Here is a 72,089-nt window from a genome sequence, read left to right on the forward strand (position 1 = left end):
AGAAGTAGAATCGCCGTGTTTCGCAGCCAGAACCGTGCTACAGTGGTGTGAGGAGCATTGTTGGCGATCTATCACAGCTTGAAAACAATATAGCCCTCTTATTTCTTGGTAACCTTAGAGAGACAACGTAGCTTGAATCCTGTGCTGGGTGGCTGATTTCTCAGATCACTCTGTTGTTCCTTGAGATCTATAGCACTGCAGACCACGGCGCCGAAATTCCTGCCCTGTCCCTTGGCTTCAGGCAGGCATTTGACGAGGTCGCCCATTGTCGTTTAGTGAAAAAATATGATCTTACCTTGTATCGGATCCGATTTGCGACTGCGTTCAAGAATTCCTGGCAGACACAACTCAACACATTGCTCTTAATGGAGCAAAATCGACTGATGAAAAGGTAATTTCTCGAGTACACCAAATAAATGTGATTAGACCGTTACTGTTTAAAATAAATGTAAATGATCTACTACTACTCTCCGTTGAGAGTGTGTGCACGTTCCAGTATTGCAGGAATCACAGCTGGTGTGTGGCCGGCCAAGAGATGGAACAGGTTTGCATGACATTGTTGTTATGATGACAGGCGCCTCGCCAAACGAGTCATCGTGCTTTTGTTCACTTCCAGGTCTCGGCAGATAGTCTGAAAGGGCGTATGAATATCTGCGATGTTCTGGTTTTCCTCCAAAAGACACTCTGTACAGCTCTATGCCTCGAACGTACCTTTGATATGGACGTGATTTTCAAGATTACGCATAGCGTCGCCACTTATTGGAATCTCATGAAACTATAGGAGCTGAAGCCGGAATACTTCTCGACGCCCCACAAAAAATTCTTCATCTTTTGGACCGACTTTCTCCCGGAATGACACATGTCGATGTAGCTGTGGATATAGATGTACACTACTGACCATTGAAATTGCTACACCAGGAAGATGACGGCTACAGACGTGAAATTTAACCGACGAAGAAGATACTATGATATGCAAATGATTAGCTTTCCAGAGAATTCACACAATGTTGGCGCCGGTGGCGACACCTACAACTTGCTGACATGAGGAAACTTTCCAACCGATTTCTCATACACAAACAGCAGTTGACCGGCGTTGCCTGGTGAAACGTTGTTGTGATGCCTCGTCTAAGGAGGAGAAATGCGTACCATCACGTTTCCGACTTTGATAAAGGTCGGATTGTAGCCTATCGCAATTGCGGTTTACCTTATCGCGACATTGCTGCTCGCCTTGGCCGAGATACAATGACTGTTGGAATCGGTGGGTTCAGGAGGGTAACAATGAACGCCGTGGTGGATCCCAACGGCCTCGTAGTCGAGATGACAGGCATCTTACCCGCATGGCTGTAACGGATCGTGCACCCACGTCCCGATCCCTGAGTCAACAGATGGGGACGTTTGCAAGACAACAACCATTTCCACGAACTGTTCGACGACGTTTGCGGCAGCATGAACTATCAGCCCAGAGACCATGGCTACGGTTACCATTGACACTCAATCACAGACAGGAGCTCCTGCGATGGTGTACTCAACAACGAGCATGGGTGCACGAATGGCAAAACGTCATTTCGAATGAATCCAGGTTCTGTCTACAGCATCATGATGGTCGCATCCGTGTTTGACGACATCGCGGAGAACGCATATTGGAAACGTGTATTCGTCATCGCCATACTGACGTATCACCCGGCGTGGTGGTATGGGGTGCCATTGGTTACACGTCTCGGTCACCTCTTGTTCGCATTGACGGCACTTTGAACAGTGTACGTTACATTTAAGATGTGTTACGACCCGAGGCTCTACCCTCCATTCGATCCCTGCGGAATCCTACATTTCGGCAGGATAATGCACGACCGCATGTTTCAGGTCATGTACGGGCCTTTCTGTATACAGAAAATGTTCGACTGCTGCCCTGCCCAGCACATTCTCCAGATCTCTCACCAACTGAAAACGTCTGGTCAATGGTGGCCGAGCAACTGGCTCGTCACAAGATGCCAGTCACTTCTCTTGATGAACTGTGGTATCGTGTTGAAGCTGCATGGGCAGCTATACCTGTAGATGCCATCCAAGCTCTATTTGACCAATGCCCAGGCCTATCAAGGCCGTTATTACGACCAGAGATGGTTGTTCTGGGTACTAATTTCTCAGGATCTATGCACTCAAACTGCGTGAAAATGTATTCACATGTCAGTTCTAGTTAATATATTTGTCCAATGAATACCCGTTTATCATCTGCATTTCTTCTTGGTGTAGCAATTTTAATGGCCAGTAGTGTATGTTAGTATGCCTATCTGAGGATGCAAATATGGAACATTCCCTGACTTTCCATTGCATTTGCATTCCATTTCCATAATGCTTCAATTTCGTTGCTATCTTACGAACAGCAGTTTACTTCCGCAAAGTCATTCGCTGCTGAATAAAACGATAAGACGTGGACGACTCGTTCTCCAACCTATAAACTCTCTGCGCTGCGTCGAATTTAATCTCGAGCGAGCAGCGCCGCGGAATCGCGCCGCAGCGGCGATGACGAGGGATTGATGTCCCGGGGTCGCAGCGGAAGCACCCTCCGCCATCCGTCACGGAGGCCGCCGGCTGTCGGCGCCTCCTCCACGTCACGCGTCGGGTGGCGGCCCAACCCAGCAGAGAGATAAATCCCCTGGCGGAGGATAGCAAGCAGCTCGCTAGCTTCGGTCCTTCTGCGCTGTCGGTTTTGGTTACCCAGCACGTAAACAGTTTGTTTATCCTGACACGGGTCTGCTTTCACGCCTTGTTTCAGTACTATACAGCTCTGAAAAACTTAACGATGCGGTAGGTAAAGATACATAATATGTTGGTGAAGAGTTCTCGGGATTCCAGTTGTGTGGTGTTGTTTTCAAACTGCGACGTTTCGACGAGTGACATACTCATCATCTTGTGGCGAAGTGCCGAGACTTTGCGGCTGCCGGTGCCTTTATACCTGCGGCATAACGTAACATGTTAGTGACAGGGTGGAAATGAATGAAAGTGAGGAAGGGTACCATCAGAGGTCAACCAGTTGCGGACAGAAACATGGGCGTCACATGGCATGAGGTCAGCCTGAATTCAGTGTCACACGGGTCTGGCACTTCAACACGTCCCCGTTGAAGGAACAGGAAAAGTCAGCGAGAAGTTACGGTGCACTGTGGTGGCGTTCGTCATTACAACACGGGACTAGAGACAACGTCGGCTTGGCTTCACACGGCGAAGAAACATCGGGAAACTGGAAGAAGGGCGAACTGTGAAGAGTGTAACCCAGTAATTAAAATTTAATTTACTAGGAAGTTGCTCAACGGAATTTGTGCAGCTCACGATTACCTTAACGAACTCATAATTTATGATAAAGAGATTTTTCACATCTCTCGAAACGTAAACAGGCATAATATCTGGTGGTCAGAGAAGCCACATATTATGGTACAGAAGATAAGCGTCAGCCCGAAAGTGAATGTGTGTGTGTGTGTGTGTGTGTGTGTGTGTGGCGTATTGCACAACACAATTAGTGTACTTCATCGTTACACTGAGCCTACCTTTATGGGAGCAGTGAACCTACATCTATGTGTTTACACTGCTAGTCACAATAAAGTGATTGGCAGAGGGTTCAATGAACCACTTTCAAGCTGTATCTCTACCGTTCCACTCTCGAATGGCACTCGGGAGAAAACATGTACATGTTGGAACTTCATGTTGCAACTCAGTCACTGAAGTTTGACCCCCTGCGGGTCCGGGGTAAGAATAGGCCCGAGGTATTCCTGCCTGTCGTAAGAGGCGACTAAAAGGAGTTTCAACCGTTTCGGCCTTCCATGTGATGGTCCCCCTTGGGGTTTGACCTCCATTTTTCAAAATTCTACAGAAGTACGAGCCTTTTGGGGAAGGACACCTTACGTGGTGTACCACTGGTCCTAAGTGCACTAAGACCGTGGCACTCAGCATTGCACCGGCGTTGTAACCATACCCACTATTCCTCAAATTGGGCCTAAACGCCTGATGGGTTGTCCAAATTACGCCCATAGTGCATCTCCATCTGCACCAGCGATCATGATGGACTTTCCATGGCACCAGAAATCCAGCACGGTAGCCAGCCCGTTGTGGTGGGGTCGTCATGTACCCTCTAGGTTGTAGCCCCCTGACAACACAGGGATCGTACTGCCGATACCTGAGCTGCACCCTCCCCACGTCGGCCAAGGAGTAGATGCCCGTCTCCTTGGGGCATCAGGACTCCCGGCAATGGTCATCCTGCCAGGTGGCCCTTGCTGCGGCTGGGTGGCGTCCGTGGGGAGAGCCCCTGATCGGAGTGGGTGGTATCGGGGCGGACGTTTCGCAGATGAAACGTCAACACGTATCAGGTCGCTCTGCGGCCGAGTCTTTCAAACGAAAAGGTACCGTTTCTAGTTCTGGTTCTCCTGCCCTTTCCCCCTTGGCCACTCCATGGGAGGAGGGACAGGCCCGCCGGCTTGGGGCGAAGTACTTCCCCCACTATTTGGTCTGTTCTCGAACCGATGGGGGGACATTCGCCACCTCCAAGCCCATGTTCTTTGTTCAGCACATTGAGGACATCTTCGCGGAAATCGAGGCTCTCAGCAAGATGCGTTCAGGGTCCGTTCTTGTCAAGACCACCTCCGCCACACAGTCGGCGGCGCTCCAGGCTTGCGACCGCCTAGGGGACATCCCAGTATCCATTGTCTCACATCTGGCACTAAATAGGACGCAGGGGGTTATTTTTCATCGTGACCTCCTGCTACAATCTGATGAGGAGCTCAGGGCCAACCTGGAGCGCCGAGGCGTGCATTTCGTCCGGCGAGTCCAGCGCGGCCCCAAAGACTGTCGCATCGACACCGGGGCCTTTATCCTCGCCTTCGAGGGGGACGTTCTCCCGGAGAAGGTAAAGGTGATGTGCTACCGGTGTGACGTGCGACCTTACGTCCCGCCTCCAATGCGCTGTTTTAGGTGTTTGCGCTTTGGGCACATGTCGTCACGGTGTGAGGCTGAGCCCCTTTGTGGCGATTGTGGACGTCCTCTTCGTGAGGAACATACATGCACCCCACCACCTCGGTGCATTAATTGTCCTGGCGTCCACTTGCCTAGATCCTGAGACTGCCCCGTGTATCAGAAGGAGAAGAAGATACAAGAAATCAAAACTTTGGATCGGCTCTCTTATTCTGAGGCCAGGAAGAAGTATGACCGCCTCCATCCCGTGCCATTGACCACTTCGTTTGCCTCAGTTGTGTCCACTCCTTCCGCGGTATCCTCACCCCTATCCTGTCCCCCCTCCGCCTCCCAAATCCCTCCCTTCCAAATCCTCCTCCCCCGTGACCCCCACCCCCTCTGCCCCAGGGGCCACCCTTCCTCCTCCTCCTCCTCCCCCCACGCCACCTGAGAAGCGATACTCTTCTCAGGCGTCCAACGGGGAAACGTTCCAGACCCCAGCTTCCGAGGTCTGGCGTTCCAAAACGGACCCCGCGCGTGAGGACCTTCTTCGGGTCCAGCCCACCATCCCTGTGCCTCCTCGGCCTTCCAAGAAGGCCTCCAGGAAGAAGTCTCTATCCCCCTCTCCACCCCGGCGCGTTTCGTCTGACGCTCCATCCGTAAGTCGCTGCTCCCGGCCATCCTCAGTTTCGCTGGGACGCTCTGCTGCCAGGCGCTCAGCTGGCCTTTCGTCAGCAAATGATGCTGCCCCTCCTACACAACCAGGGACAGCGGCCGCAGCTGGCGACGAGTCGATCGAACCGGATCCGCCTCCCGTCGGTTGTAGCGTTGTTCCCTCGCAACCTGGCCCTCCGCGGCCGTCGAGGTGATCAGCTCTTTCCCCGTCTCGTTCCCCCAACTTTTTGACTAGCGATGGCGTTGTTTCATTAGAACATAAGAGGTATTCAATCTAATCGGGAGGAATTACAACTGCTCCTCCGCCTGCACTGTCCGCTTGTCCTTGGTCTCCAGGAAACCAAGTTGCGCCCGACTGAGCGTATTACCTTTACCCACTATACCTCGGAGCGGTATGACCTCACCCCTGTGGACGGTATCCCAGCTCATGGTGGGGTCATGTTGCTCGTTCGGGACGATGTCTATTACCATCCCAGCCCATTGACCACCCCACTCCAAGCAATAGCTGTCCGCATTACTCTTTCTGCTTTTACTTTTTCAGTTTGTACCATCTACACTCCACCGTCATCTGCTGTTAGTCGGGCTGACATGATGCACCTGATCGTTCAGCTTCCCCCGCCGTTTTTATTGTTTGGCGACTTCAATGCCCATCATCCCCTTTGGGGCTCTCCTGCATCCTGTCAAAGAGGCTCACTCTTGGCAGATGTCTTCAACCATCTCAATCTTGTCTGCCTCAATACTGACGCCCCGACTTTCCTCTCCGACTCTACTCATACCTACTCCCACTTGGACCTCTCGATCTGTTCTACCACTCTTGCTCGTCGGTTCGAGTGGTATGACCTTTCTGACACCTATTCGAGCGACCACTTCCCCTGTGTCGTTCGACTCCTGCACCACACCCCATCCCCACGTCCTTCGAGCTGGAACATACTGAAAGCTGACTGGGGACTTTACTCATCCCTGGCGACCTTTCCGGACCACGATTTTCCCAGTTGTGACAGTCAGGTCGAATACCTCACGGCTGTTATCATCAATGCTGCCGAACGTTCCATTCCTCGTACTACTTCTTCTTCACGTCGTTTTTCCGTCCCCTGGTGGAACGAGGCTTGTAGGGACGCTATCCGTGCTCGACGACGTGCTTTACGCACCTTTCGCCGCCATCCTACGTTGGCGAATTGTATTGAATACAAACGACTCCGAGCGCAATGCTGTAGAGTCATCAAAGACAGCAAAAAAGCTTGTTGGGCCTCTTTCACCAGCTCCTTTAACAGTTTTACTCCCTCTTGCGTCGTTTGGGGTAGCCTGCGCCGGCTGTCGGGCATTAAGGCCCACTCCTCGGTACCTGGCCTGACCTCAGGTAATGAGGTCCTTGTTGATCCTGTGGCTGTCTCCAACGCCTTTGGCCGCTTTTTCGCGGAGGTTTCAAGCTCCGCCCATTACCATCCTGCCTTCCTCCCCAGGAAAGAGGCAGAAGAGGCTCGGCGACCTTCCTTCCACTCGCTGAATCTGGAAACTTATAACGCCCCCTTTACTATGCGGGAACTCGAACGTGCGCTTGCACTGTCCCGGTCCTCTGCTCCGGGGCCAGATGCCATTCACGTTCAGATGCTGGCACACCTTTCTCTGGCGGGCAAAAGCTTCCTTCTTCGTACCTACAATCGCATCTGGACCGAAGGTCAAGTCCCCATGCGTTGGCGTGACGCCGTTGTTGTTCCTATACCCAAACCCAGGAAGGATAGACACCTTCCTTCTAGTTACCGCCCCATTTCTCTTACAAGCTGTGTCTGTAAGGTGATGGAGCGCATGGTTAATGCTCGGTTAGTCTGGATTCTTGAATCTCGACGGCTACTTACTAATGTCCAATGCGGCTTTCGTCGCCGCCGCTCCGCTGTTGACCACCTTGTGACCTTGTCGACATTCATCATGAACAACTTTTTGCGAAGGCGCCAAACGGTAGCCGTGTTCTTCGACTTGGAGAAGGCTTATGATACCTGTTGGAGAGGAGGTATCCTCCGCACTATGCACAGGTGGGGCCTACGCGGTCGCCTGCCCCTTTTTATTGATTCCTTTTTAACAGATCTAAAGTTTAGGGTACGTGTGGGTTCCGTATTGTCCGACGTCTTCCTCCAGGAGAACGGAGTGCCTCAGGGCTCCGTCTTGAGCGTAGCCCTTTTTGCCATCGCGATCAATCCAATTATGGATTGCATTCCACCTAATGTCTCAGGATCTCTCTTTGTCGATGACTTCGCGATCTACTGCAGTGCCCAGAGAACATGCCTCCTGGAGCGCTGCCTTCAGCGTTGTCTAGACAGCCTCTACTCATGGAGCGTGGCAAATGGCTTCCGGTTCTCTGAAGAGAAGACGGTTTGTATCAACTTTTGGCGATATAAAGCGTTCCTTCCGCCATCCTTACATCTTGGTCCCGTTGTTCTCCCATTCGTGGACACAACTAAGTTTCTAGGGCTCACGTTGGACAGAAAACTGTGTTGGTCTCCACATGTCTCTTATTTGGCGGCCCGTTGTACACGTTCCCTTAATGTCCTCAGAGTTCTTAGCGGTTCATCTTGGGGAGCGGATCGCACTGTCCTGCTTCGCTTGTATCGGTCCATAGTCCGATCGAAGCTGGATTATGGGAGCTTCGTCTACTCGTCCGCTCGGCCATCCCTCTTACGCCAGCTCAACTCCATCCACCATCGGGGGAGACGTCTTGCGACCGGAGCCTTCTACACTAGTCCTGTGGAGAGTCTTTATGCTGAAGCTGCCGAGTTACCATTGACCTACCGGCGCGACGTACTGCTGTGTCGGTATGCCTGCCGGCTGTTGTCTATGCCCGACCACCCCTCTTACAAGTCCTTCTTCGCCGATTCTCTCGACCGTCAGTACGGGTTGTATGTGTCTGCCCTGCTGCCCCCTGGTGTCCGCTTCCGTCGCCTGCTTCGACAATTGGATTTTGCCCTCCCTACCACCTTCAGAGAGGGTGAGAGCCAGACACCACCTTGGCTCCAGGCTCCGGTTCATATTTATCTCGACCTCAGCTCACTCTCGAAGGAGGGTACTTCGGCTGCAGTGTATTGCTCACGGTTTGTCGAACTTCGTGCTCGACTTGCCGGTCACACCTTTATTTACACCGATGGCTCCAAAACTGACGACGGTGTCGGCTGTGCCTTTGTCGTCGGGGCCGCCACCTTTAAATACCGGCTCCTCGACCAATGTTCCAGCTTTACGGCCGAGCTTTTTGCTCTCCATCAGGCCGTTCAGTATGCCCGCCGCCACCGCCATTCATCGTACGTACTCTGCTCTGACTCACTCAGTGCTCTTCAGAGCCTTGGAGCTCCCTATCCGGTCCATCCCTTGATTCAACGGATACAGCAGTCCCTCCATTCTTTCGCTGATAATGGTGGTTCTGTCAGCTTTCTGTGGGTTCCCGGACATGTAGGAGTGCCTGGGAATGAGGCTGCGGATGCTGCAGCCAAGGCTGCAGTCCTCCTGCCTCGGCCAGCCTCCCATTGTGTCCCGTCATCTGACGTTCGTGGGGATGTATGTAAGAGGCTTGTGTCGTTGTGGTGGGATGCTTGGTCATCCCTCCAAGGAAACAAGCTCCGGGCAGTAAAACCGCTCCCAACTGCTTGGACAACATCCTCCCGACCATCTCGGCGCGAGGAGGTCCTTCTGACCAGGTTGCGGATTGGGCATTGTCGGTTTAGCCACCGCTACCTGCTCTCCGGTGACCCAGCCCGCAGTGCCCTTGTGGTCAGGCATTAACAGTGCGCCATGTTTTATTGTCGTGTCCCCGTTTTAGTCAATTTCGTGTTGTCCTGTCCCTGCCATCTACTTTACCGGATGTTTTAGCTGATGACGCTAGAGCAGCTGCTCGTATTCTGCGTTTTATAACTTTAACTGGCTTGTCCAAAGACATTTAACCTTTTTACTTATTTTATCTGCATCTTTGTCAGGTCCTTCTGGTGTCCCCCCTATCCCCTTGAGTTTTACCAGATTCCATGTGCTCTAACAACAGTGACTGGGCGCTAATGACCTCAGCAGTTGAGCGCCCTTAAACCCAACCAAAAAAACTGAAGTTTGACCATGTATAGTGTACCAACAACATGGTCCATCACAACACTGGCGGCTATTTGTTCGCTATCTACTGGATGGAACGGTTGAGGACAAATTGTCCAACATCATGCCCACCAGTTTCATCAGACATTGCCACTGCAGCTCGGATTTTTTATTTCTCTTTTGTTAATGGTAAAGTATTACACAGTCTTTGACAAGCAATCTCCTATGACGCCAGTACAAGATGCTGCAGAAGTAGGGATGAAGAGATTTCCGCATTGAAATGGAAAGAAATTGAGCATTGCCTAGGCTTCCCACGGGTGACAACCAAAGCACTAGTCAAAGGGGATCCATAAAAACTTTGCAGGTTGAACTACCATCTCCTACAAACCACACAGCTGCACCCTTCGTAGTTGCTTAGAAATAAATTACTTCATTCAGGGAAAGTGGATACGCTAGAATAGCTCTGATGTACACTGATGTGAAAAAATTAAGGACTAAAGTAACATAAGCTATGTGCGTGATGGACCATACATGGAGGGAAGTGGTATAGTATAATGCAAGATATTACTGACAGAAATACCAATGTGACGAATCGAAGTGACTCTCTTATTTGGGATCAATAATTACACAGAAATCATCGTTCATGGTTCTTAACTGTGTGTTTAATCACCACTGACGGTCCAGACTGAGATTTTCACTATTCACCTGAGTGTGAGCTGATATGAAATTTCCTGGGAGAATAAAACTGTGTGCCGGACCGAGACTCGAACTCGGGGACCTTTGCATTTCGCGGGCAAGTGCTCTACCATCCGAGCTACCCAAGCACGACTCACTCCCCGTCCTCACAGATTTACTTCTGCCAGTACCTCGTCTCCTATCTTCCAAGCTTTACAGAAGCTCTCCCGCAAAAGGCAAAGGTCCCGAGTTCGAGTCTCTGCCCGGCACATAGTTTTAATCTGCCAGGAAGTTTCATATCAGCGCACATTCAGATGGAGAGCGAAAATCTCATTCCGGAAACATCCCCCAGGCTGTGGCTAAGCCATGTCTCCGCAATATCCCTTCTTTCAAGAGTGCTAGCTGTGCAAGGTTCGCAGGAGAGCTTCCGTGAAGTTCGGAAAGTAGGAGACAAGGTACTGGCAGAAGTAAAGCTGTGAGGACGGGGCGTGAGTCGTGCTTGGGTAGCTCAAATGGTAGAGCACTTGCCCGAAAAAAGCAAAGGTCTCGAGTTCGAGTCTCGGTCCGGCACGCGGTTTTAACCTGCCAGGAAGTTTCACCACTGACGGTATTTTTTGCTCCACGATGTATTCCCCTGCCTACCACAAGGTTGGCAATGTATTCTTGAGTTAGGTTGTTCCCTTCCTCCACCCCACAAGCTTGACGATCGCTGGATGGTCGTTGCTGCATGTTGATGTGCTCCAATGCATTCCCCTGCTGACCACATAGTTGGCAATGAATTCTTGAGTTAGGGTGTTCTATTGCTCCACCCCTCAAATTTGACCCCCTCTCGATGCTCGTTGGTGCATGTGGACTTGCTCCAATGCATCTCCCCACCGTATCCAACGTATGTTCATTTATTTCTGGCGACGAGGAGGCCAGTCCATACGCGGAGTACCCTCACGTTCCAAGCATTCCTCCAACAATGCTGTTCGATACCATCGCTCATTGTCATCTATAAAAATAGTCAGGGCCGAATTCCCCCTAGGAATGACGCACATGGTGAAGAAGTAGCTTGTCACAATAACGTTAATCTTGTTCAAAGGTTTGGAAGTCAGTTGGTCCATGTGTTGTCTGCCCAGACCAAGCAACTGGACCACCAAAACGGTCCTGTGTGCATTACTTGTTCCCACCTCTCGCCAAATAAGGGTACGCACTGAATAATTGGCCGAGCGGTTCTAGGTGCTACAGTCTGGAACCGCACGACCGCTACGGTCACAGGTTCGAATCCTGCCTCGGGCACGGATGTGTGTGATGTCCTTAGGTTAGTTAGGTTTAAGTAGTTATAAGTTCTAGGGGACTGATGACCTCAGAAGTTAAGTCCCATAGTGCTCAGAGCCATTTGAACCAATGTTGAACTGAATCACTACCCAGACTGCGTGTGTTCTCATTCAAGAAGAGCACATGACCACATACCTCGTTGGTTCAGTCCCATCACAAACTGTGGTGTTGATGTGTTGGACATAACGTTCTGGTTGTCAGGGGGAGAGAGACCATCCCCATGCAGCCGTGACAGCGAAGAGCTGATACTGCGAGCCTTGTAGTCTTGTTAAATGTAGTTGCAGTTAAACCCACTGTTTGACGTGGGTCTCTTCTTGCCAGTTCCATCTTCTTGCGGCACCAGTGTCTGTGGTTCCGAACGCTCCCCATGCACATGAAACAATCATGTGAGCATTACTAAACTACTGGGCTACACTCTCTAATGAGGCACTTGTGAAACCTGTTGAATTCATGAAATCGAGGGATATATGGCACTGTGTGGCATTATCGTTTATTTTGAGAGATGCACATGGAGCCTGAAGATGGCATAGTGGAATGCCGAAACTGGTAGTTTTAAAAATAATGTAACATTTTAGTTACACTGCTGTAGGAGAATTTCATTGAGATTGACAGTTACTTTACCAGCTGATGTCCCCTGTCCATGATGGATCAACAGAGATACCCGAAGGCTTGGACACTGCAGGAGGAATTCAAATATGTAGGTAACGTGGTAGTGTCCTTTTTAGATAGTGGCTTAATTAGTCTATGTTTGAAAGTCTCAGGGAAAACATTGTTAAGGACTGAAGTTATCTCTTGTAGTGGGCAGCGTTGGATTAATAATAAGCTTCTTCATTTAGATTGTGATACCATCGTCTTCGGTAAATGCTGGTTTGACATGCCTGATGGCTCTTATGGTGCTATTGCAAGTAAATACTTCAGACACAATATTTCGTGGCTGCAGTCGTTTATCCCCAGGAAGTAATCAGTGAGTGTATCCTTCGTTTGTGGTTCAGTTCTGGTTGCAGGTAACGCAAAGTAGAATTCAGTTGATCGGCTGCGACAATGGGGTCAGCTGGAGCTATTACTTTACCTATTCCCAGGCCGCCCCCGTTTTTCCATAGAACAGCTGGATTACATCAACATCTACATATATACTCTGCTAGCTACCAAGCGGTGTGTGGCGGAGGGCATAATTCGAGCCAAAGTGATATCCTCCCCCCCCCCCCCCCACCCCCAACTCGCGGATCGTGCGAGGTAAAAACGACTGAACGCCTAAGTACGGACTCTAATTTCACTTATCATTAAATGGTGATTAATGCGCGATTTGAAAGTTGGTATTAATAATATATGCTCTACGTCCTCGGCGAAGATCGGATTTCGGAATTTAGTGAGCAGCCCCATCCGTTTACCGAGTCGTCTGTCTGCAAGTGTGTCCCACATCAAACTTTCTATGAGATCTGTAACGCTCCCGTGATGGCTAAATGTACCAGTCACGAATCTTGCCGCTCTTCTTTGGACCTTCTCAATCTCTTCAATCAGACCCGACTGGTAACGGTCCCGTACGGGCGAACAATAAGACTGGAAGAACTAATGTATTGTAAGCAATTTCGCTTGTTATACGCAGTAGGTTACACTTATTAATATTGAGAGATAAGTGCCAGTCATTAGACCACGCATTTATTTTCTGGGAATTCTACTTTCCTGTAGACTACAGCATCATCGGCAAACAGTCTAATGCCGCTGTCGATACCATCAACCAGATCGTTTATGTAAACAGTAAAAAGCACCGGACGTATTACGCTGCCCTGGGGCACACCTGAAGTTACGATTGTTTCTGTTGAAGTCACCCCATTCAGGACGACATACTGCTGTCTGTTAGAAAACTTTCTATCCTACCGCATATGTCAGTGGACAGACCGTAAGCCCGTACTTTTTGGAGCAAGCGACAGTGTGGAACTGAGTCGAATGCCTTTCGAAAGTCGAGAAATATGGCATCAACCTGGGAGGCTAGAGCCTATTGTATATCATGCACAAAGAAGACCAGCTGTGTCTCGCATGACCACTGTTTCCTAAAACCGTGCTGTTCTCTGCAGATGAGCTTCTCAGAGTCTAGATAGGTCATTATGTTTGGACACAAAATATGTTCCATGACAACAAATCGATGTCAATTAAATTGGGTGGTAATTACGGGCATCGAGAATTCGCCTTGCCCCTTACTTGTGTAATCTGATCATTCCATTTGAGATCATTTCGAACAGTCACACCCAGATACTTGACTAATACAGGATTATTTGTTGTTGATGGCCGGCCGGGGTGGCCGAGCAGTTGTAGGTGCTACATCTGCAACCTCGCGACCGCTACAGTCGCAGGTTCGAATCATGCCTCAGGGATGGATGTGTGTGATGTCCTTAGGTTAGTTAGGTTTAAGTAGTTCTAAGTTCTAGGCGACTGATGACCTCAGAAGTTAAGTCCCATAGTGCTCGGAGCCATTTGAACCATTTTTTTGCTGATATCGATTTATATATGGACAGACCAGAGTTTAGCATTTATTACAGTTCAACTTACTCTGTTTCGCTTATTCTTATAAGGAATATGATTTTTATAGAGCACAGTTTGAATTCCCAAAGTGCAGCGTCTCTGAGATTCCACAGTTGTAGTTCTCCATTTATCCAAAGTGCAGATTTTCATCTTACTTTTCTGGTCTTTAGGTGCAAATACTCCCGGCTTTAATTAAATCTCAGCTTTGAAAGATGACTCGGCGTATTTTGCTTTGTTTAGATTATGTCTGCCATATGTCTCACGTTACTCCGTCGGCTGGTGTAGAGGCACGTAAGAGACCCCACCGCTCCGTCTGACTAGATCTGCTTCTGCGTTTGCCTCGCCGGCAGTCACTGAGGGAGACGGAGACCTGATTAAAGTTTCGCTCCTCAGAGCGCGTCTTCAGCGCTGCCTGCAGACGGCGCGGGCTCCGCTTTCGGCAGGCGGGCGCGCGATCGGAGATCGCAGCCGGGCTGCTGCCACAAAGCGAAGCGGGCTGTCTCCCCACCTGCTAAGCAGATTACAGGGACGCCGCCCCCACGCCTACACACATCCACCAGCAGAAGCGCCGGCAACACAGCTGATGAAAGCGACACATGCGCTTTGCTGAAGGCAGGATTACACATGAGGCGGAACGCACCTCTTCTCACCCGCCGGATTCCTTATCGCTCCACAGACTAGGCGCTCGGATATCGACCGGAAAGCTTCGAGGTCGAGAACCGACAGTGCATTCCGAGATTCAGAGTACCCACTAGCGACGGGCGAGAGAAGCACTCCAGACTCAAAGGAATACCCACTGTCACGTCTGCCACAGACGGCCCCTGCCAGGCAGACTACACTAAAGACACCTCTGTGTACCATATAACATAAACAAGCACTTGCAGGCGCAACCAAGAGGAAAACAATTCTTCATAAACAGAACTTGCTAGAGACTAATGCGAACATTTTTCTGCAGAAGTCTCCTCACAGACACAGGGAAAGTTGGAGTACTCCACCGACCTCTGCCGGCTTTATAAGGCCAGTGCAGCAGCAATACAGCCAGTTCGTCGCCGAGCTAGGACCAGCTCCAACAGATCTCACTGACGCTCTTGATGAATGGTCGTCTACAAGATATTTGTTTTTGTGTGTGTATAGTGATTGTTCGAGAAGAGTAGTTCAGTTCAATAAACGGCATTATACTGAGTGTTCTACAATACTGAGTATTCTCCACCCACAAAATGATCTGAAAAAATGTAAAAACAAAACAAGAGCCAAACGAAGGCTTGAGACGACTAAAAGGATAGAAAAAAGTAATGGTAAAAACCAAACAATAATCAACAAAAGTACAAAAGCAAAGTATGATTTGAAAAAAGTAAAAGAACAACATGGTAGAAAAAAAAACATCAAAAACGTCAGAATAAAACAAGAGGAAAACAAGAGAACAGCTGTGGAAGGCAGAAAGTCTACAAACGAGAAGGCAATCATACGTAGCAGTTTACTCTAAATGTCCATCTTGAACACCCACTATTATACAGGGTGTCAGGGGAGTCAGTGCAGATATTTCTACTGGTGACTGAGGACGGTAATCTGAACAACATTTCGTCAGTATTGACCTCATTTATAGACTCATAATTATACCTATTAAGAATAGTACTCATTAGGTTGGTTAGTACCCCCAAATACATGTGGCAAGCGCAAGCCTGGGAAGCCATGTGACTTACTGCAGTATGGACACGTTGATGCAAAATTGTTAGTATATACTGATGGGCGTAGATCACTTAGTGGCGTAATAAGCATCAGACCACAAAGTTTGTGACATGTTTGTGGGAAGACTGTTGTCACAGGGAGAAAGCAACTGACACATTGATGTGAGTACATATTAAGGTACAACATGTAAAAAATCTACCGTTATACCCATTACAGGGGATTGGAATCCGATACTAGGGAAAGGAAGAGAGGGAAAATAGTACCTAAAGATTGACTGGGGGAAAGGAATAAAAGAGAAAGATGCCTGGCAGAATTTTGCACATTGCACAATTTAATCAACACTTGGTTTAAAACATGAAAGAAGGGCGGTACGTGGAAGAAATCTGGAGACTCCAAAAGGTTTAAGATTGATTTTTTAATGGTTGGACAGAGATTTCGGAACCAATTTTTAAATTTTAAGATTATCCAGAGGCCGATGTGGACTGACTAGAACAGGGAAAAGTTATAAAGAAGACGATTGAGTAGTTTTGAGAAATGAAATAGCGAGGGCATCATGGATCAAATATGTAAAAAGACAAGGGCTAGTAGAAATCCTTGCATAACGCAGGAGATACTAAATCTAATAGATGAAAGGGGAAAATACAAAAATGTAGCAGACGAAGCAAGGGAAAGGGTACACAAACGTATAAGACATGAGACCGACAAGGAGTGCAAAATGGCTAAACAGGTATGGAAAGAGGACAAATGTATGCCGCCTTTAGAAGTATGTGTCACTAGGGGAAATACAGACGCAACCCACAGGAAAATTAAAGAGAGATTTGGAGAAAACAGAAGCAACAGTATGAATATCAAGAGCTCAGATGGAAAACCACTTCTAAGCAAAGACGTGATAGTTGAAAGGTGGAACGTTTATGTATGTGCTCTCTATAAGGGAGATGAACCTAAATGTTACAGAAATCTAAGATGATGTAAGTGATAATAAGAAGGGGTACACGATACTGAGAGAAGAATTTGGTAGAGCAATGAAACAACTACTGACAGCCTTGGCAGAGCCAGCCATGGCAAGTTGTATGAGACAGGTGAAACACCCTCAGACTTCAAGAATAATATAGTAATTGCAATTCCAAGGAAAGGAGGTGCTGATATGTGTGGATATCACCGAACTATAAGGCTAATAAGTCATGGTTGCATAATACTTACACGAATGGTTTACAAAGCTTGGAAAATCTTGTAGAAGCCAAGATTGTGGAAGATCTGACACTACGATTTATATTAGAAGATAAGTTAAGGAAAGACAAACATACGTTTATAGCCTCTGCAGACTGAGACAAAGCTTTTGGCAATGTTGACTGGATTCTCTCTTTGAAAATCTGAAGGCACCAGAGGCAAAATACAGAAGGCGAAAGGCTATTTACAAATTGAACAGAAATCAAATGGCTGTTATAAGACTCGAGGGGCATGAACGGCAAGCAATGGTTGTGAGAAGAGTAAGACAGGGTTGTAGCCTGTCACCGATGGTATTCAATCTGTTCATTGAGCATGCAGTGAAGGAAACCAAAGAAAAAAGGAATCAAAGTCCAGGGAACCGAAATAAAATCCTTGAGGTATGCCGATGACTTTGTAATTTCGCCAGAGACATCAAAGGTTTTGGAAGAGCATTTGAAAGGAACAGACTGTGTCTTGAGAGGACGATATAAGATGAACATCAACAAAAGTAAGCAAGGATAACGGAATGTAGTAGAATTAAATCAGCTGTTGCTAAAAGAGTTAGATTAGGTGCCGAGACATATAAAGTGCAGATGAAGTATGCTATTTGAGCAGAAAAATAACTGATGATGGGTGAAGTAGGGTGGATATGAAATGTAGACTGGCAATGGCAAGAATTAAGCATTTCTGAAGAAGAGACATTCGTTAATATAGAATATAGATACAAGTGTTAGGAAGTCTTTTCTGAAACTCTTTGTATGCAGGGTAGCTACGTATGGATGGTAAACAGTTTAGACAAGAAGAGAATAGAAGCTTTTGAAATGTGTATAAACCGGTAAACCGGAATAGACAAGAGCTTTATTTATTATCTGTTGCCTTTCGAATAGGGGAGGACGGGTAATTTACAATTTGTCAGAGAAATAAGAGGGAACGATAAGATTGGAAGACCCACAGTAAGGTGTTCAGATTAAAAAGTGTGCCAGACAGGGGTGGAGTTGATGTACATCATCATTTTATGGCGGCGAAAAGACTGTTCCATAAAATTTCGGGGGGGGGGGGGTTTCTGCATAAATTCCACTTCTAATATTTTGGCTGAGTAACATCCTGCCACCTTCAGAGTGAGACCAGGTGACTGACAGTCACGTCGGCTCACTCTGAAGATGGCTGGACGCTATTCAGCTGAAATATTAGAAGAAGTGGCGTTTATGCTGCTGCATGCCCGAAATTTTATGGAACAGGGATGTAGTTTTTCGCCCCTACTGTTCAATCTGTACGTCTAAGTGGCAATGATGGGAATGAAAGCTTTAGAGGTGAAATTAAAATTGAAGACGAAAGGATATCAATGATACGATTCGCTGATGACATGGCTCTCCTGAGTGAAAGTGAAGAAGAATTAGATGATTTGCTGAACGGAATGAACAGCGTAATTAGTACAGGGTACAGGTTGAGAGTAAATCGAAGAAAGACGAAAGTTGTAAGAAGTAGCAGAAATGAGGACAGCGAGAAACTTAACATGAGGATTACTGCTCACGAAGTAGATGAAGTTAATGAATTCTGCTACCTAACCAGCAAAATAACCAATGACCGATGGAGCAAAGGAGGACATCAAAAGCAGATTAGCGCTGGTGAAAAGGGAATTTGTGGCCAAGAGAACATCTATCTACTATCAAGTATCAGCGTTAATTTGAGGAAGAAATTTCAGAGCGTGTACGTTTGGAGCACAGCATTGTATGGTAGTGTAACATTGACTGTGGGAAGATGTGGTGGTTGCAAGATCCCGTTGCTTCTAAACTGATACTGTTATTACTCAGCTTAGTCGCGAGTCCGTAGAGGGTGGTATATGTGACGTACAGTACACTGGTCAGCATTTCCACCCGGAATTTGCAAGTCGGACCTCCCTTGATCCGCCTTGGTGGATTGTGTCGTCGGATTCCCTCCTACCTGTGCGCGGTGCAGCTCTCGTAAATGTAGTCCCGTGCAGATTCTTCATTGGCGCAATGGATGTCTCTGTCGGTGGAAGCTAATTATCTGAAATTGCTGTCGGTCAACGTTGGGGTATCCATTTCCTCGAAATTAACATTCAGAATGCCGTAATATCACTTTTATTCCTATCAGATCAATAGTGAAACACTCTTGTCACAAACTACTCGCAACCGAGAGCACGGCTACCATCGAACAAGATAGGAAGAGCTCTTAACGCCGACTGACGACTTTGGCGCCCAGTCCGTATCTCTCACTAGTTTCGTCACAGTTCGTGGATTTCCGATCAAGTTCGTACTTACTAAGATACGCATTTGTTAGTGAACGGGTGTGAATTTTAACGAGGCAAAATGATGATAAATAGTTTCAAACATGTAGAGGCTCCTCCTAGTATTTATGTTGTCATAAATGACTTTAATTATTAAATATAAATAAACAAAATCGGTGACGTTTGCGCCAAGATGGCGGTACTTCCCATCATTTATATTTCCCAGGCTGACGCTTGTTACTACGGTCCAGCGCCGGGCCCCACCCCACTACGCGCGACATATGGTCGCTTCGTCTCCTAGCCAGCCAGCGTAGGAAATGCTCTCCGATTCATGGCCAGCTACGGACTACAGCACTTCCTAACTATCGTGAATACATCAATAAGAGACAATAATTTATTAAAACTGGTAAATATGTCTTCCTCACGTAGGAGGAAACCTTACATGGTACAGAAGTATATTGAAAATTAGGTGAACATAAGGTAAGGAATGGGGAGATTCAAGAAGAATCAGCGACGAAAGGAATGTATGGTAAACACAGACAAGAACATGGGTCAGTATGATAGGACATCTGTTAAGACATCACGGAATAACTTCCATGGTAGTAGAGGGAGCTGTAGAGGGTAACAACTGCAGAGGAGGACAGAGACTGGAATACATCCAGCATCAAATTGACGACGTGGGTTGCAAGTGATACTTTGAGATAAGAGGTTGGCCAGAGGATGAGTTCGTCGAAGGCGCATCAAACAAGTCAGATGACTGATGGCTCAAAAAGAAAAAAATCGTTTCCGCAGGACTGAGTGATATGGAGAGCTGGAGCAAACCAGTTTTGGGACTGAAGACTGCAGCACCCGCTGCAACGTGTATATTTCACAATGTGACCGTTTCCATGATACTCCCATCACCACTGATGCAAAAGCTTTGTGCATGAAGGTACAGGGGAAAGACAAATATAGGGAAACACCAAAAACACATTACCGTGCCTAATACGATGTAGAGATAGCGTTGCCATTCGAAGCTGCTTTCAGTCCTACGGGAACAGGTAAATAAAGGTTCTGTATTGTTTTCAGTGGAATGTTATACCATTCTTCCTTCAAAATATAGGCGCGTTCAGGTAACGATCATGGAGATGGTTAGCGATCACACAACGTTCTCTCCAATGTAGATCGCAAAGGTCCATTATACTGTTGAGACTGGTTGACTACGTTGCGCTCGCAAACCCAGACCGGAACGATGCGAGCTGTATGAACAGCGGCCCTGTCGTCTTGGAACAGAGCATTATCATTGAGGAACAAACACTGTACCTTGGGATGGACATGATCTGCGAAAATCGTTACGTAATCCTTGGCAGCCGGCCGCTGTGGCCGAGCGGTTCTAGGCGCTTGAGGCCGGGACCGCGCTGCTGCTACGGTCGCAGGTTCGAATCCTGCCTCGGGCATGGATGTGTGTAATACCCTTAGGTTAGTTAGGTTTAAGTAGTTCTAAGTCTGGGGGACAGATGACCTCCGATGTTAAGTTCCATAATGCTTAGAGCCATTAGAACCATTTTTCTAATCCTTGGCAGTAATGCATCCTTCCAGAGTACCCATGGGGTCCTTGCAGTACCACGGTACGACTGTCCAAACCATTACCGAGCTCATACAATTTCTCACTCTTGGGATGTAAATTCGGCCAGTTTGAAAACAGTGTGCAACAACTCTTCCGCCAGACGACTTTCTTCCATTGTTCCGCAGTTCAGGTTTTATGGGTTAGGCACCCTGTTTTGGGAGTTACATTACTAATGAGTGGTTTTGGACGTCGAAGACTCCCAGCTTCTGGAGATTCCTTCGTTTTTTTTTTTTTTTTTTTTTTTTTTTTTTTTTTTTTTTTTTTTTTTTTTTTTTTTTTTTTTTTTGCATGACGACCACTCAACATATAGTTCAGTCCGTGTTGTGACTTAGGGGATGTTGTACTACCGCTTTCCCTTTAAGCGATGTAAATGTTCGATACCTTATCTCTTGAAACATCAAACACTTCTGCTACCTTGCACACGGCAGCGTCCTTTATACGAACACCAAAAAATTAAGCTTGAATTCACTTATCTCCGGCAACTGCACTCACAGCTACACAGAACACTGAATGTCGAATCGAAACACCTCTCAGCCGACTAAATTTCCGATTGCTATTTTATTGAGCTACACGTTTCGGCGCTATATTGCGTCATCTTCAGGCCCCATGACTGACGTGTGGGTCGACAAGTTATGATCGAAGGTATCAAAAATCTACAGGTAGCGGTCATCGAATGGTAGCCCCTGTTTTGAGTGGGCCAGAGGTGGGAACCTTCCTCCTCTTTGGACAAGGGCTCTGAAGATAGCGTAATATATAGCCAGTGAACTGAAAATTTAGATGGCTGAAAAATGTTGTGATTCAATATTCTCTACCGAACAGCTGAGGCCCCGCAACAATCTGTATAAAGATAGACATACAGACAGTGAGAATGTTCTGACCACGAGTGACACTTGCAACGTATTGAGGTCGTTGCAGAGATGCCTTTCACAGTAAATACAAAAAGCAGTCAACTGGCTTGGCCAGCATCTGCGTTTATGATCAAGCATACATTTATAGCGGTGTTTACACATTTTTATGTTTTATATGATGCACGCAGGAGTCGTTAAAAAAGACGCAGTGGTATCGCTCCTGTCTTCAGTGTTGTTGTCTGCATCACCGTTGTGCATCTCTCTTTGCTGCCGCGTCAAGGGAAGATACAGCAACGATATCCATGCCAGTAGTCCATACTGTTCTCTAATTATCGCCCTGCCCGTGTTGACAACTGTCTCACTGCGAACAAGTACTTTTCCTGACTTCGCTGTATGATCCTAAATGACTTAGGAAATACAATGAAGAGTCAAAGAAAACAGTACACCTGCCTAATGTCGTATAGGGCCCCGCGGGCAGTGACGCAACACGACGTAGCATGAACCCGACTGATGTCTGAAGTAGCGCTGGAGGGAACTGACGAATCCCGCAGGGCTGTCCATAAATCCGTTAGAGTGCGAGGGGGTGGAGATCTCGTCTGAACAGCACATGGCAACGCATCCTATATATGCTCAATAATGTACTTGGTTCAAATGGTTCAAATGGCTCTGAGCACAATGGGACTTAACTTCTGAGGTCATCAGTCCCCTAGAACTTAGAACTAAACTTAAAACTACACTACTGGCCATTAAAATTGCTACACCAAGAAGAAATGAAGATGATAAACGGGTATTCATTGGACAAATATATTATACTAGAACTGACATGTGATTACATTTTCACGCAGTTTGGATGCATAGATCCTGAGAAATCAGTACCCGGAACAACCACCTCTGGCCGTAATAACAGCCTTGATACGCCTGGGCATTGAGTCAAACATAGCTTGGATGGCGTGTACAAGTACAGCTGCCCATGCAGCTTCAACACGATACCACAGTTCATCAAGAGTAGTGACTGGCGTACTGTGATGAGCCAGTTGCTCGGCCACCATTGACCAGCCGTTTTCAATTGGTGAGAGATCTGGAGAATGTGCTGGCCAGGGCAGCAGTCGAACATTTTCTGTATACAGAAAGGCCCGTACATGACCTAAAACATGCGGTCGTGCATTATCCTGCTGAAATGTAGGATTCCGCTGGGATCGAATGAAGGGTAGGGCCTCGGGTCGTAACACATCTGAAATGTAACGTCCCCTTTTCAAAGTGCCGTCAATGCGAACAAGAGGTGACCGAGACCTGTAACCAATGGCACCCCATGCCATCACGCCGAGTGATATGCCAGTATGACGTAGACTAATACACGCTTCCAATGTGCGTTCACCGCGATGTTGCCAGACACGGATGCGACCATCATGATGCTATAAACAGAACCTGGATTCATCCGAAAAAATGACGTTTTGCCATTCGTGCACCCAGGTTCGTCGTTGAGTACACCATCGCAGGCGCTCCTGTCTGTGATGCAGCGGCAAGGGTAACCGCAGCCATGGTCTCCGAGCTGATAGTCCATACTGCTAGAAACGTCGTCGAAGTGTTCGTGTAGATGGTTGTTGTCTTGCAAACATCCCCATCTGCTGACTCAGGAATCGAGACGTGGCTGCACGATCCGTTACAGCCATGCGGATAAGATGCCTGTCATCTCGATTGCTAGTGACGCGAGGCCGTTGGGATCCAGCACGGCGTTCCGTATTACCCTCCTGAACCCACCGATTCCATATTGTGCTAACAGTCATCGGATCTCGACCAACGCGAGCAGCAATGTGGCGATACGATAAACCGCAATCGCGATAGGCTACAATCTGAACTTTATCAAAGTCGGAAACGTGATTTTACGCATTTCTCCTCCTTACACGAAACAATACAACAACGTTTCACCAGGCAACGCCGGTCAACTGCTGTTTGTGTATGAGAAATCGGTTGGAAACTGTCCTTATGTCAGAACGTTGTAGGTGTCGCCACCGGCGCCAGCCTTGTGTGAATGCTCTGAAAAGCTAATCATTTGCATATCACAGCATCTTCTTCCTGTCGGTTAAATTTCGCGTTTGTAGCACATCATTTTCGTGGTGTAGCAATTTTAATGGCCAGTAGTGTACATAAACCTAACTAACCTAAGGACATCACACACATTCATGCCCAAGGCAGGATTCGAACCTGCGACCTTAGTGGTCGTGCCGTTCCAGACTGTAGCGCCTAGAACCGCTCGGCCACTCCGGCCCGCTAATGTACTTGTCTGGGGCGTTTGCTGGCTGGAGGAAGTGTTTAAATCAGGAGGCTCTTCCTGGAGCCACTTTGTAGGAATTCAGGACGTATGGGGTGTCGCATTGTCCTCCTGGAATTGCCCAAGTCCGTCGGAGTGCACAATGGTCATGAATGTAGGCAGTTGATCAAAAATGATGCTTACGTACGTGTCACCTGTTAGAGTGGTATCTAGACGTATCCAACTGCACACGCCCCACACAATAAACGAGCCTCCACTAGCTTGAACAGTCCCCTGCCGACATGCAGGGTCCATGGATTCGTTAGGTTGTCTCCATACCCGTACACGTCCATCCGCTCGATACAATTTGAAACGAGACTCGTCCGACCAGGCAACACGTTCCCAGTCACCAGTAGTCCAATGTTGGCGTTGACAGGTCCTGGCAAGACGTAAGGCTTTGTGTTGCGTGGTCATCAAGGGTGCACGAGTGGGCCTTCGGCTCCAAAAGCCCATATCGATGATGTGTCGTTGAATGGTTGATGACCCAGCGTTGAAATCTGCAGTAATTTGCGGAAGGATTGGACTTCTGCCACGTTGGACGATTCTTTTCAGTCGTTCTTGCACCATATTTTTCCAGCCGCAGAGATGTCGGAGATTTGATGTTTTTTATCGGATTCCTGATATTCACGGTACATTTATGAAGTGGTCGTACGTCAAAATCCCCACTACATCGCTGCCTCCGAGACGTTGTGTCCTATCGCTCGTGTGCCGACCATAACACCACGTTTTAATTTACGTAAATCTTGATAACCTGCCAGTGTAGCAGCTGTAACCGATGTAACAACTGCGCGAGACACTTGTTGTCTTATGTACACGTTGCCGACCGCAGCGTCATGTTCTGCCTGTTTATATATCTCTTTCAATACGCATGCGTATACCAGTTTCTTTGGCGCTTCAGTGTGGTACGTCTGTCCTATCGTGCGCTAGTCAAGTAATGGCCCATTTAAACCTTCAGTTTCCAAACTACCACGGTAGTCGCGGTGTAGATACCAACGTGAGTAGTGATTTTGTGGGCTGATTTACCAGAGACTCCATCGAATTCCAGCACTTTCTGGTAGAAGCTTGTCTTTCTTACACAGGGCATAAGAGTATGCACCTAAAAGCAGTGGTGCTGTATGGAACAGTGGGGCTGTCCTCCCCCTGACGCCTGTGATCATGTTCCTGAGTATGTGGCATTGCTGCGCGACATGTGACCGCCGTGATCGTTGCTATCGCAAATCTAGAAGAATGGAGGGACGGAGGCGGTCAGTCTACTGTACCGAGAGAATATGGAACCTACAATTTGAGCCACCAGTGGAGGCCCCTGGAGGAAGTGACTAACAAGTTGTAGCCCGGCGTTGGACTTTGTATGGTACTCGGGCCACATTTGTTTGTCGTCAGCGTAGGTGGTCCAAGTGGTCACTATGGGTGTCTCGATCAGTTTCTGGAGAGACACGAACGAGGCTTGTCTTTTGTCTGCCTAGGGTCTAGACCTAGGAGTCTTACTGAAACGATATGGAGCGATACCGGCGGACAATATTCAGGTCAAACGGTAATCCTGTGGACAGCAACCTGAATGGCCCGGTGCAGTATTCCTTGGTCACGCCTCCAACACTGCAGTGAAGTTGTGGAACAACTTAAGCAGATTACGAAGAGCACAGGTAGTGAGCTTTTGGATTTAATGTTCGTGTCCTAATCACGTAGGGTTCAAATCGAGGCACAGCATCATGTATAGCTGGGTCATGCTACCAGATATAATTCACTCTACAATGGAAATTTTCGAGAATTCTGTTTCGGTTAGTTTGTAGACTGCACGTCAGGCATAACATGCACTCCGTCTTCGGGCCACAAGTGGCACATCGGGATCATCCGACCGCCGTGTCATCCTTAGATGAGGATGCAAATAGGAGGGGCATGTGGTCAGCACACAGCTCTCCCGGTCGTTATGATGGTTTTCTTTGACTGGAGCCGCTACTATTCGGTCGGGTAGCTCCTCGATTGATATCACGAAGTTGAGTGCACCGTGAAAAATGGGAACAGTGCATGGCGGCCCGGATGGTCATCCATCCAAGTGCCGGCCACGCCCGACAGCGCTTAACTTCCGTGATCTGACGGGAACCGGTGTATCCACTGCGGCAAGGCCGTTGCCGAAGCATAACATAATGCATGTTATATCACTAACCAAGCCTGTGGAGACAGTATACGATCGGTGCGCGACTGTACAGCTAAAATGAGAGATGAAAGTCTTTTTTATAACGACAGTGCTTCTATTCTGTAAACAGTGGTTTTGAATTGTGCGATGGTTTTGTTGTCATCGAACTACACTGAAAATTGTTGTAATGGCTTATGTTACTGATTTATCATATTGCGTAAATGGTTTACTGATCATTCAGATATAAACGTGGGTATCTGAGCGGTGTTGTTAGTAGTTGATGCTCTGGCGAATGGGTGTAAGTAGTAATTAGTGCGTATCTCAGATTATCTGAGTATTTTCTAGTATAAGGGCACGCTAGTGTCACGTCTGAGTGCCGAGGGGTGATATAATTCCCCATGGGACGTTGTATTTGGTTTCCCGGTCAAATTAGTTATTCTGTATATGATATTATTATCGTAAAGAGAAATTTTTGGGTTATTGTTAGAACCCCTACCAAGATTTATTAGATCTACAAAGAATTAATTGTTCCCTCCAGAATGGTATATGTTTCGTTTGCTGATGTTTTGCACGTTACACAAATTATTGTTACAATTAAGCCCACGTCAGCACAGCCCCTAGCCTGAACCTAACTGCACCTGAATACAGGGCATCACAATCAACAAATACGATTTATAAAAGAGAAACACCTTACATACCCTTTCCTTGTATACAGAATTTAGATGACGTAATTGCTGCCAGTTTTGACTGACCTCTGTGAAATTCTAATGACGTGTGTACCCCAGCTTGCACACCTCATACCACTCTGGGAGATATTGTGTGTCGTCTTTGTTGTCTTAAAATTTTAAAGACTAGCGGTGTACGTAGCCTGGCGACGCCCGAGGTTTACGTAATTATACACCTTTTAGACAGTGAGAAAACAGCACAAATTAAGACTGAACCTGAGTTTTATACAATTAGTAAAGTAATTTACTAACAGCAGCTAATCTATTTTTCTACACGACAGAATCGTGGAGTCTTAACAGCGTTGACTCGTCTCAGTCGCTAGCTATTGCTGGGATGCTGAAACAGGCGAGTACAAGAGTCAGGTGTGATCAGTATCTAACTCAGTGCAAGGCTTTACTTCGCGAAACGTCTATACAACACGAAAATGTAGCAGCGCAGCGCAGGATCTTGTTGGTGGAAGCATCAGAAATGCGCCACACGGTTGTGTATAGAAAACCACCGCACTGCAGGAATTCTCCCTCTTCAGACTGTGAACAGCCGCCTCGCCTGCCTTCCTGTTTGGAAGCGGTCCCATCCCCTCAAGCCGATTTCACGCCAGATACACTTGCTCGAATTTTTCTGCATTCCCAGCCCGTGCGGCGGCGCATGTAGAAAGACCGTGCGTCAAACCCTGCATTTGCCGCCGTATGCCGTAACGCCAGCATTATCGGCAAACGACGTCACAAGCGAATTTTAAAGGTGCCACACCTTACTTCGCATGCTGCCCGATAGTGTTGCCAACATGTGATGCAATAAGAAAGCCAAATACACAGCCCCGTCACATGAGAGTGATCTCCTGTTAAATCCCCCAATAATCACATTTAACAGCGCTTATCGCTGCGAATCGTGAGCGAAGAGAGTAAGCGAGGTTCTGGAAGGTACTATGACGTCCCATGGCTCAGATTAGGCAAACTATAAATTCTTAAATATTTTTTCACGATATTGGCCAATTACATTTCTCATATGTAAAAGAAACTCTCCTGAAAGTCAATGAATAAAGTGATTATAAAGAAAAACTATTATCTGTAATAGAAGTACAGTACGCATTAACACAAAGTGGGCGCCGGTGGCGACACCTACAACGTGCTGACATGAGGAAAGTTTCCAATCGATTTCTCACACACATACAGCAGTTGAGCGGCGTTGTCTGGTGAAACGTTGTTGTGATGCCTCGTATAAGGAGGAGAAATGCGTACCAACACGTTTCAGACTTTGATAAAGGTCGGATTGTAGCCTATCGCGATTGCGGTTTATCGTATCGCGACATTGCTGCTCGCATTGGTCGAGATCCGATGACTGTTAGCAGAATATGGAATCGGTGGGTTCAGGAGAATGATACGGAATGCCGTGCTGGATCCCAACGGCCTCGTATCACTAGCAGTCGAGATGACAGCCATCTTATCCGCATGGCTTTAACGGATGGTGCAGCCACGTCTCGATCCCTGAGTCAACAGATGGGGACGTTTGCAAGACAACAACCATCTACACGAACACTTCGACGACGTTTGCAGCAGCATGGACTATCAGCTCGGAGACCACGGCTGCGGTTACCCTTGACGCTGCATCACAGACAAGAGCGTCTGCGATGGTGTACTCAATGAAGATCCTGGGTGCACGAATGGCAAAACGTCATATTTTTCGGATGAATCCAGGTTCTGTTTACAGCATCATGATGGTCGCATCCGTGTTTGGGGACATAGCGGAGAACGCACATTGGAAGCGTGTATTCGTCATCGCCATACTGGCGTATCACCTGGCGTGATGGTATGGGGTGCCATTGGTTACACGTCTCGGTCTCCTCTTGTTCGCATTGACGGCACTTTGAGCAGTGGACGTTACATTTCAGGTGTGTTACGACCCGTGGCTCTATCTTTCATTCGATCCCTGCGAAACCCTACATTTCAGCAGGATAATGCACGACCATATGTTGCAGGTCCTGTACAGGCTTTTCTGGATACACAAATGTTCGACTGCTGCCCTGGCCAGCACATTCTCCAGATGTCTCACCAAATGAAAACGTCTGGTCAATTGTGGCCGAGCAACTGCCTCGTCACAATACGCCAGTCACTACTCTTGATGAACTGTGGTATCTTGTTGAAGCTGCATGGGCAGCTGTACGTGTACACGCCATCCAAGATCTGTTTGACTCAATGCCCAGGCGTATCAAGGCCGTTATTACGGCCAGAGGTTGTTGTTCTGGGTACTGATTTCACAGGATCTATGCACCCAAATTGCGTGAAAATGTAATCACAAGTCAGTTCTAGTATAATATATTTGTCCAATGAATACCCGTTTATCATCTTCATTTCTTCTTGGTGTAGCAATTTTAATGGCCAGTAGTGTATTACTATTGTCTTTGTTATTTTTGGTATCGGCGTGAAACAAAATGCACCAGACTCTCTCTTGCTTGGTCTTGTTAGGATAGGACGCCATTGTGCGCAATATACATATTATTTGAGCAGTGAGCTCCAAATGTCTCTAAAGTTGTTAATTTTAACTGTAACATGCACCGTGTACCCCGTTTGCTTGTTTCATCATTTTTAAAAGAATTTCAGAAGCCATCGCGGCAGCAAGCTGAACATCTCTGGACGGGGACAAGTGGTCGCTATTAAGGGGCAGTTTGAAATTATCGTAATTATTATCCCGTGCTTTCCACAGGTGACACTTGAGATAGGCGATATTATTTCTTTCATTCATGATCTATAAAATGTTGAAATGTGTGTGAAATCTTACGGGACTTAACTGCTAAGGTCATCAGTCCCTAAGGTTACACACTACTTAACCTAAATTATCCTAAGGACAAACACACACACACCCATGCTCGAGGGAGGACTCGATCCTCCGCCAGGACCAGCGGCAGTGTACATGACTGCAGCGCCTAAGACCGCTCGGGTAATCCCGCGCGGCTCATGATCTGTAGGAAACTGACATGTTCAAAGTATTTCTCTAAAGTCAGTACCGCCATTAGACTGTTGCTTATTTGCAGTCTTACATTTACACTTACACGATCATGATTTCGGCTTCAAAGTGCGATTATCAAGGCTTTTAAGTGTTATACAGTGTCTAAGGTGGCATACTCTCGTATTTAAAATACACTATTAGACACATTGTCTAAGGGTCGATATTTCTGGTAAAGCCTACTGCTTTGCTTCATCACTGAGTATACTATCTTGACTCAATGACAGTTGGCTAGCTAACTTAGTCAGTGTATAACACTTAAAACACTTGATAATATCACTCTGAAGCCGAAATCATGATCGTGTAAGTGTAAATGTAACACTGCAAATAAACAACAATCTCATGGCGGTACTGACTTTAAAGAAATTGAAACGTCCCCTTAGAAAACTTATGAATTACTGTGCTGGTAAACCTCTTACGTTATTTTGATTTACAAACAGATGAGCGAAACTCTTAGTACTCAGACAGTTTTCTCTTTATTTATTTTGATCGTCACTAAACTGACACACAATATTTTAGAGCAATGCAATCTGACTTTCAATAATCCCTACAAAAGAATGGCTCTGACTAACAATAAACTTTACCTTTCATGAATCACTTACCTCACAAAAATCTTCGTTACTCGACCTACTGCAATACAGCGAGCGCCAATACTGCCAACTAAATAAAAGATTCTAACTACTGAAGGCACTAACTACAGATAGGCATAGTTAGCAAATGAAAGATTTTGATAGAGAACAATCAATGGATTTACCTTAATAGTGTTCAGACGTCATAATAGATATATCAGTTAGTGTTCAGAAGTCATAATATACATATCAGTTCATGACATCCAGTCTTACAAATTTCCTTTTTCTGACGGACACACGTCCAGATCGTCCGTTCTCAAAACTCTGACATCTCTCTTCCCACATCCACCACTGCTGGCGGCTCACCTCCAACTGCGCAACGCTACGTGCTGTTTACATCCAACAGTCCCACACTACACAAGCGAATATTCCAACAATGAGTCCAACCAGCCACAGACTGCACACAGCACAGTCAGCGATTTTCATACAGAGCGCTAGCTGGCGTTACTAACATAATAACCTAAACAGCTTACTTACAAAATATAGTATGACTGTGGCCCCACATTATGAAAAAAATTATTTTCAAAGTACTTAACGATATATTCAGATGATTTCTGTTACGTGCGATAGGACACAGGTTTGGCCTGCGCTAAAACGTAATTAAATCACACGTAGGTCCTTACATATTGAAAATGGTGAGATACTTTTCTTGTGTATGTATGTAGCCTATAATGATTAACTGATTTTGAGCATGGATTCGCCTAAATAATTTTAATAATCACACAGAATCCGAAACTACATTTCTGTGTCAGTAAAATATAAGAACGATCCGTGCCTACGTATGTCTTTGCAGTGGAACCAAAATAAAAATAAAATATAAATAAAATAATAAAACCCACATTCACATTCCATTCAACAACACACACATTACAATACCCACGGGGATGTGGAGCCATGGCGACTCCAGTGCCTTGGCCAGCTCCACTATGTTTGTCAGTTGAGGATCCACAGCTTGAACTGCCCGATCGCGGGGGGAGCACAGATTATCGACTGGATTGGAATTTGATGTGTTTGGTGGCCAGGGGAGTATCGCAAACTCGTCCCAACTACACTGAGCTGTGCTCTTTCTAGGTTTACACCCTCTGTTGGAGGTCAGACGGTATCATTTGGTTGGCATGGTTTGGGTTGTTTGTCTTCTTCTCTTGTCGACTGGCGCCACTCGGTTTCCCAAGCGTTGCCTGTCCGATAGTGGCAGCAGCGGCGGTTATCGATTTGTGGTAACTGTTGCGTTATCTTTGGGACTACGTAGTTGTTTTTCCGGGTCGTGTGAGTGGGCCAGTTCGGTTGGGGACTCAGGAGGAGCCAGGTCTGCGCAGTGCCAGAACACGCTGGGACTGCTGGTGGCGTGCGTGGACTGCTGGATGGAAGGGCTGTGGTCACGAGGGTGCACGACCTCGTCGTAAACCGGATCCAGCAAGCTTTAAGATGAGTGCATTTCAATTCTAGTAGAGAAACCTCCACCATTGTGACTTCTCGCGACTCTCCAGTGACTTGGGTTTGTGTTGCTGCTCGTAGTGTCGCTTAGGCGAAGAGCAGCGAGTGGAGTGCTTGGGGAAAGCGGATCTGATTAGCTTTCCTCGACTTCTTAGTACTATCTATTGCGTTCAGCTTCTGACAATTTGTTCAATCATCGGTATTTTTCCTGCCTGGTGGCCCGTAACGCCCCAGTTACCCAGGGTTGGTTGGTTGGTTGGTTGTTTGGGGAAGGAGACCAGACAGCGTGGTCATCGGTCTCATCGGATTAGGGAAGGATGGGGAAGGAAGTCGGCCGTGCCCTTTCAGAGGAACCATCCCGGCATTTGCCTGGAGTGATGTAGGGAAATCACGGAAAACCTAAATCAGGATGGCCGGACGCGGGATTGAACCGTCGTCCTCCCGAATGCGAGTCCAGTGTAGTTACCCAGGGGTCAATGTATGTAACAACAGTGTACGTTTCCTCGCCGTGCCGCTGCTGTCCGCTAAGGTGTGTAGTTTTGACAGGTTTGTTGATTGAAGGTCGTTTGTGATTCTTCTACTTTGGTGGTAGTGACTCCTTTCTCGTTCTGGGCGCTCTAAGCACGGTATTCTAGAGGCGTAGTGAAGTCCACCGGTTCTGGATTTGACGTGTTGTTCCATTCTTGCATTTGGTTTATTGAATGTCAGGTAGCTTCAGCATTATTATCAGTAATCATTCGTTAGACTGCCACTAGTCTGAGTTACCATCTTGTGAAGGGAATGCAAATCTTGGCTGCCTATCTCATGGCTGGCGAAAATGTTTGTTGCCGGACCTTTTCAGAGATCGATTCCTGGATCACCGTCTGTGACTGGTCCTTGTGTTTTATTATTGTATTATTTATTACTGTACCTTGTAATGCCTACATTGAGGGTTATGTATGTCCAGTTAACAGTTCCGGTCGCCTTCTGGAATAAATCTAGCAGTGTAACGGTTGTGTTACAGGGTTACCATCATCTTATTTCACCAGTTTGGTGGTTATTTGCTTGTTCCTTTTAATTAACCTTTGCTTGTATTTGCTGTTTTACATAAGGTTTCTAAATTTTTTATATACTTGCCGTGATCGTGGTCATTTGCTTTGAAAAAATAATGCGATATTTGTATTTTAGCAGCAAGCCTTAAAATCTCATTTATTGCCATTCCTGGCGTCTGATAACTTCTTCTGTGTTTGCAGCCACTTACCTTTTAATATTTCAGTACGTGTAAGTTGTAACTGCAGCTAGTTCTTAAACATTTTTAATTTATTGCCATTCTTGGCGTGTATGGCCTTCAGCCGTGATCACGGTGGCTTGTTTTTTTTTAAAACATTATCTGTATCTGTATTTTATGGTGATTTGCTAAATTGTAACGCACTGAAAACACTATTATTTACACAGTCGTTTATGCCTTAACTAATAAAATGTGGTATTTTTTATTTATTGTTGAGTCTGGAATTACTGTTTTAAAAATAAATGTGTGTAACTTTAAAAGGCAACCAATAGTAACAGATTACGGCCCCGTCCACAATCGTAACCGAATCCTGCCTTCCCTTGACTGCCAGGTCTCATACACTGCGAGCTGTGTGATGCGTTGCATTGTCTTACAGGTAGCTGTCAGCATGCTATGGAAAGACAAACTGCATGTAGGAGTGGACATTGTCTGCAAGGATAGATGAAAATTTGTTCTGGTCCATTTTGGCTTCTAGCATGACGAGATCACTCAGGATATTGCCTCTGGCCAGGAGCCTACCGACGATTTGTTCAGTGAAGCGTGAATTTATCTTCAAAGAATTTTCTTAAAAATTACGTTATTTACTAGTGATTTATCAAGAACATTAACACATGTGAGCGTAGAAGTAGTTGCCAGGGAGTACCTGATGAAATCAAAATGAACTTGCTTTTAACAAATGGGAGTCTCATTCCTAAAAGCTTTTTTTTTAAGAAACAGATTTAAAATTATAAGCAGAAAGCACCCTCTATATATCAAGTTACAATTTATTCAGAGGCAGAAAGAAACAAATTTTTGAGTGTATGAACTTTCGGGCTGAGAACCTTGCCGCTCCCTTCTGACACGGCCGCAGTCACGACCGCTCACAACAACCTCTGAAAGACTACGCAGGTGCAAATCTGCAGCACACCAGATTAGCTTAAAATAAAAGTTTTAACAGTTCACACAAGGACACAACCTATGCACCCCATAGGATGGAAATGGTACGAACACTAAAATTAAAAGATTAACTTGCCACCGAAGTTGCAACTTGATTTTAACTTCTAAGAAAGGTCTTACGGTGGAAGGGTGGCAACTTTATATACTAAAATGACCATTTAAATAAAATCCCATGAAATGCAATCTTAAATAAAATTATACAAGGTTGGCCAAACATGCTCTACAGTGCACGTATACCGCCTCTCAAGATGACATACAAGATAAAAGCATATTTCAGGAATTAGGCCGTTACACTTCAAGCAATAAATTCGCTAACACACCGAATCCGACAAACATGACAGAGGCTGCTATTAATGTACGGCAAATTGATAGGGAGATTACCGAACAACCCGAACCGCAGGTTGCTCTCACCCGCTCCTACTCCACCAGGGAAAAACGGACCATTCAGTTCATAAATAACCACCTTCCTGCGGGTGGGCAAACGGAGAAGAATGGTGGGACGATCCCAAAACAAAGCGGCTGGTGACCTTACCAAGAAAACAAATAGAATTTAACAAGTAAATGAAACAACATATCACGAATCACTTAACTTCTAATAAACTGCGCTTCAACGGACGCAGGAAGGCGCGCCGATCTCCCGTCTCACGGCGTCGCAGCTCGCACCGGCCAGACCGATGTCTTGGGTTGACTCCTGTTGCTTTCGTGTCGGCCGCGAAGCCACTACCCCTAGCTATACGGCGCAGCCTACTGGACCAACACCGACTCAAAGGAAGGTCTCGGCGCTTGTTCGTGACGTCACGTCAGCTAGGCACGGCGAACGTCAGGTCTGTTGCAGGCATACTCCCTGACACAGAGAAATGTGAAACTATTGGCGGTAGTTGACCAACACATATTGTTCTGAGAGATTTCTGCAATCAATTAATTGTGCAATTCATTACACTTCTTAACAAATAGTGTGCTCCTGAACTTAAATTTCCACCCGTTTTAAGGATTGACATACAAAAACAACTTCATGGTCCAGTAGCAACAGAATTCGTGCTTCTTTACCTTATTTGTAAATCTGAGGAAGTTACATTTGAACTGGGATGCTTTTACAAGAAACTGTGAACATATTGGTGCTCTTCTTCAGGTATCTTGGTTGACTATGGGGTGAGGAGCACTGGATGTTAATAAAATATCTTGCGATTGTACACGTTTGGGAAGGGGGTGGGGGACAGAAGAAGAGGCAAAAGAGAGATACTTGTTTTATCAATAAAAAAATTTTTATCTTATAAAGTTTCTCCTTTCAGTTGCAAGAAGGGAATATTTATCTTTCTAATGTGCATGTTTAAAAAAGTTTAAGCTCAGCAGTATTTTCGATGTATTAAGCTATTTTGTTTCCTGTTTAGAATTCCTTTCGTTGAAAACGACTGTAATCTAATTACTGGCAACAGTTGGACATTTAGACATGTAAATTAGTTCACATTTCCAGTGACGATGTCAAACGAAAATAAATAAATAAATAAAAGAAACGATTTCATTGTAAGGGGGTTGGGGTAAATTTCGAAAACAAAATGGATCAAGTAAATATAGTTACTTGAATGTAAAATTTCCGAAGCTTGCAATGGGGCAAAGCGTCTTCTCATATTGATCTACGTTTGTTTCGACAGGATTCAGTAATACAAATCTTCATTTGTAGCTTTACGATAGTAAGAAAATCTTACATCTAAATAAAACTGCAGAATCCAAAACAGTACCAAACATTTTGTCCAAAAATAAGAGATTCATAGTGATAAGCACGCCCAGCCGTTTCTGCCTGCAACAGACCTGGCGTTCGCCGTGCCTAGCTGACGTGACGTCATCAACAAGCGCCGGGGCCTTCCTTTGAGTCGGTGTTGACTGGACTCACGTGGCGACCTAACATGCGCGGACGCTCAAGGCCGACAAGTCATCTTGTGTCTCAGTGCGCGACCAACCAACCGATCGATCCAACCGCCAGTGACCGATGCCTGAGCAACTCGAACCAGACCGGCGGCCTAACGCGCAGACTCAGATGCAGGAACTAAGCCCCCGACCGGGCGAACACTTGTTCAGTTCTCTCACTGCGCCACAAATTCGGACGGGAGACAGACTAGCAAGCTGGGGACGAGAGACTGACCCCAGACTGACTCCAGGCTCACCAAGACTGACCAACTGGCGAGCTCATAGCGCCCCTTAAATGCAGGAGAACAGGCAACCTTTCCCCTTTCCCACCAGAGGGAGACACCAAAGCTGCGATTTCCACAGAGGCGCCACCGCTAGATGCGGAGGGCTACTGCTTCACACAACGCGCTGCGGCGCGCTCTTCAAAACAGCAATTTTTGCCACAGGCTCATTCAGGGTGTCTGCCTTCAGGAATTTCGCGCCACACATGCAAACGATCGTCTGGCCCATGGTCCTTAAACGTGTATCATCTGAGATGGCCATCTATCGCATTTCAGTGTTCTTCCAGTTGCGGTATTGATGTGCATATTCCCATATTCCAGTCTTCGTCACCAGTGAACTCCATTCATCATGGGTGCGTGAACTAGGCATCTGATGCAGAGGCCAATACGCAGCAACATTTGCTGAGCGGCCTTGGGAAGACACTGTTGATAGTCCTTGGAGCACCTGAGCAGTCACTTGCTCAAGAGCTGCACCCATATTTGACTATACAGGGCGAAAAGTATTTGAACCGACAAACGCTTTCAGGTTGTAGGGGACATCAAAACAAATATTTTTCCTTAATGTCATTTTGCCCTATGAGGTATTTAACCCGGTAGAGGAAGATTTCTTTGGCGACAAATTAATTAAACCAACAAACACTTTTCCCTTTTTTTATGACCAAGAGACAACACATTAACACAACCCAATTTCAATTACAGTAGATTTTCAAAAATGCCTCCATTAACACGTAAACAAAGGTGACACCGTCGGATCATGTTCTGTCAGACACGGGCAAAAACCCCAGGAGTACCCTGAATTATTCCTGCTGCTGCTGCTACTACTATCCAGGCAACCAGATCCTCTTCTGATGCAATAGGAGTTGCGCATCTCTCCCCACACAAAAAGACCAGAGGGGACATGTCTGGGGATCGAACAGGCCATGGTACAGGACCACCTCTGCCAATCCACGTTTCTGGAAACCGTCGGCCCAGGAATCGACGCACACGACGACTGAAATGTGCCGGCGCCCCGTCATGTTGGAACCACATGCGTTGTCTTGTAGTGATCGGGACGTCTTCCAGCAATTCTGGCAATGCTCTGGCGAGAAAATTGTAATAGTGCCTGCCATTTAATGGCCTAGGTAGCAGATACGGCCCAATTAAACAGTCCCCAACAACACCGACCCACACATTAACGAAGAACCGCACTTGATGAGTGCTATTAACTGTGGCATGTGGGTTATCCCCGCTCCAAACATGCGAATTGTGCATGTTGAAAACTCCATCACGCCCGAACGTTGCTTCATCGGTAAACAACACAGAGGACGGAAATGTAGGATGCGTTTCACACTGTTCCAGGTACCACTGCGAAAACTGTGCTCTGGGTGGATAATCAAATGGTTCCAGGTTGTGGACACGCTGTATGTAAAATGTACGTAACAATTGCTCTCGAAGGACTGTTCTTACATTCGTCTGATTCGTCCCCATGTTACGTACAATTGCACGAGTGCTGATTGAAGGATCCCGCTCCACATGCTGCAAGACAGCTTCCTCAAATTTCAGCGTTCTTACCGTGCGACGGCGTCCCTGTCCAGGTAATCTGCAAATGACCCGGTCTCACGCAGACGTTGGTACACAGCAAAGGTTTTATGATGCGGGATACGGCGATTAGGATATTGTTGTTGATAAACCCGCTGTGCAGCTCGTCCGTTGTGGTGCGCTACGTAGTACGCACCAACCATATCAGTGTACTCACTCCAGGTGTATCGCTCCATTAGTAAACAGAGTCAATGCACTACTACACTGGTGGACAGAAGTTGCCTACAACTGAAGAGCGTAATACGCCCTCTAACAACTGAAGAGCGAAATATGGCCTCTGGCCTCTACAGGTTTAAATGATCCTCATAGGAAAAAATGACACTAGGGAAAAATGTTTGTTTTGATGTCCCCTACAACCTCTCAAAGTTTGTCGGTTTAAATACTTTTCACCCTCCGAAAGAACATATATCATCGATGATAATGCAGCTCGTTAGAGTCCCGGTCGGGGCAAACATTTTCATCTGTCCCCGTTGACGTATGTCAACGCCTGTAAGCAGCTAAGGATGTTCATTTCATTGTAATTTCATTTTAACGAGCTGCATGGCCACCGATGATATCTGTTCTTTCGGACATGTCCGAATGAACAGATACCATCTTAGTATATATAAGCGATATTCATATTAATGTAACTGAGCAATGTACAAGCGGAGGGGACGATACGGATCACAAGTGGGGAATTCCACTTACACAGGTCACCTTGAGATTCACAGATTGTTATGGTCTGCCGGCCGAGAGCGACCACCTCGGCAACAATCCTTGGACTGTATTAAATTTCAGACTCCAGTTGCATAGGCAAAGAAACTTTATCTAGGTTTCAGCTATAATAATGTAGCCTTTTCCAGAAATGTCACAATAAAAATTAAAATTAGAACATGCCAGATATTGGCCTTGTCAAACTTAAGGGGGGGTAGGACGTCAAACGGGCCGACTTGGTTCAGGAGAGGCACCACAGGACATTTTAATTTACACTGTCTATACTTTTACAAATAAATTCATAAAACTTTGTCAACACGACCAGGAAGGATTCAGGATTCAAACTCATAGCAATCTAAGTTCAAAAGTATAACAAAATAAGTTTTTTCTGCGTGTGAAATTTCATCATTTATTTAGTTAATGAAAAAATGAATGAGCTGTTACATTTTAAACTTCATGTTTAGAAAAACTCAAGTTTTATGGTTAATTATCTCAATTTTTAACACAGTGTTTAATAGATTTGGAAAATCCTAGAGTTTAATACACCTGTATGGTTTGTATGCTGTACAAAATTCATCGAAGAATCTCCCTTACTTATGAAGAAAAGAGTACCTATAGCAACGAATGCAGCCAATAGTAAGCGAAAAATGATGACACTTCACATGTAAAAAAATATATTTTGTTATATTTTTGAACTTCCACTGCTATGAGCGTCAATCCTGAACCCTTCCTTGTCATGCTGACAAAGTTTTATGAATTTATTTGTAAAAGTATAAACAATGGAAATTAAAATGTCCTGTGGTGCCTCTCCTGCTCCAAGTCGGCCAGTTTGACATCCTACCCCCTTAAAATGTTTGTACTACAGTACATAGTTATAAGACTGCGTCATTTCCACTAATGTTTTGCCGATACGTCGCACCAACAGGCCAGACAGGTGGGCTGCGGGCGCTGTGTCGTAAACATCAGTAGAAGTGACGCAGACTGTAGTACTAACATTTTAAGTTTGACAAGGCCAATATTTGGCATGTTTTAATTATTTTGTATTGTGCCATTTCTGAAGAAGTCTACATCATTATAGCCGAAACCTAGGTAAAGTTTCTTTGCTTACACAACTGGAGGCTGAAATTTAATATAATTACATTTTACAGTTGCTGACTCTGCCGCACCATGGTAAAAATATTCAAATCGTTGGACTCATTGCAGGTAATATGGATAGTAGTGGTTGTCATGCAGGATCCACGTGCTTTGACTTACGCAGTGTTCGCGGACAACTTGATTGGACCTTGTACTGGGGTTTGCCTCAACATCCTTTTGAGCCCGGTCATCTAAATCCAGTGTACACAAAGTACACCCCCCCCCCCTCCCCTCCTGGATGTTCGTCTCTCTGAATGGACCTATGACCACACACATGCCCAAATGCCCAAAAATGGTTTGAAATGTTTAGTGATGTGGTTGGTGTTGGTGAGTGTACTTGGTTTGCTAGGTTTGCTATAGCTGTGCTGCATCTCGACCATTTCCATCTGCTTGGCCCTACACAAACACCGTTTGTTCCCCACATGAATAGTGGACCATTCTGCTGCTTACAGTGCGCTACGCCAATAACGCAGCCTGCAACACACAAGTAACACATGGCCCGTGGTCAGAGAGACTTTCATTGGTCAGGATTTTTTCTGCTCAAGTTCCAGGCAGGAATCCGTCCCTGCACTTTGTTCGTTTCATTACTGTTCACCCAGTACATACAACTGGGATTCTTCAGGAAGGACGAAGTGGTGTTAAACCTATATCTAGAGTTGTCAATGGACGCGCCATTCTAAGTACTCCTCTCTCTATTGGCGCATCAAGAGAAACAGAACATTAGGCACGTTTCTGAATGGCTTTGGTGCTCCATATGCCGTCATATTGTACGTGCGAATTCTTGTCCTGCTGCAAAGAATTCAGTTTCCTGATACAAGTTAGGTTAGAGGCTTGTACGCTACTGGATAGTGGGCAGGTAATAATTTTGACCTCTCTAGCGCTAGTCGCATGGGACAGTCGAGATCCTGCATGATGATGTTTATGGCCGTCCTGTCTCCATCGATCTTACATTCACATGATACTCACAGGACCCCAACCAATGTGATCAGCTCTTCCACGGAACGTTTAATTTGATTCTTGATATCTCTTAATCGTTCCACTAGCGGACTACATCGCATGCTGGTAAAAACTGCTCCATGCTAACATGAGGCTGATACGAACCTAAGAACGACTGAATTCTTACGTGTAAAAGTCGAAACAATCTTTGGTGAAGTTAAAGTGAAGGAAATTAGCATTAAGAGAGCTACGGGAATTCCACAGCTGAACATCGCAGCTGGAAAGAGTAGGAGGATTTGTCTGGTGACATGAACTGAAGAATAAATGGTCGATATTGAAGAGATAGGTAACTCTGAATTACAGTCGGAGTTTGATAAATCTTAGGAAGACTTACGGTCAAATAAGACAGAATGGAGAACATATCTTCAGAATTTCAGAAATCTTCGAGGGGAGTTTTAACGACACAACTATTAAATTTCGTGTGGAATCAGTGAGTCGGGAGACATACAATGACACTTCGGAAAAATATCATTCACACAATCACGAAAACAGCAACCAAGGGCAGTTAAGTGCAAAATGTATCGCAGAATCAGTTTAAGGGCTCAGAAGTTCCAATAGCTTATAAGAATAACGTACAGAACAATAGAAAAGAATATAGAGGGGAGAGAAATATACGATGAGCTTGGCGTTCCGAAACTGTCGTAGGATTAGACGGCCACATAAGAACTTTCGATAGTGTAAAATTGTGTAAGATGTTCATAATTCTGAGAAAAATAGCAGTAATCTATGGGGAAAGACGGAAGTTGTATAATATGTACAAGAACCAGGGCGGAACAATAAGAATGGGAGACCAAGAAGAACTAATTTTTCGAATAAAAAAAGGTTGTATACAGTGAAATAGCCTTCACCCTCACTGATCAATCTATACGCTGAAGAACCAGTCATGGAAATAAACGAAACGCTCAAGAGTGAGATTAAAAGTAAAGAAGAATTACAGCAGGTGGTGAATGGAAGGAACAGTCTAATAAGAGCAGAAAATGGATTGATAGTAAATCGAAGGCTGACGAACGTATAGAAAAGTAGCAGAAACGAGACTGGCAACGAACAAAACTGATGACTACAACACGGAAATAGTTTGGAATTGTTTTTATCTTGGAAACAAAATAACACATGACGGTCGCAACAAGGACAATATAAAATGTAGGTTGCCTCAGAACAATACAATATTCCTAGCCAAGATAAGTTTAATAGTATCAAATATCGACCTGAAGTTGAAATTTCGCTCTGAGCGTTTGGGGGACAGCATAGTAAGTTAGTGAGTCGTAGGCACTCGGAAAACCGGTGTAGAAGAGAGTCGAAGCGTTTGAGGCATGGCGCTACAGAAGGATATTGAGAAATAGGTGGACATAAAATAGAGAGTAAGGAAGTTCTCTGCAGAATCGGCGAAGAAAGGAACATATGGAAAACACTGACAAAAAGGAGGGACAGGATGATAGGACATGTACTAAAAATTCAGGGAATAAGCTGCATTGTACTAGAGACAGCTGAAGAGGGTAAAAACTGTAGAGGAAGACAGAGACTGGAAAACATTTAACAAATAATTGAGGAATTAGGATGGAATTTCTAGTCTGAGATGAAAACGTAGGCATAGGAGAGAAATTCGTGGCTGGCCGCATCGATAAAAAATCGTCCTTGCCTCAATCAGACGACATTTAAGCCGAATTTCATGTGTGAATCAGAAACCTGCCGCATAATCTGTCCTTGTATACTGAAAGTAGATGGCTTTACCTTCACGTAGCCGGCTGGAGTGGCCGAGCGGTTCTAGGCGCTAGAGACTGGAACCACGCGAGCGCTACGGTCGCAGGTTCGAATCCTGCCTCGCGCATGGATGTGTGTGATGTCCTTAGGTTAGTTAGATTTAAGTAGTTCTAAGTTTTAGGGGACTGATGACTTCAGAAGTTGAGACCCATAGTGCTCAGAGCCATTTGAACCATTTGAACCTCACTTTCATTGTGCCACTGCGCTTTAATACTAATCATCTGCGTACTCTTCATACCTATTTAACATTCATAGCATCCTGTTTTCACGCTGATACAGTTTCAATGGCCGAGCAGTGTATCCTCAAATCTGCACATACGTATATAGAACGGTCGCTTTATTGGAAACCATTCCCTATGATACTAGCGTCGACGGTTCACTTAAGCTTCCTTAGCTTCCTCTGGCCACCCCCCACCCCTCCACGCCGGTGCCCATCCTGCCCTCACCCCCTGGTATGTACAGAAGAGCGGAACAGAGGTACCATATACATCGTCATAACAGCAACGTGTAATTCAGCGGCCACAGTTGCTGGTGCAGACGGCTGGCAGCAAAGCGGGTTGCGTTTCCCGAGAGATAAGGGGCAGTCTACGGCCGTGAGGATGTGGGTAGTAACACAGAACATACTCCAGTGACTCCGGACTCCGCAGTGCGGTGCGGATGGGACAGGAAGTCGTGTGGTGGGTTATCGCGCGTGATACGTGGTGTCTGTAACCACTGCAACCGCACCCACAACACGGAATGGAAGGAACTTTCATTAACTCGAATATACACTCAGAGTAACGCGCATTCTCTCTGTGGGCCTTCAGTGGCGTGTTTTTCACTTGCTTCTTCGGTGAACATGCTCAGTTAGATGTGAAACTTGAATTTCCCTGAGCATACAAACCGCTAAACCAACTTGCGAGAATGCAGCCGGGTAATGTCATCCATTGCCGTCGATATTTCGGCAGGTGAGCGCCGTAAATTTGCTTAGTGATGAAACTTGCGAGATGGCGTCCACGTTTACAACCTTTTGGATTTGACAGGAAGCATTTCCAACAGGACTGATCAAATATGTTTTTCGGCAGTCATCTAAGATACGGGCTTTTTTATGACCTGTAAACGATGATCTTAGTTTGCGTAGGGCACGTGGTTTGCATATTTTGCGTATTATACGTTGGTCAGACCATCATGGTCGTGGATGACTGTGGAGTAGAAAGTAAGTGTCACACACGCTTACAACAGCGTTTCTGCTGTTACAGAACATTGCCTTGGTACATATGGTCCTACGGAACACAAGAACACAGAGATTATGGCGTGCACTTTGTAAGTAGGCTGTTTATGTTTTCTTATTGGCAACATTACGTAGCGCTCTGTGTGAGAATCACTGGCTGTGCTGTGTGCAGTCTGTGGCTAGTTTGCATTGTTGTCTGCCATTGTAGTGTTGGGCACCGGCAGCTGGATGTGAACAGCGCGTAGCGTTGCGCAGTTGGAGGTGAGCCGCCAGCAGTGGTGGATGTGGGGAGAGAGATGGCGGAGTTTTGAAATTTGTCATGAACTGCTATATTTATATATGATGATATCAAGGTAAATACATTGTTTGTTCTCTATTAATATCTTTCATTTGCTAACTATCCCTATCAGTAGTTAGTGCCTTCCATAGTTTGAATCTTTTATTTAGCTGGCAGTAGTGGCGCTCGCTGTATTGCAGTAGCTTGAGCAGCGAAGATTTTTGTGAGGTAAGTGATTTGTGAAAGGTATAGTTTAATGTTAGTCAGGGCCATTCTTTTGTAGGGAATTTTGAAAGTCAGATTGCGTTGCGCTAACAAAATATTGTATGTCAGTTTAAGCACAGTCATGTATAATTGTTCAAAGGGGACGTTTCAACTTTAAACTATTGAGATAGTGTTATTAAGGAAGTAGGTGAAATGAAAGTAGCAAAGGGCCTTATAAACAGAGACGCGGTTTTCTGCTTAAATTATGTTTGGAATCATGTTCTGTGTCTTGTCAAACAACAGACAAAATGAGACACGAGAACTGTTACTGACACCGTTTGGTTTTGAAACATTACATTATTTACATAGAGTTGTTAATATAGAATTTATTTTACCATTTAATGATTTTTAAGTTATCTATTACGCTTTATATTTTATTTTGCTGTAAATTTTGAGTAGAATATACAGCACAATCCATAATTAAAAAGTCAATTACAGTCTGCAACGCCAAAGTAAATTTTATAATTGACAACTGTATGTGAATAACTTAGTACACATACTCGTAAAATGTAGCACCCCTCTCTGTATCCAATTCTTTGTGAAACCATACTGTGATAATACCACAACAACATGTTTTGATTTTAAAAATGTCATTCTTGTATGTACGATATTTTGTGTAATGGAGGATGCACCCTACTTGTAAGTAGACAAAAAAATACTATTTCTAACATTAGCATACAAAAAAACTCAAGATTTATTGGGCAGATTTTTCGATTGCAGTAGAACCTGAAAGAAAAAAGATTAAAGTGGAATAAAGGCAGAAAATTACACGTGCAGACATCACAAAAAATAATTATGTAAGGAAATACCCTCGATAATCAGAATAGGTTGCCGAAACGCGTCCTCTTACGCATGAAAAAAGTGATGCAGTTTTCACTATTTAAATAATTAACGGCACAGTTGCTGGCTTTGCAGAGACAACGAATATGATGAATGAAATTGACGAATTAGCGCAGATTTCGTGAATTTATCAGTGCAACATCGGTTGTGGTAAGCATGTCAGACAGAGCAGTACAGGTAGCTTTGAAAACTGTGTGTACATAACTAGGTAACTTCCAGGTCGTCTTTCTCCTGCTGTTTGCGTGTGTGTGTGTGTGTGTGTGTGTGTGTGTGTGTGTGTGTGTGTGAGAGAGAGAGAGAGAGAGAGAGAGAGAGAGAGGGAGAGACAGAGGGAGGGTGAGAGAGAGTTAAGAGCTACTTACTTTTATGTTGTTAGTCCCTTCAACTAGATGCTGGTAGGGATCACCAACTTAAAGCTGTCTATTATTGGAACTGAATTAGTGATGAATTAACCTTGGAAACGTGACGATTACCACGGAATCATATTATTAAATCTGGAAGGTCGGTTATACTCTAAGAAATGAATCTGTGGGTTTGGTGCCCGGGATCGTCAAAATCCTGAGCTGGTCGATGGACCCTGCCCATAAAGCTCCAAACGTTCTCAATTGGGGAGACTTTGTTGACTAGGGCAATGTTTGGCGAGCATGAAGACACAGCAGAAACTCTCGTCGTGTATTAGTGGACATTACCTTGCTGAAATGTAAACCCAGGAGGGCTTGCTATGCAGAGTAACAAAACAGAACTGAACATATCATCGACATAGCGTTGTGCTGTAAGGATGCCACTGATGGCAGCTAGGCCATCACTACACAGTAGTCTTGATACAATGAAATAGAGCATTGGTAATGGCTAGGCAGTAGCCGAAATCTAGATTTGCCTAATAAACCCTAAAAGAATGGAACGACTGTTTGCTGTGCTCTATCATTTGCGAATACTCTTTATTTAAAGACCCACAGTCTTCCACGTGTCACGCTCTACAATATGAGCAACGGAGGTTCCAGCACACTGCCTGGAGCGCGTCTGAAATTACTTAAACCTCTATTGGTTACTCTCCATCTAAGAAAAGGCGTTGCGTCCTCCCTAAAATGAAATCCTGAAAATGGTTCAAATGGTTCTGAGTACTATGGGACTTAACTACTGAGGTTATCAGTCCCCTAGAACTTAGAACTACTTAAACCTAACTGACCTAAGGACATCACACACATCCATGCCCGAGGCAGGATTCGAACCTGCGACCGTAGCGGTCGTGCAGTTCCAGACTGTAGCGCCTAGAACTGCTCGGCCACTGAAATCCTGAATCCAATAACAATATTTAGTTTGCTACTCCACATAACAGTGCATGTGTTAATAAACCTTGGAGTAGTACCGAGTCAAACAGTTCTCGGAAGTCTAAAAGTACTGTAACCACTTGATTATCTTGACCCATGGCTCTCAGGGTGTCACGCGAGGAAAGCGTGAGTCTGGGCACTGCATCATCGATGTTTCCGAAAGCAGTGATGCATTTGCAACGATATCCTTTGCTTACCTATTCGCTGAAACGTGCACACGAACATCACATGCACAGTCCGTAGTAAGCAGATTAATATTACGGTACAATGGACGGAATCGCTTTCTAAGAATGGGTAGGTGATGTTCTGTGGCCAACGTCACTTGTCAATTTGTCGTACTGGAATGATGAAAGTTAAGCATCGTCTAGTCAGTAACAGTTAAGAAATACGGACGCTACTCATAAATTAATCTTCGGCTGTCTGTTAAAATCCTTTTGCGACAGTTAGTATGGAAACACGAGACTAAAATTTTCTAAGTTCGAACGGCTAGTGGTAAACCGTCACACAGAAGTATCAACAGCGTGAAAATCTTAACACCGGAACTAGGTCAGGAAGACAGCAACTTCGACACTCTTGAGCGACACAGCTCCCGAGCTCAGCAGAAAATCCTGATGCAAAGTATTCAGTATCCTGATTCAAGTTATATTAGTGGCTTGTACGCTACTGGATAGTGGGTAGGTAATAATTATGACCTCTCTAGCGCTAGTCGCATGGGACAGTTGAGATCCTGCATGATGATGTTTATGGCTGCCCTGACTCCATCGATTTTACATTCACATGATACTCATAGGATTACAACCAATGTGATCAGCTCTTCCACGGAACGGTTAATTTGATTCTTGATATCTCCTAATCGTTCCACTAGCGGACTACATTGCATGCTGGTAAACACTCCTCAATGCTAACATGAGGCTGATAGGAACCGCCGAACGACTGAATCCTTATGTGTAAAAGTCGAAACAATCTTTGGTGAAGTTAAAGTCAAGGACATTGGCATTAAGAGAGCTACGGGAATTCCTCAGCTGAACATCGCAGCTGGAAAGAGTAGGAGGAATTGTCTGGTGCCATGAACTGAAGAATAAATGGAGGTCGATATTGAAGAGATAGGTAATTCAGAATTACAGTCAGAGTTTGATAAAGCTTAGGAACACTTACGGTCAAATAAGACAGAAAGAATGGAGAACATATCTTCAGAATTTCATAAATCATCGAGGGGAGTTTTAACGTCACAACTATTAAATTTCGTGTGGAATCAGTGAGTCGGGAGACATACCATGAAACTTTGGAAAAATATCATTCACACAACCACGAAAACAGCAACCAAGGGCAGTTAACTGCAAAATGTATCGCAGAATCAGTTTAAGGGGTCAGAAATTCCAGTAGCTTATAAGAATAACGTACAGAACAATACAAAAGGGGAGAGAAATAGGGGATGAGTTTGGCGTTCCGAAACTGTCATAGGATTAGGGGGCCTCATAAGAACTTTCGACAGTGTAAAATGGTGTAAGATGTTCAAAATTCTGAGAAAAACATAAGTAATCTATGGGGAAAGACGGAAGTTGTGTAATATGTACAAGAACCAGGGGGGAACAATAAGAATGGGAGACCAAGAAGAACTAATTTTTCGAATAAAAAGGGTGTATACAGTGAAATAGCCTCCACCCTCACTGATCAATCTGTACGCTGAAGAACCAGTCATGGAAATAAAAGAAACGTTCAAGTGTGTGATTAAAAGTAAATAAGAATTACAGCAGGTGGTGAATGGAAGGAACAGTCTAATGAGAGCAGAAAAGGGATTGATAGTAAATCGAAGACCGACGAAAGTATCGAAAAGTAGCAGAAACGAGATTGGCAACGAACAACGAACAAAAGGGGAGAGAAATAGGCGATGTATTATGACTATGTACTGTAGTGCAGACCAAGCTGCCTTCGTTACTCTCGTCATGCTATGCAAGAGACACTGAGTAGGACGCAACATCGCCTAACAGGTATTCGACAAAGTAGTAAAGACAGTGAAACAAATTCGTAAAGCAAATGTAGCGGGACTGTAGGCCACTCACGACTCGAGAAAATGGTTATTATCAAGGACATCGTAGAGCGGAGCCTCTCCGCGATGACACAAATACTCCATTCCCACTGGCCTAGAGCAATCGAAGAGCAGGATCGAGGTGTCTGCACATGATTCTCTGGTTATGGTATGTCAGTATCGTGTGTTTGAGGTTGTGCGTAAGCATCGTGTAGGGGTATCGTTTTAGATGAGTAATCAAAAAACGCCTAGTCCGGGGCTTAAATTTTTAATAAAAATCGTCAGCAATGATGGCCGAAGAATTCTTGCACAAGAAGCCACCCTCACTCATCCAACGGCCTTGTCAGAGAAGGTGGACAGAGGTTCAGGACACTTTTTGCCCTTGGAGTGGGAAACTGCCCCTAAAGGCTGAAAAAGTATCAATGATAAACGGCATGAGGATGCAGAAGCCAATGGAAACCGTTGCATTAAAAACACACAGCTTATATCCACAGGACATGTGTCTGCAAATGAAAAGTGTCATGATGATCTCCCCGTTGGCAAAAGATTCCAAACTACTCCCCCTATCGCATATTCGAGTGCGGATTGCAAGGGGAAGGTGAAAACGAGAACAAGATTGAATAACGACGAAACGATAACATTCTACGAGTCGGGGCGTGGGATGTCAAAAGTTTGGATGTGGTAGAGAAGCTAGATAATCTGAAAAGGGAAATGCTAAGACTCGTCAGTCTAGATATGGAGAGTGTCACTGAAGTGAAATGGAAAAAAGGGAAGGAATTCTCGTCAGACGAATAAAGGCTAAAATCAACAGAAGCGGAAAATGGTGTAGAGGGAGTAGGATTCGTTATGAATAGGAAGGTAGGGCAGAGAGTGTGTTACTGTGAACAGTTCAGTGATAGGGTTGCTCTTATAAGAATCGATAGCAAACCAACACCGACAACGATAGTTCAGGTATACATGCCGACGTCGGAAGCTGAAGAAGAAGAGGTAGAGAAAGTATATGAGGATACTGAACGGGTGATACAGTGCTCAAAGAGAGATGAAAATGTAATAGTCTTAGGGGACTGGAATGCAGTGGTACTGGAAGGAGGAAATGAAATGATTACGGGCTTTGTACTAGGAATGAGAGAGGAGGAAGACTGATTGAGCTCTGTTTAAATTTCAGCTTCTGATAGCGCATACTTTGTTTAAGAATCACAACAGGAGTAGGTCTACTCGGAAGAGGCCGGGCGATACGGGAAGATTTCGGTTGGATTCCGTCATGGTCATACAGAGATTTTGAAATCAGATACTGGATTGTAAGGCGTACCTAGGATTAGATATAGTAGTGGTGATGAAGAGTAGGCTGAAGTTCAAGGGAATAGTCAGAAAGAACAAATACGCAAAGATTTGGGGTTAGTAAGTGTTAAGGAATGACGAGATAGGCTTGAAATTCTCTACAGCTATAGCTACAGCAATAAGGAATAGCTCAGTAGGCATTACAGTTAAAGAGAAATGAACATGTATCAAAATCACAAAGAAGTTGAAAAAAAAAGAAACGTAGGTACAAAGAAAGTAACACCGAAGAAACCGTGGGTAATAGAAGAAATACTACAGTAAGAAGGAAGTATAAAAAAGTTCAGGTAGAGTCAGGAACACAGAAATACAAGTCACTGAGGAAGCTAAGATGAAATGGCTGGATGAAAAATGTGAAGAAATCGAAAAAAAAGGTTTTCGGAAGGATTCCCTCAGCATGTAGAAAAAACATCGTTCGGTGAAATTTACAGCAAGGGAGGTAACATTAAGGGTACAACGGGATTTCCAGTGTTAAATGCAGAGGAGTGATCGGATAGGTGGAAAGAATATAACAAAGGCCTCTATGACGAAGAAGATTCTTCTGATGTGATAGAAGAAGAGACAAAAGTAGATCTGTAAAAGATAAGGAATCGAGTATTAGAATCAGAATTTAAAAGAGCTTTGGAAGTATTAAGATCCAATACGTTATAAGCGATAGATAACATTCCATCAGAATTTCTAAACTAATTGGGGGAAATGGCAACAAAACGACTATTCACGTTGGTGTGTAGACTGGATGAGTCTGACAATCCATCTGACGTTTAGAAAAATATCATCCACGCAATTCCGAAGACTAAAAGAGCTGACAAGTGCGAAAATTGCTGCACTATCAGTTTAACAGCTCATGCATAAATGTTAATGAAAAGAATAGTATACAGAAGAATGGAAAAGAAATTTGAGGATCTGTTAGATGACGATCAGTTTGCCTTTCGGAAACGTGAAGGCACCAGAGAGGCAATTTTGACGTTATAGTTGATAATGGAACCAAGACTAGAGAAAAATAAATACACGAAAGATTCTGTTAACACACGTTCATAGCATTTGTCGACCAGGAAGACTCGTTCGATGATGTCAAATGATGCAAAATGTTCGAAACTCTGAGGAAAATATGGGTGAGCTACAAGGAGAGACCATAGACGAAGTGCTCGGATTAAGAAGGTTCTAAAACAGGGATCTATTCTTTCGTTCTTACTGTTCAATCTGTACATTGAAGAAACAATGAGGGAAATAACAGAAAGGTTCAGGAGTAGGATTTCAGATGAAAAGATATCAATGATACGACTCGCTGACGGTAACTCTATCCTGAGTGAAAGAAGAATTACATGATCTGCTGAATGGAATGAGCAGTCTAACGCATGCAGAAAATGGACTGAGAACAAATCGAAGAAAGACGAAATTAATGAAGAGTATGTAGAAATGAAAATAGTGAGAAACTCAACTTTGTCAGGAAGTAAATGAAGTTAAGGAATTTTAATACCTAGGCAGCAAAATAACCAATGACGGACGGAGTAAGAACATCGAAAGCAGACTAACACTGGTAAAAAAGGCATTCCTGACCAACAAAATTCTATTAATATCAAACGTAGGTCTTGATTTGAGGAATAAATTTCTGAAAATGTACGCCTGGAACGCTGCATTGTATGTTTGCGAAACCGGAATAGAAGAGAATCGAATCATTTGAGATGTGATGTTATAGACGTATGTTGAAAATTAGATGCACTTATACGGTAAGGAACGAGGAGGTTCTTTGCAGAATCGGAGTGGAAAGGAATATTTGGAAAAAACTAACAAGAAGAAGGGACCGGATGATAGGACATCTGTTGGGCCATCGAAGAATAGTTCCTTGGTACTAGAGGAAGCTGTAAAGGGCAAAAAGTGTAGAGAAAGACATAGATTGGTATACAACCTGCAGAAAACTGAGGATGTAGGTTGCAGGTGCTATTATGAGATGAAGAGGTTGGCACGGGAGAGGAATTCACGTCGGACACATACCGGTAAGAAATTGTCACACAGAGTGGAGAGGAATAACAAGATAAAAGTCAAGAATAAAATACCACTACGGACACAATTAACGCAGACTGGTTAGAGTACCATATGTTGTGCACGGTAGGTGTCAAAATGTCTTCCCAAAATACGTAGAACATGTTAAAGGCGGGACAGATGATTCTGGGCAGGCGACTGCAAAAAAAATGCTAGATTTTTAGATGCCACAGCCAGTATTTTGGGCGGAAGTCCCCACATCGCACAGGCCTTAAAACACGAACTGCATTCACCCTATCATCAACTAAAGTAGGGGGTGCATGTTGGAGACGTCAGTTTACGGTATCAAACTTTCCTCAGTTTTTAGGGCCAGCTTCAGAAATATGGTCATAGGTGGGTTAGGTTACCATATATTTTCTTCACGTTGAGTATCAAAATTTCTAACGGTTTTTCATGAAACTGAAAGAAAGGGTTCAGCCTGGATTCTCCTTGAGCGAACGAATTTCTGATCAGAATCTTGGAAGTGACATGAGTACATGAGTGTAGGTAAACTCTGAAACTAAGGAAGACACCAGTTATTGGATACATACTCATTGTCTCAAAAAGCTCAAGGAACACAAGTTCTCGCCGCAAAGACATCAAGTACTGGTTACCAGCTGAACTTGTACATCATATCCGGGATCCTCTCTCCCCGTCACACCAATATAAAACAAGCTGCTCTCCTTTTGGCTTTTCGATGTCCTCCGTCAGTGTTATCTGGTAAGGATCCCATACCGCACGGCAATACTTCACTGAAGACGCACAAGCGTAGTGTAGGTAGTCTCTTTGGTTGACCTGCTGCATCTTGTAAGAGTTCTGCCTGCCAATAAAGCGCAGCCTTTGATTCATCTTCCCGCAAAATATCGTTCCAGTTTAACTTCTTCATAATTGTAATCCCTAAGTGTTTAGCTGAACTGACAGCCTACAGATTTGTGTGTGATTTGCCATGCAACTACTATTCAAAGGAATCCTTTTAGTACTCATATACACAGCTTCACACTTTATTATTTAGGGGAGTTGCTATATCCGCGCCATACAGAGTTCTTCTCTCCATCATTTTGCGATTTGTTTTGGTCTTCTTATGACTTTAGTATACGGTGAATGACAGCATAATCAGCAGACAATCTCAAAATGGCAGCTCAGATTGTCTCTTAAATCACTTACATAATTTACGAACATCAGACGACCTGCCACACTTCCTTGGGGAAGGGCAGATATCACTTCTGCTTTACTTGACGAATTTCTTGTAGTTACTACGAACTGTGTCATTTCTAACAAGGAACCACGAATCCAGACGCAGAGTTGCTACGATACTCCATAAGTACGCAGTTCAATTAGAAGCCGCTTGTGAGGAAAGGTGTCAAAACCATTCTGGAAATCCAGATATATTGAAGCAGTTTGAGATCTCTTGGCGATAGTACTCGTTGTTTCGTGCGAAGACAGAGATAGTTGTGTTCCACAAGACGATATTTTCATAATCCGTACTGACTGCATATCAGTAGATTTCTTCGAGGGAATTCATAATGTTCGAACACGGTACGTGTTAAATGAAATAACAAGTTTACTGTTACCAGTCACCGTTTTATTTATCTCCACGACGCGTTTCAGAGGTTTAAACCTACATCATCAGGTGGATTTACATTAGTTAGTATGATATTTGTGTGCGTGTTACGGTTTTTTCATCTTTGTTCGAAATCCTACACCAAATCGACCTTACATCTTCATCTACATCTACATATGTACTCCGCCAGCCACCAAGCGGTGTGTGGCCGTGGGCACAATTCGCACCAAATTCATGTTCTCCCTCCCCCTCTGTTCCACTCGCGCATCGCGCGAGAAAAAAAGGTGCGCGATTTGATGATTCATGGCTCTATGCACTATGGGGCTTAGCATCTGAGAACATCAGTCCCCTAGGCTTAGAACCTAATTAACCTAAGGACATCCAGGTCCGAGGCAGGATTCGAACCTCGACAGCAGCAGCAGCGCGGATCCGGACTGAAGCGCCTTAACCGGTCGGTCACAGCGGCCAGCTGTGCGATTTGAAAGTTTGTGGTAATGATATATGGTCTACATCCTCCGCGAAGATCGGATTTTGGAATTTAGTGAGCAGCCCCTTCCGTTCAGCGCGTCGTCTATCTGCAAGTGTATCCCACTTCAAACTTTCTATGACATTTTTAACGCTCTCACGATGACTAAATGTACCAGTCACGAATCTTGCCACTCTTCTTTGGACCTTTTCAATCTCTTGGATCAGACCCAACTGGTAAGGGTCCCATACAGACGAACAGTACTCTAAGACTGGATGAACTAACGTACTGTAAGCAATTTCCTTTGTTGAAGGACTGCATCGCTTCAGAATTCTACCAATAAACGGCAATCTAGAGTTCGCCTTGCCTGTTACTTGTGTAAACTGATCATTCCATTTGAGATCATTTCGAATAGTCACACCCAGATACTTGACTGATGTTACCGCTTCCAAAGACTGGGCATTTATTTTGTACTCGTACATTAATGGGGATTTTCGCCTTGTTAGACGCAGTAGGTTACACTTACTAATATTGAGAGATAACTGCCAGTCATTAATCCACGCATTTATTTTCTACAAAGCCTCATTGATTTGTTTACAACTTTCGTGTGATACTACTTTCCTGTAGACTACAGCATCATCGGAAAACAGTTTAATGCCGCTGTCAATACCATCAACCAGATCGTTTATGTAAATCCTCCTATGGGCCGATAATTCAGCGGATTACTCATATTTCCTTTGATGAGTATTGGTGTAACTTGAGCAACTTTCCAGTCTTTCGGTACGGCTCTTTCGTCGAACGCGCCGTCGTGTAAGATAGCTTAGTACGGAGCTGTTACGTTAAAATACTCTGCAAGGCATGTCATTGTTGTAGAATGCCGGCCAGAGTGGCCGAGCGGTTCTAGGCGCTACAGTCTGGAACCGCGCGACCGCTACGGTCACAGGTTCGAATCCTGCCTCGGGCATGGATGTGTGTGATGTCCTTAGGTTAGTTAAGTTCATGTAGTTCTAAGTTCTAGGGGAGTGATGACCTCAGATGTTAAGTCCCATAGTGCTCAGAGCCATTTGAACCAATTTTTGTTGTAGAATGTGGTCCAGAGGGCTTCCCTTTATTGAGTGATTAGAGTTACTTCACTGTATGGAGGTAATCTACCTGAATTTACTCGTTTCTGCAGCAGTTCTTCATTCGAATTATGGAACATTTACCTCGTCTTATTCGGTGAAGGTGCGCATCTGTGTGTGTGTGTGTGTGAATGTATGTATGTATGTATGTTGTGTGTGTGTGTATGTGTGTGTGTGTGTGTGTGTGTGTGTGTGTGTGTATGTGTGTGCGTGTGTGTGTGTGCGTGTGCTTGTGTGCTGTGTTGTTGTGTGTATGTGTGTGAGTGAGTGTGTGTGTGTGTGTGTGTGTGTGTGTGTGTGTGTGTGTGTGTGTTGTGTATGTATGTGATTGTGTCGGTGTCGTTGTAACATGGAAACGCTGTTAGATGAAATGAAAGATGCCATGTCCCGTACAGGCGTCCCACCCCATAATAGGGGACTGTTGTTCCTCTTGATTGGCAATTAACTGCTGCGCGAATTGCAGTTGAGTGCCGTCAGACCGCGTCGCTACTATCGAAACTGTGACACAGACTCGGCCTCTGTGGAACGCGTCACCGCTGTATCTTGTCATCTCCAGCGTGGCTTGAAAACGCCTCGTGCGCGAATCGCCTATGGCTCTGTACGGCCGCAGCAACACATAATCGATCTTCTGACGTAACCGCTGCTTATGTTGAAATGATATTTTATGAATGGTACAAAACTTAAATGTGGGGTTTATTGACAGGACTGTTACAAAAGGTGCTCAAAATGATTACTGTGAGCATCGTTCCACTTTAGTGCTCCGGAGTGTTGTCTGACGCAAAAACGATGTTGTCAGACGCGTTGATATCACATTCAGTGTTCACCTTAGGTTCACAAATATTGTGGGTATTAATTAGGTGTATAAACTCTCTCATGTCAGTACCGCAAAGGAGGAAACTGCAGGGCTTCAAGTCTGGGCAATATCGAGGGCACAGCGTTCAGTACTGACGACCCGTTCATTTGTGAAGGGTACATGAGCGGATTTGGTGAAATGTTTGATGTGTGACACGTTGCTCCGTCCTGCTGGATGAAACTGTACTCTTTTTCACTGTCATTGGACTGCCCATATAAGTCTTCAAAGTTTTAAAAAGGAAAAAAGACAAAAAAACGATTACAGGAAACGCGACACCAAACGTCAGCTTCCTCATCGTGGAGCGGAGACTTTGCCCGAACCCCAATAAATCAGAATATCTCATTCCACCTAACCAGAAGAATGAGAAACGGAGAACTTAATTCCATAATCCGTAACAAAGAATTTGGATGTGACCTTCGATAGTTCCCTGACATGAACAAAATACCTAAAACTAACAGGACCGAAACTAAAATCGAGAAAGAACATATCACGGAATCTGGCTGGTGCTAGCTAGGGATCTAACGCAAAATAGTGCTGTAGTAAGTAGGTATCTGAGTTTGAGGGAGAACACTGCTGCCATAACCTATGCTCAGTAGGCGGAAGTGTATGGAGGTAACATAGCGCAGATGATTGCAACGTGATTAAGCAAGTATGAATGGCGAAGAACCAAGCGGCAGACTCTCTCTCTGTGAAGAAAAGAGAATCGCAAGAGAAGTGCACGTCTCATCCTTGAAGAGAGGCTTATCAGAATCGAGTCGGTGGTGGAAAAAGTGGCACTCAGCCCTTGGTCAGTTTTTCGACACGAAATTTTGGATGTGACAAAAATCGCCTCCCACTGGACTTTACGACTGTCAACACCTACTCAGAAAGCATGCCTAACCAAGATACACTATGCGATCAAACGTATCCTGATATCTGGCTTAAAATAAGCAAGTCTCTGACACCCTCCATCGGTAATGCTGGCATTCAATATGTTGTTGTCCCACTCTTCGGCTTGATGACAGCTTCCATTATCGCAGGCATACGTTCAGTGAGGTGCTGGAAGGTTTCTTGAGGAATGGGAGCCCATTCTTCACGGAGTGCTGCACTGAGGAGAGGTATCGATGTTGGTTGGTGAGGCCTGGCACGAAGTCGTCGTTGCAAAACATCAAAGAGTTTTTCTGTAGGATTCAGGTGAGGACACTGTGTAGGCCAGTCCATTACACGGATGTTATTGTCTTGTAACTGCTCCGCGACTGGCCGTGCATTGTGCCCGATCCTTTTAAAAGATGCAAACGCCAACCCCCAAATTGCTCAGCAGTGGGAAGCAAGAAGGTGCTTAAAACATCAATGTAACCCTGTGCTGTGATAGTGCCATGCGAACAACAAGGGTGCAAGCCCCCTCCATGAAAGACGCGACCACACCGTGACACCATCGGCTCTGAATTTTCTGTTGGCATTGTACACGCTGACCGATGACGTTCACCGGGCATTCACCATATCCACACGCTTCCATCGGATCGCCACATTGTGTACCGTGATTAGTCACTCCACACAACGTTTTTCCACTGTCCAATCGTCCAATGTTTACGCTGCTTACACCAAGTGAGGCGTCGTTTGGCATTTACCGGCGTGATGTGTGGCTTATGAGCAACCATTCGACCTTGAAATCGAAGTTTTCTCACCTCCCGCGTAACTGTCACAGTCCTTGCAGTGGATTCTGATGCATATTTGGATTCCTGTGTGATGGTCTGGATACATGTCTTCCTATCACACATTACGACCCTCTTTAACTGTCGGCGGTCTCTGTCAGTCAGCAGACGAGGTCGGCCTGTACGCTTTTGTGCTGTAAGTGTAGCTTCACGTTTTCGCGTCACTATCACATCGGAAACAATGGACCTAGGGATGTTCAGGAGTGTGGAAATCTCGCTTACAGACGTACGACACAAGTGACATGCAATCACCGGACCACGTTCGAAGTCGGTGAGTTCTGCGGAGCGCTCGACTCTGCTCTCACGATGTCTGATGACTACTGAGGTGGCTCATATACAGTACCTGGCAGTAGGTGGCAGCGCAATGCACCTAATAGCCGGCCGGAGTGGCCGTGCGGTTCTAGGCGCTACAGTCTGGAACCGAGCGACTGTTACGGTCGCAGGTTCGAATCCTGCCTCGGGCATGGATGTGTGTGATGTCCTTAGGTTAGGTTTAATTAGTTCTAAGTTCTAGGCGACTGATGACCTCAGAAGTTCAGTCGCATAGCGCTCAGAGCCATTTAAAGCCATTTTTGCACCTAATATGAAAAACGTATGTCTTTCGGGGTGTCCGGAAACTTTTGATCACACAGTGTATCAGTGGAAATGTTGCAGCTGTGGCGGGCCAATCCATACGACAACAAAGCAGGCAGTGGAAAAACAAGGATCCACCACCATTAAAAAGGGCCAAGATGAAACAATCATGGGCCAAGGTGATGCTCTTTATTCTTACGAAATTGTGAAATTTTTGTCTCACAACGCTGATATTGTTTCATTTCCTGCCCCTTTCTGCTTGTTATTTTATTAAGAATATTGGACAAGTGGGCTTTCTCGCTGAGAATATGCGCTCCCTATGTGGTTTCGGAGTCATATTGTTGGCAGAAGGTAGTCAGTGAGTCCTGTTAGGACAGGCAGGTCTCACCATGGAGACGGGCCGTTTTCACGGATGTGGGGCTGCAGCAGCTTGCTTAGCCCTTTCGAGAGCGTAACCAGCACTGGCCTAGCTATCACCTGGATCACGGTGCGTCAGCTGTCATCCCCAGGAACTAACTGAGTATGGCTTTGTTGCCTTTTCTGTATGAACAAAAACGGTCCAGACACCACAGCGCTACCTGGCCAGCATGAGTATGACGGTTGCTTCCACAGCAGCACAGCAGCCGAATTGAGTCACCCACAAGCACGCTTCACGTGAAGAGGCCGACCAGATGAGGAGAAATTGCTCGAGGTCCGTGCCAACTTCATTTTTATCAATGTGCGTTTTATACACAAATAGTAGCAACGTTCTACTGCATTGTTTTTTCATGGCATAAGCGATAATCTCGTCTATCGTATTGGCAATACCGTGGAGTCATCTCCTCCATGCAGAGTTTTTTGGAAGTTGAGAGTTGAGGATGGAGGAAGTAAATTTTGTGGCATTCGTGTTCTGACCACCATGTAACTGGCCTTATTCGACTAGTCAGATTGGTACTAGAGGTTGCCCTGAGCGATGTCATGCCAAATTGTACGCAATGGGTGGCTTAGATCGTCAAAATCCCGGGCTGTTTGGAGGGTCCTGCCCGTATTGCTCCGAGCGTTCTCAGTTGTGGAGAGATACGGTGACCTTGATGCCCAAAACAGCGTTTGACGAGCACGGAGACAAGTAGTAGAAACTATCGCCGTCTACGGGCAACCATTACCTTCGTGAAATGTAAGCCCAAGAGGGCTTACCGTGAAGGGCAACAAAATGGAGCATAGACTAACATCGGCGTACCCCTGTACTGTAGGGTTACCGCGAGTGACAACCAAAGAGATCCTGCTATAAAAAAATTGCAATCCAGATCATCATTCCTAGTTGTCGAGCCGCTTGGCAAGTAATATAGTGCGGTTTAGTGAAATGAAATAAGAATTTTTAGTCAGGTGGCTGTAGGGTAATATCAACAGCACCAGGTAATGGTGTAGGGTTCGTTATGAATAGGTAGCACAGAGAGTGTGTTACTGTGAACAGTTCAGTGACAGGGTTGTTCTTATCCGAATCGACAGAAAATCAACACCGACAACGATAGTTCAGGTATACATGCCGACGTCGGAAGCTGAAGTGGATGAAATAGAGAAAGTATATTAGGGTACTGTATGAGTAATTCAGTACGCAAAGGGAGGTGAAAATCTAATAGTCATGGGAGATTGCAATGCACTGGTAGGAGAAGGAGAAAAAGAAATGATTACGGGATAATATGGACTTTGTATTAGGAATGAGGGAGGAGAAAGACTGACTGAGTTCTGTAGTAAATTTCAGCTAGTAATAGCGAATACTCAGTTTAAGAATCGCAACAGAGGTAGGTCTACTTGGAAAAGCAGATGAAACGGGAAGATTTCAGTTAAATCATGGTCAGAGAGAGAGATTCCGAAATCAGATACTACATTGTAAGGCGTACCGAGGAGCAGGTATAGACTCAGATCAAAATGCAATGATCAAGTGTAGCTGAAGCTTAACAGACGAGACAGGAAGAATTAATGACCAAAGAAGTGGAATACGGAAATTCTAAGGAATCAAGAGATGCGCGTGAAGTTCTGCGAAACTATAGATTCTGCGATAATAAATAGCTCAGTAGCCACTTCAGTTCAAAAGGAATTGACATCTCTAAAAAGGACAATCACAGAAGCTGGAAAGAAAAACATATGTAGACTGCACGTAACTGTGAAGAAAGCATGGATAACGGCAGAAATGCTTCATCCGATCGATGAAAGAAGAAAATACAAAAACGCTCAAGGAAATTCAGGAATACCGAAACACACGCCGCTGAGGAATGAAATAAGCAGGAAGGTAAGACGAAATGGCTGCGTGAGAAGTGTGAAGAAATGTAAAGAGAAAAGATCGTTGAAAGAACTGACTCAGCATATAGGAAAGTGAAAATAACCTTTGGTGAAATTAAAAGCAAGGGTGCAACGGAAGCTCTACTGTTACATGCAGAGGAGAGAGTTGATAGGTGGAAAGAGTATATCAAAGGCCTCTATGTTACCCATGACATGATGGAAGAAGAAACAGGAGTCGATTTAGAAAGGTTAGGGGATCCAGTATTATAATCAGAATTAAAAGAGCTTTGGGGGACTTAAGATCAAATAAGGTAGAAGAGATAGATAACATTCCATCAGAATTTCTAAAACCGTTGGGGGCTGTGGCAACAAACGACTGTTTACGTTGCTGTGTAGGACGTATGAGTCTGGCGACATACCATCTGACTTTCGGAAAAATATCACCCACACTATTCCGAAGGCTGCAAGAGGTGACATATGCGAGAATTATCGCACAATCAGCTTAACAGCTAATGCGTCAAGTTGCTGACAAGAATAATATACAGAAGAATAGAAAAGAAAATTGAGGAGTGTTAGATGACGATCATTTGGCTTTAGGAAAGTTAAAGGCACCAGAGAGACAATTCTGACACTACTGATAAGCGTTCCACAATGTCAAATGGTGCTAAAACTTCTACATTCTGAGAGAAATAGGGATAAGTTTTAGGGAGAGACGGGTAATATATAATATTTCCAAGAGCGAAGAGGGAGTAATAAGAGTTGACAACAAAGAACGAAGTGCTCAGATTAAGAAGGGTGTGCCGGCCGCTGTGGTCGAGCGGTTCTAGGAGCTTCAGTCCGGGACCGCGCTGCTGCTACGGTCGCAGGTTCGAATCCTGCCTCGGGCATGGATGTGTGTGATATCCTTAGATCAGTTATGTTTAAGTAGTTCTAAATCTAGAGGACTGATGACCTCAGATGTTTGGTCCCATAGTGCTTAGAGCCATTTGAACCATTTTGAAGAAGGGTGTAAACAGCGATGTAGTCTTTCGCTCCCACTGTTCAATCTACACATCGAAAAAGCAATAACGAAAATAAAAGAAAGGTTCAAGAATGGAATTAAAATTCGAGCTGAAAGAATATCAGTGACAAGTTTCACTGATGAGATTCCTATTCTGAGTCAAAATGAAGAAGAATTACATGATATGCTGAATGGAATAAACAATCTAATGTGTACAATGGATTGAGAGTAAATCGACGAAAGACGAAAGTAATGAGAAGTAGCAGAAATGAGAACAGCGACAAACTTAGCATCAGGATTGACTCTCAAGAAGTAGATGAAGTTAAGAAATTCTACTACCGAAGCAGGAAAATAACCAATGGTCCATGGAGGAAAGGATTAAAAGCAGTCTAGCACCGGCTAAAAGTGCATTCCTGGCAAGAGAAGTCTACTAGTATCAAACATAGGCCTTAATTTGAGGAAGAAATTTCTGAGAATGTACGTTTGGAGCACAGCGTAGAATGGTAGTTAAACATGGACTTTGGGAAAACGGAAGCAGAAGAGAATAGAAGCATTTGGGTTGTGGTGCTACAGACGAAAGTTGAGGTGGACTGATAAGGTAAGGAATGAGGAAGTTTTGCACAGAATCGGCAAGGAAAGGAATATGTGGAAAACACTAACAAGGAGAAGGGACAGGATGGTAGGACGTCTGTTAAGACATCAGGGAGCAACTTCCATGGTACTCGATGGAGCTGTAGAGGGTAAATAGTGTCGAGGCAGACAGAGAATGGAACACATCTCGAAAATAATAGAGAACGTGCTACTCTGAGATAAAGTGGTTGGCACACGAGAGGAATTCGTGGCTGGCCGCATCAAACCAGACAGACGACTGATGATTTAAAAAAAATGGCGTGTGTCAATCAGGTTGGTATCTGGTATTCCACCGCTGTCTGGAGTTTCTCCAGAGGGCAGGAGTGATGGTTTGGATTGCCATTTCTTTTCATTGCAGGCACCCTTACAGCAAACTGGTATGTCGATGATATTCTACGTCCCGTTTTGTTTCCCTTCATTGAAAGCCATTTTGGGCTTACATTTCAGCCAGATAATGACCTTCCGGACAGTGCGAAAGTTACTACTGTATGACTTCGTGGTTGCTAATCCCTGCCTTGGCCGCAAAGATCACCCCATGTCTCCCTAATTTACCGAGAACGGTTGGAGTATTATTGGTAGGGTCCTTCAACCAGCTAGTGATTTTGACGACCTAAAGCGACAGTTGAGCTGAATTTGTCAAGATATCCCATAGGAGGACCTCCAACAACGATATCAGTCAACGCTGAGCCAAATATCTGCCTGCATAATGGCCAGAGGCGGACAAACGGGTTATTGACATGCTCATGATATGAAGCACCTTCTCGTGAATAAGAGATCGAATTTTTCTGAAGTTTTAATCATTTGTTTGTCTGTAAACGTGCATCACCCCTAACGAATTCGGCCCCGTTCAGATATTTCCTTCGCGTTGAGTCTTCGTTCTTCTTTTAGAATGTAATATAGTATCTCCCCACTGAGTTAGCACATTTTTCGTGAATCCAACCAGATTTTTAGAAAACTTTGGTCTCTGATAACTACTCGTGTTTTGGGTCCAGTAAATAGAGCAAATAATACTCGAACTTGGTTTAAATTACAAGATTTTTTAAACTGGCGTAGAACGTTTCTATGGATAGGCGACCCACTAACAATAAATATAATGCTTTTATATGCTACTTTCTTTGACTTCATTGCCTCCTATCATATCATATATTGGAGCACTTCTGTGCAGTTGCGAAGAATATTCTTGGCCCTGAATAGGGCGGTCAGACAGTTGAAGACTTCGACTGTAAAAGGTAGCAGTCGATAAGAAATAGGGTTGTCTCATGAATAACATGGTAAGTAACGTGCACTAGTTTATGGTTCCGCGATAAACCGAGAGATGGAAGCTCCGTCTCTGATGTAAGATTTTCGCTAATGGCAACTTTGTTACGATGTGTGCATGTAAACAATGGTAAGAGCCAAAATCACGACTGCCATTTGTGCGCTGTTCGTACCAGAAAATATTTTCCTGGGATGATTTGTACGAGTCTTAGGATAATGCGGATAACTGCGACTCAAATAAAGATCCTGAATACGTCCAAGTACGCAAAATCGATTCTATAGTTAATGCTAATCAAATAAGTGTGAATATTTATTTAGCCAAGTTACGGACGTTAAGCTGTTTGTCTTGCCATATATTTCGTCAATTAACGTAACAGGATGACGTTAGAACTGTTAAGGATCATCCTTAATCCTGAATCATGATTAATATTTGAGATTGCTACACTATTATTGCAAAAAAAATGTTAATGGCTATCTTAGTAGCAGAAACAGAACCTACTCGATTATTTTACATTTGTATTTTTGAAAGGTTTCTCAGCAATGATACGTTGTACATTATCTCGCCCCGCAAGTAAACAGTGTTAAATCAATACTAACACATGTTAGCTGCACTCCATTTTCGAGTAAATAGTGTTAAATAACACAGAAGAAATTTAAAGAACAAAAACTGGGAGAAGCTTTGATTTTAAAAATATGTCGTTACTGTATATATATTTGAAAGTAATGACTTTCCTCGATAAAAAAGTAACGCTTCATGTAAGTGAAAGCCTTATTTATGAGATGTTTTTGAACTTTACTATGTAATTTCTCAAAACAACCATTCTCTTCCGTTTCATTGTACATGGCTACAGTGTCAGCACGCGAACTTTAGGAGCCGGCCGCGGTGGTCTCGCGGTTCTAGGCGCGCAGTCCGGAACCGCGCGACTGCTACGGTCGCAGGTTCGAATCCTGCCTCGGGCATGGATGTGTGTGATGTCCTTAGGTTAGTTAGGTTTAAGTAGTTCTAAGTTCTAGGGGACTGATGACCACAGCTGTTAAGTCCCATAGTGCTCAGAGCCATTTGAACCATTTTTTGAACTTTAGGAAGGTAATTGTTCAGGTCTTTCGGAATTCTAACTGTGCTATCCCAGTAAGTGTATTCCATAGTGGGATATTTATTGGCGGCATTGGCTCATTCAGAAAAGACATCAAGATTCATTCAAAGAACACCGGACGGAAATTTGAGATAGAGTTGAATAACAGTTCGGTTCTGGACTGAAATGGGAGCAGTATATGACAGGTTTAATTTACAATGGGCTTCAGGCAGAACTGAAAACGAGAGTGAAAAATTACATAAAATTCAAATTCAGATCGAAATCTTCTCGTATACCACTGGACCACTTTCAACCAAACTTGGTACGCATATCCCTTGTTGTCATGGAACAACCGCTGTGCGTAAGAACCCGCTACCTATCTTACATCAGGAGATATGACGTCACAAAGGATGATATGCCACATCTTGCATGATGTTTACATTCTTTTACTTCTGTGCTACTAACTCTATTCGAAATAAATTTCGGAGACACACCAGTATCCACATATGCTGCTAAATGCACCTATGAAGCCGGCCGAAGTGGCCGTGCGGTTCTAGGCGCTGCAGTCTGGAACCGCGAGACCGCTACGGTTGCAGGTTCGAATCCTGCCTCGGGCGTGGATGTGTGTGATGTCCTTAGGTTAGGTTTAACTAGTTCTAAGTTCTAGGGGACTAATGACCTGAGAAGTCCCATAGTGCTCAGAGCCATTTGAGCACCTATGAAATGTCATGATACCACATATAGTTCAGAATAATCACTGAGATGCGTGAAAAACTGCTGCACTGTGCGTGATGTTTAAATTTATTCCTTATTTGTTTTTAAGTCTCTTTGAAACATATTTTGCAGACAGTATCTAAATATGCCGCTGATGCACATTCACAAATATATAATTGTATGACACATAATTCAAGAGATATGACGTTATAAACTACGATATTAGCGAAAAAATAGTGCATCATCGATAAAGTTTTAATGGATTTATTATTTACTTCTAAGGCACTTCAGCAGCCACGACAGCTTAAGGAAATCCCTAACACCCAGCGTCGTTTTTGACAGCTTTCAGCTAAGAAGCGCTAAAGGCTTTTGATGAAAACAATTTCCGTTTATGGAGCTATGAAGAGGCCTCGCAACAAAGACGTTTACAAAATTGTGTTGCAGGTACGTGCAGCAGCTGTCTGCAGAGAATGTCCAGGATATTACACCATAAACGCACTTCATTTTTATTTTCGTTTCTAGTTGGCAACATGAATACTCGGACATTGCCGGGTTTGTCAGCTACTAAATAAATAAAAACGCGGTCTTACGACGACAACGAATCAAGTATGGAGAATAATCAAGTTCTGTGTGGCTCCATTTCCATACAAGACTAACGAAGAATTGTGAGTTAGTCTTGAGGAACCGTTCTGTAGCATAACTGATGAGATGGTCCGTGAAAGGTCAAGGAGAAAGTGGTGGTACGCTTGTTGTATGAATGATCGAATTAGAAAGTATTTCAAGAACCAGGTCCCGAGCGCGCAATAAAAATTACATTTTATCTCTGTTGAACCAGGACTATTAGCACTCTAACATGAAAATCGCGTGGAAATATTGATTAACAAATCTAAAAAAGGAAACGGAACTGTGGCGCTAGAACACGAATATGACTATGCAAAGAAACGATGAGCTCACTTCGACAGTCAAATTTCACCTCTCCAAAGAGTAATGCTGAAACTAAGGGGAAACAGTGATTCAGTCCCGGTACTATCAAGGGAGTTATATGGTGTGGTAGCCCTCTATCGCCCAGCGTGAATGTTCCCGATTTTACCTCAAGGGCTTGCTTTTGACCATATAAGTGCTGGAAACCATCGCTCTCTAGAAATTTCTATAGGATTCGAGAACATTCTGGAGTATTCTAGAACTTTCCACAACATTCCAGAATGTTTCGGAATGTTTCACAATGAACTGGGATGTTCTGAAATGTTCGGGAATAGTCTGGAACATTCTGGAAGATTAGAGAATGTTCGGGAACATCCCAGACTATTGTGGAGCATTCCATGACACTGTCGAATATTGCGGAATGTTTTGGAACATTGTGGACCATTCGAAGCCTTTTTGGCATGTTCTGGAATTCGCGACTGGTCGGGTGACCCACTGGTAGGGATGTATAAAGCAAGACCCATCATAGGTTATTACAAATGTATATTAATGCCTTCAGCTGCTGACGGGCGTTGATATATATCTACCGGGGGAGGTAAAAATGTGTGCCCCGACCGGGACTCGAGCCCGGGATCTCCTGCTTATGTGGCAGATATTTTTTTAAAATCTCATTCTGTTCATTTTAGTTCTTTGTATCTGCTCGGCGCGGACATCGAAAGACACCCGTTTCAGTTCGTTGTTGATCCATTAACTGAGATTTTTTAGTAGAGGGAGTAACTAACCCTCTGACCGAACACGCTGAGCTACCGTGCCGGCATCTATCTTAGTCACCGAGGGCACAGATGAATAGCGCGACTGCAGGGACTATCTCAAGGACGACTCCCACGAGACCCACATTTTCACCCTATATGTCCACACACTACATTCGTAGTGTCCCTTCCAACACACTCATTACTCGTGGAAGACATTCTTACAAAGCTCCATAAGAGTTCGGGTAATATGTGTGCATCCGCGCAGAAGAGGAAGGTCATGGGCGGTATTCCTGAACTATATACTTATATGGATATATAAGAACAGACCCACCTTTCAGGAACGCGGAGAGAGACATCGCCGTTGACAGAAACAATGACAGACTTTTCAAAAAAAAAAAAAAAAAAAAAAAAAAAACGAACTACTTTACCAGACAACATGTGACAGTGATCCAACAACAGGGAACTCATATGACTCATGTAGCACTCCGCCTAACTGGCTTTATGGCTTTATAAGCACTCCTTGATCGTCAGACCGACAGTGTTTACCAACCGCTAGGAACAGCTCCGGTCAGTAATCATGCCGGCCCTAGCATTGTAATCAGTCACCGCAGCATTTTAGTAGCACGTTGTATTTTGTACAGTAGATTTTCTTCCATTGCTTGTTTCCTTATCTGGTTTGCCACCACAAGAGTTGTGGGGTTACCTGGCTGTTCTTGCGTTTAAAACAGTGTTTTTCTTTAATTGTAATAAAGTGCAATCAAATTAACTGTTACTTATTTCCTGCCGACAGCAGGACACTATAGTTATGAACATCAATTTCTTATCAGTGACGAGGGGAGAAACCGAAAAAGTATTCAGTGAGTCAATAAAGACAAACAGGGAATTGTGAGTAGTCAAAGTGATACAGTAACTAAACTTAAATCGAAAATAAAGTGAGAAATGTCTGTAAAACTTACTTAATATATTTTTTAGTAAAAAAGTTGATTTGATATATATTTTACACAATGTCCAAATGCAAAAGAGGAGGAGATCTTCCCAGAGCTGAAGCAAGATGGCGAAAACAAAACATAAAGAATAACGAAAAGACGAAACAGGCACAGAGCGCGAGGCACGTTAAATGAGCAACGTGAGATGCAGAGAAACTGAAGAACAAGGAAATGAACGGATTGGAGAATTTTGACACAAAGGGGTGAGAAGCAGACTTACAGAGTGCGGAGGAGGAGAGAGGAAGGGCAGGAAGAAATTGACAGCGAGAGGTTAATGGATGAGATGGACAAAGAGAGGGGTTGATGGAGACGGGTAGAGGGAGGTGTGTGTGTCATGTGTATTGGTAGAGGAGCGCGGAGAGGTGGATAAAGAGAAAGGAATGGGTAGAGAGAGGGGCAGAAGGGGGAAGGAGGAGTTGAACAGAGAGGTGCAAGCGGAGATGGACGGAGAGGGGGGAAGGAGGAGATAGAGAGAGGAGGGAGGAGAAGGTGGAATAACAGAAGAATAAATAAATACTCGGGCAACGCCTGGTTTGTCCGCTGGTAATGTATATCATTGAATGTTTGTTCGTCTTCTATGCGTTCCAATAGTACTCATCTGATTACTATCAAATGTCGGTGCTTCGTTGTGCTTATGGCCGTGTTGGATTCTGTGTGGCTAAGAATATCACCCATACGGGTGGAAGGCGAAAGTGTAGGGTGAGAAAGGTTAGAAGCTTAACTCAGGTATATCTGGAGCAATTTCAGTCCAGTTTTGTATGGCTATGACTTATTACCCGTAGAAATACATGTACAAAAATATGTTTAGGATAATATGCCTCAGCCATCCCTAGGGATGAGGATGGGGGTGCGAAGACGTGAAATTAAAAATATTCGATAACTACCGGTGTTAGTTCCAAGTAGCGCTTTTTGGGATCGCTAGACTGTCTAGTGACAGTCACAAGCACGTCTCAACTCTCAACGCAGGGAGAGGGGTGCAAAGACAATGATATAACAGCATATCTCTGTAGCGTCTAAAGGAATTTCTACCTGAATTGGCTCTATGGCTGAGGGTTTGGGGTGCAATGATGTTGCATAAAGGCGTAAGTCAAGAACACATGGAGTAATTCAACCTAATCTGGTATATCACATACAGATTATGTGTATAAAAATACTGCGGCTGCGGCAGTAAGGTAGCCCTACTACCGCTAGGGTTGGGGTGACGACGAAAATGGGTGACATGTACAAAAGTCGAAAACAACCTGTTGGAAATTCTGTGCTGTAATTAAATGACTTAAATTGTTTTAAAATATTAAGCGCAATATATTCAACGCATCAGTGCATCAAACACAGTGTTTTTAGGCCCAGAGATCATGCCACACGGCTCAGTAAGACAGATATATACTATGTCCTCTCTTGAGTCACACGGTGTAAAACAGCGGAGACTCAGACAGTTGTCAGCTACGATCCTTTTTCTCGAAACCACAATCAGTTACTTGTGGAATTAAAAGTTTCCTCAGTATTCGGAGGACTCTGTTCTCTCATGTCATGATGAGCTCGAGTAAAGCTCGGACAAACGGTAACGCAACGCACACTGGCAAAGGCGGCAGCCATCAGGAGCACCCTTTTAATAGGTATATCTTCCCTTCCTACTGCAAAAATTTTGGTTACAGGCCTTTTCAATTTTCTGTGATCTATAATCACCGCTTAACGTTTTACACGCTGACAAATGTCATGTGATAGCGATACGCACATATAAACGTGGCGCTAGTATCGTATACACAAGATTTGATAGGGCAGTACATTGGCGGAGTAGTCATTTACACTCAGGTGAGCCAGCCGAAAAGGTGTCCGACGTGATTGTGGCCGCGCAAGGGGAATAAACAGACCGAAAGCGGAATGATGATTCGAACTGGAAGAATGGGACATTTTATTTCTGAAATCACTGTGGAAGTCAATATTCCGACATCCACAGTGTCAAGAGTGTGCTGCGAATAGCAAATTTCAGGCATTACCTTCCACCCCGGACAACGCAGTGGCCGACGGTCTTCAGTTAAGGGGACCTCACCCTGCCTGTCTAAACCATGTTAATTTAGGCAAGTATTTGACCCATTTCTGAAAAAAACTATTTGATGCAGGACCTTAATATTTTTACTGTATGTTACATAATGCTAATAGAGTCAACTGTACTGAAATCTACTTTACGCATTTTATAGATTTTAAGAAATACTTTTTTAAAATTTATTAACAAAAAATATTAAGTTTTTTCTGCAGAGAATATTTCTTGTGAACTTCCTAAAGGGGGAATATTAATGAATGTATTACCAGAGGTGGAGTGTTATGTTATGCAGAGTCTCTGCAGATTTCATTCGTTTATCAATGATAGTTTCTGATATAATGGGACACATGTACCGAAAATTTTAGTTTGCGAGAAACTGACTTTAAAGAAAAAACTTCAGAAATTTGTTACTTACAGTTAATAAAAACTGTCCTGCTGCATATGATGGCTCTTCTTTGGCCGTGTAGCAGGTCTTCCAGCTTCTTTTTCACCTTCCTGGATGTTTGTCTTGCTTTCTTGGCCATATTAGATGCAGACCTGTCCGCGTCGGCTATCCTTTTATCGCAATGTTGCAGCCCAGCTTTTTCAGTACCCAACACTTTCCAATATTACCAAGATTGAATGTAATGACAGCATCATGAACTCCTAGTTTCATTGTATGCATGCCTACAAATACAGTTTTAGGAAGGCGGTTCCAAATTATGCTGTTGAAACATTCATTTGGGCTTTGTGTCGGACCATGCAAACATTTCTTCAGAATGTCAGGATGAGCCAAGTCTCTGAAAATAGATTTAATTGCTGTAATAACAGCAGCAGAAAGAGAATGCTGGTGAGAATAAGATTCTTCAGTTGGCTGAGCCCGTTTGTATTTGCACCACGAATTTTGTCCTCATTGACACAATCCATGACGTGGCTTATCATCAGTAGAAGATTTATGGAAGAATATGGCCCAAACATCTCTCTCCATTGCCTACAGATTTTCCTTATTTCTCCTAATTGCCTGCCCATAGTATACCTGCAAATCTTCTATTTCAGTTTTAGTTAACCGACCGTGTCTGGTCAACAATTTTCCATATTCTAATTTATTCCTCTCATATCAACAGTTAGTTTTCTCGACCTTGTTCCCAAACGGTTTTGAAAATGGCCGACACATTCAATTTTGCTAATAATGGCATCTCCATATGACTTAGAGTTGACAGTGGGTGGGTTGACAGTGGGTGACAGAAAAGTGAGCGTGGCACATAAACACAAGTGGTAGGAAAATGCTCTTTAAAGGCTCGAAAAAAAAAAAATTTCAGCAAAATCCTCTTCAGAGAACTTAAATAAAACCTTAATCTATCGAAATATGACGAAAACCGAAAATAGATTTTTTTCGACCTGAACCACAGTGTGGTCCCCTGAACGACCGAGAGCAGCGTCGTTAGCGTAAAGTTGCCAGAGCTGATCGACAAGCTGCAGTGTACGAATAACCGCAGAAATTGACGTGGACCATACCACGAACTTGTCAGTACAGCGAAATTTTTCGTTAAGCGGCTATGGCAGCAGACGATCGACGCGAGTTCCTTTGTTCTCAGCACCATATCGCCTGAAGCGCCTCTTCTGGGCTCGTGACCATATCAGTTGGTCTGGTTAGATGAGCCTCGCTTTCGGTTGGTAAGAGCTGATGGTGGGGATCGAGGGCGACGCAGGCCCCATGAAGTCATGGACGCAATTTGTCAACAAGGCACTGTGCAAGCTGGTGGTGGAGCCATACTGGTGTGGGCTGTGTTCACATGAAATGGACTGGGTTCTCTATCGCAACTGAACTGATAACTGATTATTAACTGTAAATGGTTATTTTCGGCTACTTGGAGACCATTTACAGCTTTTCATGGACTCCATGGAACCAAACATCTCACTGGGCCACTATTGTTCGTGGGTGGGTTCAAGGAAATTCTGGACAGTTCGATTGAATGATTTGGGCACCCAGTTTCCCTGACATGGGTCCCATCCAATATTTATGGGAGATAATCCAGACGTCAATTCGTGCACAAAATCCAGCACCGGCAACACTTCCGCGTCTATAGGAAAGCAGCATGGCTCAATACTTCTGCAGGGGATATCAGAGAGTTGTTGAGTCCATTCCACGTCGGCGTGTTGCACTAAGAAGGTCCGACACGGTATTAGGACGTATCCCACGGCTTTTGTCACCTCATTGTATGCTGTGGTTTTTTCGCGCATCACGCTGGCCAGTTTCGCACTGTTCCTCTCAAATCACTTGGGCACTTAATGACACGGCAAGAGGTTAACTTCCTTTCTAAGTCACAGACAGTTGCCAGCGACAGCCCTGTATCTCGAAAAGACAATCAGTTCCCTACAA

The sequence above is a fragment of the Schistocerca americana genome, chromosome 9 (genome assembly GCF_021461395.2).
Source record: "Schistocerca americana isolate TAMUIC-IGC-003095 chromosome 9, iqSchAmer2.1, whole genome shotgun sequence".
NCBI classification, from domain to species: Eukaryota; Metazoa; Arthropoda; class Insecta; order Orthoptera; family Acrididae; genus Schistocerca; species Schistocerca americana.